This window comes from Prosopis cineraria, unplaced genomic scaffold (genome assembly GCF_029017545.1).
Source record: "Prosopis cineraria cultivar Desert tree isolate PC_DT_omini unplaced genomic scaffold, ASM2901754v1 PC14, whole genome shotgun sequence".
NCBI lineage: Eukaryota > Viridiplantae > Streptophyta > Magnoliopsida > Fabales > Fabaceae > Prosopis > Prosopis cineraria.
Window position 1 is genome coordinate 22,756,749 of NW_026555345.1, and position 72,089 is coordinate 22,828,837.

Consider the following 72,089-nt stretch of genomic DNA (forward strand, 5'->3'; position numbering starts at 1 on the left):
TTCAAGAATACTATGAAAAGGACATTAGACATTGAAGAGGAATCTTCATTTCTAAAAATAGAAAATTAGGTTAGAATCTATTATCTATTATCATATTTTTACCTTCTTCACATTTCTCGGTAACATTAAATTTTTTGTGAATTGTGTTTGATTTATTTTGGATAAATGATTACGTATTTTTTGTATTATTAATCCACAATACTGCATCATATCAATGATAAATAAATTCATGTCTAATTTTTTAGTTATGTTAATCAACAATAGTATATCAGTAATACACAATAACATATCAACAATGTAGTATTACAAATCAATAACATGAAAAATATATAATTGTTTATTCAAAACGAATCAAATACAATTCACAAAAATTTTTGGACTCTTAGTTTATCATAGAGAATCAAATACCTAAACTAATAAAATAAAAAATCATGAATTTATAGCTTCATTTTTCCACCAATGTGCTCCTTTCTATCGAGTATCATCGACGTATCTCACCTCGTATTTGTCTCTCATAATTGTGACTATAGCTCGCTCACACTGCTCTGTTGTCTCACATTCATCTCTCTCGCGTCCAGTTCTATCTTCTCTCTTGCATTTATCTCTAAAAAAAAGGTCATTTTAGAGTATATATCTCACATTCATTGAGTTCAATCTCAGAGATTTCTTGCTTTTTAAATCTTTTGGTATTTGCAAAAAGTAGATATTAAAAAGGTAGTTTTGTAAATTAATTATAAACCAAATATTAAAAAGGCCATCCTTAAAATTTAATAAAAGATAGGCTTTTTTTTTACTTAATTTTATAATATGAGCTATGTGTGCAAACGCCTTTATAAAAAATTCTCATCCTAAAATATTTTTGTGTTCTTATTTAAGAAATATTCTTAAATACAAATAACTTTTAGCGATGTAGAGTCTTACATATAAGTCCCTTTTCAAAAGGAATTCATGTTTTTCTTATAAATTATTTTATGTAAAAAGGATATCATTAATTAATAACCTCTTTTTCAATTTTACTCTTTCATATTTTTCAATAAGCAGCTAGTGAAAAATTACACAAAAAAGAATATTTTAAAAGATGATGCATTTAATAAAAGAAAAAATCAACAGGGATTAAATCTAGTAAAAAAATTATTTTTGGTAATGTAGTGAATGAAGATTGATTTTTATTGGGAGACATGTTTATAGTTAATATCCAATCATATCTCAAACAAAATTGTTCAAACTTTAATCTAATTTGATAAAAATGTCATCACATTGGTTGGAAATTCATTTGATACACTAACCCATATATTACATGAAATGAGAATGAGATAAATAAGTTGCTCCCTCCATTCAAAAATTTGAGACTTTTTTTTTTCTTGAGGTTAAATATTTAAAGATACAAGGCATTTTTAGTTTTTCAATATGTAATTAATGAGTTTTTTAACAAAAGTGACCACCACTCAATCTTTCACTTTAAGCAAGAAGGATAGACATGAAAAAATTTTATTATTTTAAAAATAAAAGTTAAAAGTCATTTGTATCCTTGAACTATACAAAAAAAGTTCATAAATGATCTTAAACTCAACTTAGAGTCAATTTTATCTATAAACATTAAAATTTTGCTTCTTCTGTGCCACTAGCATTAATTATCTGTTAATGCAGCCCACATGAATTATTTAAATATTTTTTAATAATAAAATATAATAATGAGACCCATTTCATATTTTTTAGGTTAAAGATCTAAAATCCCTCTCAACTAAGCGAAAATTATTGAAGTCACCCTTAAAGTTAAGAAAGGGTCATTTATATCCCTCAATCATTGATATTTTTGATTCCATTACCCTACCATTTATTCTGTCAATTTTCATCATTAGTGGGCTAACATTTGAATTTTTTTAATATTTTTAGTCAGCATAATCATGCCTCAAACAAAATTTCTAGAGCGTTAATCTAATTTGATAAAAATGTCATCACATTATTTGAAAAATTCATTTGTTACGCTAATCCATGTATTACATGAAATGAGATAAATAAGTTACTTCCTCCATTAAAAAATATAAGATATTTTTTTTTAGGTTAAATGTTCAAAGATATATGGTACTTTTAGTTTTTCAACATACAATTAATGAGTTTATGTCAAAAGTACCCACCAATTAGTCTTTCACTTTTAAGAATGATACCTTATTAAATAAAGCCAGGCATAAAAAATTGCTATTAGTTTAAAAATAATTAAATAACTTATTAAAAAGTATTTTTTTTAACAAATAGAGTATATAGTTTATAACTTATAAAAAAATTATAATCTAGTTTATATGAATTTTATATTTTATGTTAATAAATTGGATAAAATGTAATTAAAATTTGTGTTTTTTTGACTGAAGTGAAAAGGAAAATAAAGAAAGATTATTATTATTTTTTTTAGTGAGTTGAGTTTTGAGACTAGAACTTAATGATTGATTGCCTACTAATAAAACCTTCGTAAATTTTCAAAAGTATAGCTAGATAGTTTTATATTTTGTTATAATTTGGTGCACATGGAATTAGATGTAAATTTTTGTTTTTGAAACTTTTATAACTTTTTTGATACAAAAAATTTTTATAATATTTATTATAACACTTTTATACATGATAAAAAAATAAATAAGGTATAAAAAATGATGTACGCACACTATTGGTGTTTTATACACATGCAATATATTAGTCAACAGTCAATGTGATATGCATGACATGAGAAATGTTGAGTAACAATCTATATATGTCGATGCGTCCGAAAATGTTGCAGCAGCAACTTTTAAGTAAGTGACTCAGCATTAACTTTTCTTTTCACATTTTTGTGTTCATGTAATTCGCGAGAGAAAGTGATCACAAGATGAATGAACATATATTTAGAGTTTATATCTCACTAAATATATGTAGGGCATTTGTTTTAACATTCATAACAATCTATTTTATTTATATAAATTTTTCAAAGCACTATATGTATGTATGTAAATGTAAAAGAATAGGAAGATGACAATCAAATCTTTCAAATTATATAAATGATAATTTAATCTCTCAAAATATTATAATTTCATTGAAGCTCTTAGGGACTTTTCTAATAAATTTTAAATTAAAAAGATTATTTTACTCTTATTAATAAATTATAATTTCTTATTCAATTCTTATAATTCCTTGAATAAAAGTTGTTATTCTTTAAATAAAAATTATGATTGAAGCTTTTTCTTTTTTTTTTAATAATAAAAATTATACTTGATAAGTTGTAATTTATTAATTAACTCTTACAATTTACAGAATAAAAGTTGTTATTTATTAAGTAAAAATTATGATTGAAGTTTATTTTTAATTACAAAAATTACTTTTGATAAGTTATGATTTCTTATTCAACTCTCACAATTTATAGAATAAAAGTTATTGTTTAAGTAAAAGTTGTGATTAAAATGATTGAAACTTATTATTTTCAATAAGAATAAAATAGTTTTTTCATTTTAAAATTTATTTACATAGAAATCCCGAATAATTTTAGTGAAATTATAGCATTTTAAAAGATCGGATTGTCATTTATATAATTAAAAAAATTTTATTTTTTCTAAGAGAATTGGAGTTACTATGAATAAGAGCAATATCCTGTAATCGTACCCATGCCAATCTCTCATGTCTGAATGGATGAAATTAAATTTACTTCTACCACAATGTAAATACTCCCTCCATCCCTAATTATAGAACATTTTTGCAAAAAAAAAAATCATTTTAAAATATAAGACACTTTAAGTAGATTAAGGTTTCATAAAATGTATCAATTTTAATATTACCCTTTTTCTCTCTATAATTAATTTACATCCCTTCTCTTTTTAATATATTAAATGATGGGTATTTTTGAAAGTTTATATTTTTGTTTTAAAAAGATAAGGTTGTTAAGTATATCTAATGAAATTTATTGATATGTAAGATTTTATCTAAAAGTATTTTATAATTTGGGATGGAGGGAGTAATATTTACTACTTAGTTAAATTAATGAAATACAATTATATTTTGGTAAATTAATTTTATATTGATAAAATGCCCCAACTGTTTTATGTACATTTTTGCTTAATTCTATATATAAAAAAAAATATATATATATATATATATCGCTTTCCCTTCCAAACTTGTGTTTTACAAAAGTAAAAGTAAAACACTTTGGGGGTGAATCCCCTCTTGCAAACACACGCTTAGAATTATAAATATGATTTATATTTGTTTCTATTAAAAGTTTTATGCATCCAAATATATTATTATGATGATATTTAGCCATTGTCGATCCATGTGAATGTGATGTGATGATGACAGTATCTTATTACTTGATTCTTAATTAGTTTTAAAGATTGTGCCGACAGATAAAGAACTTATTTGGAATAATGTTTGTAGATCTGAAGTTTGTCCAAACTATAATTTGCCAATTAAAATTAAAGTAAAAATCAGTTATTATAATATAGTTTTTGTTTGGATACTTTTATGTAAAAAGTTAATTTAACAAATTAAACTTATATTGAATGATATAATTAAAAAATAGGTCTATATATATAATGATTGAAAAGAGCATCAGTTTTTTTATGTCACACATATGCATATATATATATATATATATATATTATAAGTATGCAATTTGTTAAATTTAAAAAAAAATATTAAAATTTTAAGTATAAAAAAAGAGTTAATATGTTATTGTAAATATAACTTGTAAATATTAAAAAAACTTAATTAAATCTATTTAATATATATAATTACAAATAATAAAAGTGGAAAATTTCTAAACAATAATAATATCAAATTTAAAAAAGAAGGAAGGATAAATGGATTGTACAATAATTTTAAAAGGATTAATAAACAAAATGGACCCTGAAGTATTGCGCAAAAAGCATCCTAGACCTTAAACTCTTAAAATGTGTAAAGCGAATTCTAAATTTTTAAATTCATAGAAAATGAAACCCTACCATTATCTTTTTCTTAACACCGTTACTGTTCACTATGAGCCCTAGTCAAATGCTGATGTGTCATTTATTAATTAGCACTACAGATCCTAAACTATTAGATGAGTAACATTCTGGATTCTGAACATTAGAATTTTGAGCAAATTACCCTTATTGTTTATGTATAAAATGTTGGTTATTATATAAATTGAATTAGCCTACAACGTTCTCATTTCACTAAATGCAATTAATAAAAAAAACTCATGGTAATTAGAGGATTAGCTAAAAAAGTGATTACCAAAGTTTAATCCCAAAGTAATGGATCTCAGGTTTTCTAAATAGAAACGAGTTAAAATCAATCAAAATCTTTCATATCAGAGTAAAAATAAGTTTCGGAAGCATGAGATACCTCAGAGAAGTGAAAAAAGTCAAAAATTGAAAAACAAAACATATGCTATGATTTAGAGCAATGCATCGTGGCTCGTGCACGATGCGTAGCGACGTGTTGCTCTCTATGCCACACGCCGTGGCGTATTGCACAAAATTTCACTGGTTCTGTTGTCATTTGACAGCAGAATCAAGGGAACTTTCAACTCACTCCAATTCTTCGTCCGACATTCGAATGATATGATCTAAGTGTCTACAAAAAGCTGTTCACATGAACTAGTTAATGGCATGAGTTTCACTTCCAAAACAAGTGACACTAAAAAGTTAGACACCTAAACATAAGTTGACCACTTTTTAACACTTTTACACAAAATGGGTGTCTAAAACTCTCAACAAGTGCCAAAAGCTTTTCCTAACACTTGGACCATGTCCAATGTGTAACATCCCAATTTAAATTTTAATAGTTAATTTGGGTTAATAGAAATTTTAAAAAATATTTAAAGGTAAGCAAATTAGTAGGAGATGATTATTAAATCTAACTTAGGATATAATTATAAATTAAAATTAAAAAAATTTAAAAAAATAATAATAAAATTATTATTAAATTATTATTATTATAATAAAAAAGGAAAAGGTATTAAAAAAAAGGGGATGAAGAAGAAGAAGAAAGTTTGGCTTCCTCTTTCGGCGTCCGTGCAATCATTGTATAAAATAATAAAAAAAACAAGAAGAAGAAGAGAGAGGAAAGGAGAAATAATAAAAAAAATGTGAGACCCACTGAATTTTTTTATAAAAACTCACCTGTTTTCTTTATTTCTTCATTCTTTTCTTTGTGCGTGAGCTGAGGCAGAGAGAGCGTATGTGAGCCAAGTTCACCGGTGCTAGGTTTTAAGGTAAGAGTTTTTAATAAGATATTTAGGGTGTGATTTTAAACTTTTCAAGGCTAAGTAAGTGTTCTAAAAAATTTTTTTAATCATCCTTCCTCTTTGGTTTCTGATTTTATGGTGGTAAAAAATTTAGGATCTAGAAGTGGGATGAATTTATGTTGAATAAATATGGTTTATGAGGTTGTTAGTAGTATAATAAATATTCTAAAGTATAAATTTGTTAATGATCTTTGAATTTGTGGCTTATAGATCAAATTCTAAACTAGATCTGAAAATACATGTTGATTTATTGAGGTTTAGATGATTATTTAAGATGAGAAATAAATTATTATGGCTATAGGATTATGACTCTAAGCTAGAGATTTAATTTTTAATTTTTGGATATTTTATGTGTGAATTTATGAAATACAAAAAAAATTTTGATAATAGAAATTAGTTTAGAAGTTGATTTTTAGATTATTAATGTTTATTGATGAAAGAGGAGTTAAAAATTTTACTTAATAATATTAACTCTAGATTTGTATTAAAATTAAGATTAGGAATTATATTATATTTTTAATTCTATTATTAGAATTATTTTATTAGTTTCAAAAATTGAAACTAATATTTATAAATAATATGTTATTTGTAGATTGTATTATTGGTGAAGATTGTAGTGGGAGAGAAATTGTAAGGAATAATTTATTAAAAAAGCCACGAGATAACCATGCTTTTAATTTGTGATTAGTGTTACTTTTTGTTAATTGGGTGATTATTGAGAAAATTATGAATTTTGTAATATTGTATAATTGTGCAATATTATTATGAATTTGTTTGATTATTGTGGGAGGTGTTGGGAGACTTGCTATTGTTATTGTATTTATGTGCCACATGGTACGCCCCTATTGGAACTCAATAGGTAGCTTGTAAGGGCTCGGGCTAATCTACCTTTGGCCGGATAATTTAGCACCGAGTGAGGGCTACGGCTCGAGGTTAACGGAGGGATATAAGAATGGTTGTTTGTGTGTATTGTAATATTTATTATATTTGTTAGAATTATATTATTTTTAATTCTCACTTAATAAACACACACTTAACTGTTTGTATACACTATCATAAATTAGCTTTGGTTAATGAGACTTTTGAGTCTCATTATGTGGTTAACAATTTTCAGGAGAAGAGTCACAAGTGACACGTGGAGGAGTCCTAGAGGCTTAGTAGTTTAGATCAACTGTCTCTTTTGGGTATTTGATTTATGATTTATAATGTGTTATATTGCCAATATTAGGGCTTTTTGTTTATTGATAATTATATGAATATATAAGTGTAATCATGTCTTTCAAACTATTTCTATTGTTGGTATACTTTGGATGACTGTAATTTTAATATTTGATTTATTTTGGATTGGTTAAAATGGCATGATTATGAAGCCAAATAACTGGCTTGTGTTGAAAATTAACTAAATTGTTTATTTTACTTGTTGGGAGTATAAGGATGGACAAATGTGATTTAGCCTAATGGCATGTGGGAGGTAAAAATTTATCTGAAATATTATATTGTGTGAGTTGAAGCTAATTATAAATAATTTTATATTGAAATTATTGATATAAAAATATGTTGGGTGGCTGTAACCCAACTATGGTTGAGTTAAATTATTTTAAAAAAAAATTTGGTGTGTTACACAATGGACCTAGGACTACCAGTACAACATGTCACAGATATCGAAATATCAATATAATAAAAATTTACTCCTCAACCCCATTTTACCAAAAACAAATGGGGAGGTAATTTGCTATTGCACTTAACTCAAATCATTCAATACATGCTCAAATCTTCATTTCTATACTTGCACTAGTATTTTGGCCCTATAAACATATATATATATCAATATACACAAAGGCCAAGGGTTCAAAATATAATTTTAACATTTTCAACAACCAAAATAGTGCAAGTGAGGTAATATGCATCCTAGAATTGGCAAGCCATATACTATTACACAATTAAAGTTAAACTAGAGTCATACAGTAGGAATATGCTAATTCCCCACCTCTTTAGTTTTCTCCCTCTTAACACCAGAGCTAGAGCCTGAAAAGTATTAAATAAGAGGGGCTAGTCTAACCACTCAGTAACCAAGGTTAAACTTACTTTATACAGTTATATATCAATCACGAACTAAATACATGCACAAGGAAGTCAAGTATATATAACAAGTCCATATATATATCAAAATTTATCATTCTATAACTTCTTTAACTCTCATAACTAGATGCATTATTACCATATCCTCAGATATGTGACATGACCCATACTCTTACGACCCACTGACCCACTTAGCACGTGTGACACGTCACATATTTACTTAGGCAATGATCAACCCAATTTTATATCCTCCTTATTTTCTCAAACTGAAATCGTGGGTTATAACACTGATTAGGACTCCTTCCATGTGACTAGACTACCTAAGTTCACTAATTGTAAGGTGTGACCTGTCTAAAGATTATAGAACTCACTCTCGGACTATGGCTTCTCCCATTCTCAAATCCCTGGGGTGTCTCATACCCTGAGCTATTCTGCTCATTGAACTGGTGGAGATAACTAGGTTCTAGTCTTTTGACAAATTATGGAACAATCTCTCGACAAATAGTAGGACAAGCCTATAACCCCCGTGCACTAGAGGGTAGCCTAATTATCATATAAATTTTCTCTACTCCCAAATCCCCAAGCGAATTCCTGCCACTAATCATGCCATAATTATTACTCACTTAAGTTTACTTTTTTGATTTCATTTACTCACTATTAAAACAACCACGTTGGGCTCATGACCTTACGCTACCCAAGTGTGTATCCTAATTATTTTCTTAAATTCATTTCATGACTAACACATAAATATTTCTACTCATCATCGCATTCATTTTTTTAAAACATAAGCATTTTCATAGTAAAATCCTTTTGACATTGCATTTTGCATTTTAAGCCAAAATAGCATTGTTCTCAATCAAATTTTCATACACTCATTGAAAACTAATATATAGTTTTACATAAAAATCAATTTCATGCATGTAACATTCACCATCGCATTTGACAATCGATTAACCATCAATTAACATACAACTACCCAAAGTAAAATTTTCCCCCGATTACCTCAAACTTTTGAGAGATTAAAGGTTTATCCCTCAATCAATTAGCTTTCATGTTTGAATTTTCACTCCAATAGGTGACCAAGAGCCAAAACTACAATCAACCAAGTTGAATTCCATCAACATAATAAACTCAAACCTTTGAACCCTCAATTTCTACTTCTAAATTGCTCAACCTTCACTTTACAAAAGGTAGAGCCTAACCATTGGGTTTAATAATTACCTTTAGCCCCTAATAGCATTAATGAGCCATTAAATCCTCATTAATGGTATCACAAACTTCCAACCACCCATAGTAAATGAGATTTTCGAGTATTTATGGTGCTCAACAACCCAAAACACCAAAACTCCATTATACCTAGGCTTAAATACTCTAATCTACCTCTATTAACTCTATTTGAGTCAACAAATTTAGACTCATAACTTATATGGACCGAAATCCCACTTTCACTATCAAACCCTAACCATAAACTTATAAATGTGAAAGAAATGGGGAGATTAATGAGTATGGTGCTTACCTTGGGTGTTGTAGCTTTCAAAATACTCTCAAAGTAGTCTCCAAGTAAACCTTAACAGAACATTGGCACATCTCTTTTTTATCTCTTTTCTTTTCTTTATTTTTCTGTCTCATTTTGCGTCTAATAAATTGCAGAAAATGGTCATGTGCTACGGCGGACGATCTACGCACTGCAACGTGTGGCACAGCAATTTCAACTCTTTCTTTTCTTCTCCTTTCGATGCCCGGGTGGTCTGCCTTGATACCAGACCCATAATTAGAGCTGAAAAAATATCAAATATGATTATTAGACCTCTTTAGCCACACACCACTTTGACTTACTTAATTATCCTAATTAGGTTTAATTAATTAGGGAATTAAAAATCAAGATGTTATATAGCCTCTGTGGTAAATGCATCATTAGTCATGGTACATGACCCATAATTTTGTGAAATGATATGTTTTGCCATTTTTGCAATGTTTTCCAAATGATTGGTATCACATGCTTTTGTATACTCCATAACCTTGATTTAGTTTTATTTTGAATAATATTTATTTATTTAATGGTGAAAACTTGGAATTCCATTTGAAAAGAAGTTTAAGTATCATAGGATTTTATAGATGATGGATGTGAAAAATGACAATTTCATCAACGAATTTAAAACCCAAATTATCCAATTAATTAAAATCCTTTGATATTTAAACTTCTTTTCTAATTGGATCCCAAGTTTTTACCATTAAATAAATAAATATTAGTTAAAATAAAACTACATCAGAGTTATAGAGTATACATAAGTATGGAATACCAATCCTTTATAAAACATTGCAAAAAAGAGGGCAAAAGATGTCATTTCACAACATTATAGGTCGTTTGTCATAGCCAACGATGCATTTACCACGACGAACTACATTGAAACTAATTTGGTTTACATAATAGTCAAAATTCTATACATAAACAATGAGGATATTTGCTTGAAATTTCAAAGTTCAGGGTTTATGGTACTTTTCATGCAATACTTCAGGGTCAATTTTACTCGTTAACCCATTTTAAAATGCATTAAATGCTATCAAGGATAATATCCCAACTAACTGATATAAAAGATTTTAAAATATAGCTTTTGACCTAATTGTAAAAATTTATTTGTCAACTGCTTTTATTCAACAATTTTTTTTTGGGCCCCTAGCAAGTTTTTAGGCTTGCAAACTACAATTTTAACCAATGAAATGAAACTAAGTTGCTTAAGCTTCCATGAAACTAAATTTTTATAACATTTTTGCCTTCACATGCTAAAGTTTTTTAACAACATACCCTCTCACGTGTATAAACCTTAATCAATGACATAATTCATTATCATAATAATTAACTTTGATGGTGAGATTCAAAATTCCCTTTTCCAGAATCCAACAGGACCCCTACCCTCCTCTTTGAATTCTACCTTCATTGCTATATTGTTATTAAATTATACTCTTTTCATCACAATTTATTAGACATTTTTAACAAAATTACATTATACTAATAAAATTCATTAAATATGCTTCACAATCTTATGTTTTTCAACATATAAATATAAACTTCTAAAAATAACCTTCATTTAATACTCTGTTTGTGAAAAAATATCAAAGAGAGAAAATATAATGAGAAGAGTAATATTAAAAAAGTATCATTAATAAAACTTTATTTTTGTCAAAATGTGTTATGTTTTAGGATTCAAAATCTCTCTCAAATATGTCTTATAAATTGAGATGAAAAGAGTATGTATATACATCAATGATTAAGACTCTCTACTAACTACTCCTTCTATTTAAAATTATAAGATATTTTTTGAGGAGTTAGATATTTAAAAATGTAAAACGTTTTTAATCTTTTGAAGTATAATTATTGTCTTTTTTTAAAAATATCCCTATTGATGAATGACTTTATATTTATTGTAAAGTGTTTAATAAGGGTAAATATAAAAAGATAGGGTTAATTTAAAAGTGAATAACAAATTTATTCAGAGTGAGATTTAATTAAAAATATATTATATTTTTTAATAGAGGGAGTATATGGAATTTGTATTTGTATTTTTATTTGCTGATCTAATAATAACAATTTTCTAACTTTTGTGATCTCACTCTCTTGGAGAGAAATGAATTTTACATCCGTTTAATGAAAGACACTGGGATTACTTCCATTAAAGACTTGCAATATTTTAATGAAAAAATATAATTATTGATTCTCATAGTTATTGAATTTTATTTTTTTACAATTGTTTCAATGTTTTCACTAAAATTATAGGGATTTAAGTAACAAATATCATCCAACTTTGATAAAACTATATGAACTAAAAACACTAAATAAGAATTGTAGAAATTAAAAAGCAAAATTTGATGAAATCATAGGGATTGATAATTATGTTTTTTATTTTAATATATTTATAAACAAGCACGCCCTTTAATAAAAGAGTAATTATGTTTTCTGTTTTTTTGTTCTCAAAACAATTTTGTAAACTAATTTTTCAGAACAAGTTTTAAAAATAAGAAATGAAAAAAAATCTGTTTAAATCATTGTTTTAAAAAAATATTTGGTGAATTAAAGAGTGAAAGAATAATTTATTTTATTAACATAATTGTCATTAATAAAAGCAAGATAGTTTCTGTCTTTTCTCAAGTTTTGCAAAACAAAAGTAATAAAACATCTAAAATATGTTCCGGCTTTTTAATTCTTCACAACAACTTTAAATTTTTTTTTTTAGTTTTTCATAACAAATAATTAAAAACTTATTTTTTTCATTAATGAAAAACATATTTCAAAAAAAAATCTGTTCTGAAAATAGATAATCAAACAAGTTCTAAATGTTTGATTTTTATCCCCAAAGATGTTCAAAAGGTTTAATCACGCTACACATGAGCTGCGATTTTTTGTGGGCTCTTAAGCTCGTCATTGTTGTTGCGCAAAACTTCAAAACAAAAATATTAACATAAATTTATCAATAAAAAAAATAACTAATTAGTTGCTTTTTTCACAATAGGGGTGAAAATAAGTCAAGTTAGATTTTCACCAAATAGATCTGAGTCTATATGATAGGTCAGAGGCTTGAGTCTGACTTGAAGGCTACACAAGGCTTTTTATAAAACTTAAGCATGAACTTGCCAAAAGCCTACATGGCCAGAAAATCTATTTAAAACCTAGTTCTTTTAAATAAGTCTATTTTTAAGGCTTCAAAGGCCTTAAATAGAATTAAGCCTATTTAACCTACAACAACACAATTTGATTAAAATTCAAGAACAATATAATCTAATTAAAATTCAATAAATAGAAAAAAAAGGAAAAAAAATCAAGTAACATCAACAATAATGTCTTAAAGAGAAATGTGCTATAGCAGGATGCAATCTAAAAAGAAGAGCTAATGATTTTTTTGGCAATATAAGCCTAATAATAGCTAGAAGCCTTGAACATCCCATGTAATGTGCAACACCAATTATGTCCTCAATATTATCACTCCTTGCTCTAATGGATCCTACATAATGAAAAAATGAATTGATAATAGAGATATATTAAAATACTTTTCTAAAACAACCATTTAAAAATAGTAACATATCTAAGGTTCTTACCTTTTGTTTTTTCTTCAACCTATATTTATTATGAAGCCAATCTTCACCACATATGAGAATTTCAATAAACTCTTCATTCAGGTTAGCACAATATCATCAATTATCCCACCTCTAGCATTAAATGTAGTTTTTGATATCACAATTGAGATAAAAACAATTAGCATATTAGATGTCATCCTTGATAAGACTTTAAATTTGGAACTATTACTCTTCTAGCAATCCAAGGCATAGAAAAAAATAGTATAATCAACAGGGAAGGATCATTTTTAAGATAAATTTTCAACTTTGATTTGCACTACAACAAAAATAATTTTTAATATCACTAATTTATGTCAATTTTACAAAAAAAATTAAGGTAAAAAAGAGGTAGTAACAATTTTATAATTTTTTAAAATATTTTTTATATCATTTTTCTAAAAAATTGACATAAAAAATGTTTTCCACATCAGCTATAAAAAAACCAAAGTAGAAATCTATTTTTTTTTAAAAAAAATTTGCTTTCCTTTCCACATCAGTTTCAAAATAACCAATGTGGAATGTAGATACCACGTTGATTTTGGAAAAAACTGACGTGGTATCTCAATTTAAAATTTAAAAAGTCACAGACACAATTTTTTAAAATTATTTTTCTCAATTTTTTCAAATTTGTGATGTAACTCTTCTCTTGTCTATTCTTCTTCATTTTTTTAATCAAAAAGCTTCTACCCTTCTCCTTTCTCTGCCATCTAAAGTCTTATCGATCACTATTCCATAACCACCTTATCGCCCTTCACTGTCACTGTTACTGTTTGGGTTCCATAGGTATGTATATTTCATTTTTCCTCCATTTTTAATAGAACTGAATGAGTAAACTTTTTTCCTTCATCTTGACATTTCCCTTCCATTCAAAGTACTTTTACATTTCTTTTCTACTCTATTGGTCGTCAATTTATGTGTGGGTTGTCATAGGTGATATGTTGGTGGCTATCAGTGTGAAGGTCTTCCACTTGCAATCTCCTCCTTGGCTCCTTGATATTTCAGCTTATGGGTATTAGTATTGCTCATCTTCTATCTTCCTCTTCTATTGGAGAAATTTTGCTAGTTCTTCTACTGTAAATCTTTATTTTTATTTATTTTTCTTAATTTTTATTGCCTATAATATTGTGATCGGTTGATGTAATTGAATATTTATATAGTTAGGTATTTCAATAAATGAATGCATGCCTTCAAGTCTTTATTTTAATTCTCAAATTTATACTTCATAATAGCTAATTTAATTGAATATTTTTATATTTAAGTATTTAAATTGTTGGATAGTTTTAATTAACATTATTATTGATCTTGAATTAATTATATATTTTTATATTTTTTAGTATTTCAACACACACACACATATATATACGGATTAACATATTAGTTATTTGGAGAAAATATTATATCGGTTCATTTTATAAATATATATTTAGTATAATTGTAACTTATTGTATAATCATTATGATTCTGTTGACTAGCTGCTTATAATTATTGTACAATTTATACAATTTATAAGTTTTAAGTTTTGGATGTATAGAAAAACAATCAAATCTTTTTAAAAAAAAGAACTTCTAAAAACAATTATATAGAAAATCATTATGAACAACATTATATATGTAGATAATCATTGTAAAAAGTAACTTTTCACCACAGTTTTTTTTTTATAACCATTGTTAAAAGTTTATTTTTTAAAAAAATTGTTTGTTTTCAGAGATTTTCCACATCAATTATATAAAAAACCAACGTGAAAAATATTTTCTAAAAGTCAACTTTTTACTTCCCCTTTTTTTAACTTTTTCTTAATAACCGATATAAAAAGTTTAAAATAATTATTGTTAAAAGTCCTTTCAGTATAGTGCCAATAGAAGGAACTAAATGTCCTTAACACACCATTGATATTATTCATTGCATTTCTGTATTATCTCTTTTTTGTTCAGTAACTTGTGAAGTGACAATACCATCAACATTCACATATCCAACATTTAAGGATTAGTCTTCTTTAAATAATTCTATATATTCATTATACAATAGTGCAATGTCTTTTTTACCTTTTTAACATTTTACTTAGCCTCACTTTTTGATTTATATATCAATGAAAAGCTTATTCAATAGCATCTAATTTGATCTTTAGATCCAAAACACTTGCAATAGCTATCAACAAATTGTGTTCTCTCAAATATTTGTCAAATTTTTGTTTTATAGATTGTGTCTTTCTCTAACAAATAAATGTGAATCCTTTGATGCATCATCAATTATTTGTTTCACTCCATGGACTTTGGTAAGGTATAAGTTAGAGGTAGGGTATTCACTAATTGAGATTATATTTATGGCTTCATACTTCTAACAGCTAACAAATTTTCTCAATCTTCACCTCGTCCTCATTTTCAGGTGCATTAATATAATGTGGCTCTTTTTAATGATAATTTGCAAAGGCATGCATAAATTTCATAGCAATTGTCAATATTAAGAACGTAAAATTCTATCTTTGTAAGGCAATCAAGAGTGAGTTTCCTTTCTTTTAAGCCCTTTAACTCAACAATTTTCATAAAATGATTTCAGCCTTGCATCAAAAGTATTAATAACCTTAACACTTTTACGAACTTTGTGAATGATGCCCTTGTTAAGGCCATCTTGCACCAATAAATTTAATGCATGAGTACAGCATCTAATATGAAATAATTGTCCATCAAGCATCAACTTATTATTCAATGACAAATTTTTTTTCAAATTTTGAGTGCATGAGTCATTATAAAAAACATTGTTAATAAAAATGGATAATACTTTGTTTTCAATACCTCATTCTATCAAACATTTGAAAATTGCATTAGGAACATTCACACCTCTCCTTGAAGGAGGCACTTTGACAAAAATTTAGTACTATATTTTGAAGATTCTAATTTGCATCATCATAATGGCTAATGATAACTATGTATTTAATTATTTGGTGACTCGACTTCCACATATCTGTTGTAATGCTAACTTTGCTTATGCTTTTCAAATTGTTCTTCAAGACTTTTTCCTCATCCTCATAGTGACAAACAATCATTTCTTCTTATTTTAGAAGAGACTTTTTTAAAATTTAAATTTTCATATTCAAAGGCCCAACACAAGAATTCATCTTCCACCATACTAAAAGGATGCTCATGTACCAAAATTGTAGTAGGTAAGATTTCTCTCATTTTTTTATTAGAATACTTCAAACTAAGAACAATCAATAGGCTAGGCTTTGTAAAAACAGGCTAGTTTAAAAGCATTAACTTGGCCTGATTTTTTTTTATTAAAGAGGTTAGGATAGGTCAGGCCTAAAGTAAATCAAGTTATAGGCTCCCTTTTAATAACTTAGTTTATTTCCATTCCTATTTCACTGGAACTTAAACTTGCTAATCAAACCTGACCCAAAAAAAAAAAAAAAACTTGCTAATGAAACCTTAAACCTTCAATTAGCATAATCATTAATTTTGAACGCTCAGCAGCACTAGTTGGTCGCTTAGTGAATGCTGACATAAACGTGGTGTCATTCATTCTGCTATTAGAATAGAATTAGACAATATAATTAGCACTCAAAAAATCATTCAGTTAAATTAACTTCGAGGTCGTTTTGTTGGACACGTCATATATATATTACCAGGAAGGCAACAAAATGGAATATTCCCTTGAAAATATGCGCAAAAGAAAAAAAATATTTAAAATTACCACCTCCATTTCAAGATACCATGTTCTTTTCTGATCTTATTTATAAAACACTTTTAATATGTTTCATAATAATTAAGAAAAATTTTAAAATTTAGTAACTTATCAAAAAATTTAATAAATTTTTTAATTTTACCCTTATTAAACTCTTCAACATTTAATGGAGGTCAAGTGAAAAAATTTGTAATAAAAATTTAATGAGGTGACTTATAAATAAGGCAAAAAAAATCTTTTCTCTCTACTTTATAAATAAGATTAGAGGAAATACTTTAGAATTCTTGTTAATCTCAAACTAATTTTTCCCAAACAATAAGTAGTAATTCATTAAGAATAAAAATAAGAAACAGGGAAAAAAATTAAGAAACAAAGTTCTAAATAAACGCTAAAACAACAAGAAACAATAATCACCATCTCTTGCTTTATCTTTTATGTTTTATTTTTTTAAGGGTAAGCAAGCGCCTGAAGAATCACGGGAGGGCGGAACTTAGTGCCACGTAGGCACAACTTGATACTGCTAGATCCAAGAGTCGTTGATATCTCTTGCTTTAGAGCATGAATTCTCTGCCCTTTCTTCCCTTCCCCTTTCATTCTTTTTTCTTTTTAACTATTAGATCAAGATTTAGACAATTTAAATTTGATATCTTATAAAATAATTATTATAATATATATTAAATTATAAAAATATAAGTAATAAAATTCAAACTCCTAAAATTTAATAAAAACAATTTAAAAATACAGTAAAAAAATAAAATGAAATGTTTTGAAGGAGATCAAATCTAACTCACTCAAAATTTTAATTTAATGGTTAGAAATTAAGAAGAGGAGAGGAAGAGGATGGGAAGGAAGAGGAGATAGTCCTCTCCCCTTGCTTTATCTTAATCAAATATCATCTGCAAAGAAAATAGAGATCTTTCGAACTATAATTTAATAAAATTTGGCATTCAATCAGCAACCTGTTGCTTAGCTATTCTTTGAAAATTCAAATAAATTGATAATTCATTTTTTTATTCTTTTTGAATGGGATATTTTCCATGAGAATTTCTCACCTCCAATTTGAAGCATCTCAAACTAATTGTCATTGTAGAATTTCAATGGATGTTAATATTTGTGGACAACTTTGCCCGTAAGAGCAAATAAAACCATTGGTTCAAGTTCAACCATCTTAGTGCTTTTTTTTTTCTTTTCCAAATTTTAGTGCCTTTTTGGGTATTTCACTTTCCACATTTTAAAAGGACTTTTGTGGCTTTTAGATAGTGAAAGTTATTTTGGTTAACATTTTATTTTTACATGTACATTTTAAAAGTCCATTCATATTAGCATCAAAAGTCCTTTTTCAAAAAGTTAGGGAAAGTTGCTTTTGGCTTTTCAAATGTGGAAAGTTAAAATTTTAACAACGTCTTTTCCCATATTGCCCCTTGTTAATATATTTGAAAATGAAAATAAAAATATTTATAAATATTTTTTCAACATATCAATTTTTTATTATTTATAATATTTTATTAGTTAAATTATCAAATTTTATATTATTGAAAATTTTCTTATATATATTTTCTAACATTTAAAAATTATATATATACATTTTTATTATATATTATTCAACATAAAATTTTACATTATTTACCCATTCTTTTATCATATATGTCACTCACCATATCAAATTTTATATTATATTATATATATATATATATTTAATAAATCATAACAAAAACCACACATTATAAAATTTGTCTTTTTTAGTAATTACACATTTAAAGGACTTTTAAAAAATATATCCGAACATAAATCTCATTACAATAACTAACTCTCACCAAATTAATTTTTATTAAATGAACTTTTAACAAATTAAAAACCAAAAGCATTTTTAAATATACTGTCTTCCTTAATTAAGGATATTTAGTAAATAATCTTAAATTTTACAATAATATATGCTGTCTAATAGTTTTTTCGAGTCTATTTTATTTTTTCTCTGATACATTTCTGTGACTGTTTTGGAATGGATGTTGCTAGATCCATTATTTAATTTGGATTACCACAAGGAATTAGCTGAAGCTCCTGCTCAGGTCCCTCAAAGTGAAGTTACTGTGATGTTGCTGCTGCTTCTCCTCCTCATTCAAAGACTGCCCTCACAAAATGGATACAATTAAGTGACTTTCTCTTAGCATTGATGGACCCAAGGCCCATTATCGCTGCACCGGGCTGTCTCCCCACCTAATTTGGGGCCCAAAATGGCCTTCCAATTGGTTAACATGTATTTCAATTATATTTACAAACAGCATTGGTTCCAATAGAAAACATTACAAACCCCAATCCATAAGTTTGGTTATTCTAAAGTTGATCATTTTTTAAAGTTCGACCTTTGTCTAAAGAATTTAAGGCTCAGCCTGCAAGCTCTTTTTTTATAATTTTTTATTTTAAAAAATTTAAATTTTTAATTATAATATTTCATAAATTTTAAAATATAAATTATAAAGTTCAAAAATAAAAAATAAAAATAAAAATTTTAACGTTAAAGTATAAACATATATTCTAAAATTTAAATTATATTTAAAATAAAAATATTTTATTTTTTAAGAATAAAAAAAATGGACTTAAAAGGGCCATCCAGGTTCATTTTCTCATGGCCTATCAAGATTGGACTTCAAAACACTACTTCCTTAAAAAATATCATTTTTTCAAACTTCAATCCTTATTAGTTTAAATAGGTAGTCTACAAGTCCCGTCCTTATTTCTAGCTCAACTCATAATGCAGTAAACCAAGATTTAAATCTTCATTGAGAGAGTTATTCATATCTAATGCCTAATTTTATTTCAAATATGATTGTTTCCAATAAAAATATACTTGTGAGTAATAAAAAAAAGACTTAACTACCAATGACAATTGACAAAACATAATTGCTTATAATAGAAAAATACTTATGCACAATAAGAAAAACTTAACTAAAATGAAGTTGTAACGTCATTGTGTTTGGATGTTGTTATTTGAAAAGTGATTTTGATGAAATGAAGGTATTTAAATTATTTTAATTGTTGGTAAAAAAAAGAATTATTTTAATCAAAGTGCTTCTAGATAATTAAATTACTAAAAGGATATATAATTTTTATTCCCTCTGTTAAAAAATGTAAGATATTTTTAGTCTTTTAAAGTATAATTATTTTTTTCAAAAATACCCCTATTGATGAATGGTTTTATATTGATTATAAGATATTTAATAAGAATGAATATAGAAAGATATAGTTAGTTTAAAAGTAAGTAACTACTTTATTGGGGGTGAAATTCTATTAAAAATATCTTATATTTTTGAACGGAAGGAGTATAATTTAAATCTTTTGAAATTAAGAATCGGAATTTCATGAAATTTTTCTTTTTTAAGAAAAAATTGAAGATTTTGTGTGTTGCTAAAAATAATAAAATGAGCGACAATTTGAAAAAAAATTACATAAATTCATCAATCTTAACTTTAGATAGTTTAAATACAAAGTTTTATGACGTAGTATTTTTTTATCAGAAGTTTTATGATGTAATATTGGCTATATTGATGAACCTGCCTATGATATTATTAATTTTTTCATTAAACCATATATTTAAATAATATATATTAATCGAGGGCATTATGAGGCGTAGATAGCAAATTATCATTAATGTTTAAATGCTTGTTATGATATTCAATATAATCATTTTGTAAAAGTATATTTAAATAAGATTGTTTTTGCAAGAGATCTCTGGGTTTTTTTGTTGTCTTGGTGTTTTTTTTTTGGTATAATATTTACTTTCTAGTGATGATATATCTTGTTTTTTTTAAAAAAAAAAAAGACTTATGCCCTATCTATATATAATATCGACAAATTTGGGTAGATTCTAAAAGGAGGACAGCGCCAATTCCTTCTATCAATCAGTAGAATTATATAGCATTTGCTCCAACTTCATTACATTGTTGCCCGTTAAATGCCTCCTGGCCTTGAACGGTTGCTTTGACCATCGTGATATATATATATATATATATATATAATCCCACACAGTAATGTTTAGTATATTTAAACATTACAAGATCAATTAACAACTCAATGGACCTTATGGTGTTTTGAATTGTGGGGATTTCAAAATAATTTTTCATATGTTATTTCACTTAGTTAAGAAGGCTAATCATTCTATGCTTGGAAAGCATATCAAGTTAAATTGAGTGTGATACACACACATATATGTATTTTTTTTCTTTCTTGTATTTATTTTAAAAACATTTTTACTTATTCCACCAAGACTAATGAGAGATTGTTAAGTATTAACTATCTAAAAATAAAATAAATTTATGATTTTAATTACAATTGAATGAAAAATTTTTAAATTTTCATTACATATATAATCCTTCATAATTAATAACTTTAAATGGGGTTAATGTAGGAAAAAACTTAATAATTAATATTACTTTATGACTTATGATAAGAGCCACATATCTTTTCTACAAAATGTCTTAATGTGTTATGATAAAGATCAAAAGTATATATAATCACACCTCCTTGTGTATATTATTATAGTAGTTAAAGCATATATTTAATCATATAACTTTATATAAAGTTTTATTTAAATCTCTAACACCATTAATTTTATTAACAAAAAAATTAATTCATTGAATATTTAAATTTTGACAATTAAACATATTTTCAAATGTTGCCATATTAAATTTAATTTTTTAAAAAATAATTATTGACATAAAAAACAATTATTTAAAGCTAATGAACGAAGCTGGAATTAGAGGGTTAAAATAATACTCCATAAAATTAATAGATCCAACTAAACATTATATAAAGTTAAATGATAAAACATACACTTTAGCCTGTCATATTTTATTTTATATGATTATTGATTTTATTTTATGTGGCATTTTAATTCTCTACAATAAACAAAATCAAATTACTATTATTGTTATTATTATTATTAGTGAAATAAATCAAGGAAACATCAATAAAGGGAGAAAAAAAATCTAAATTGTTTGACTCTCTTTCTCACCCGCTCCGACCAAAATTAGTCCATTCCTAGTCCAAGCATATTCCGATAATTTCTCCCTTCCATCAACTTTCTTACTCCCAAACCTCTGCGATATTCTTTTGATCTCTATCATCAGATCTCCATCAAGCTCCATCTCTCATTCCAAACCATTTATATTCTTTCTTAAATTTCCAAAACCTTACTTCCTCCGTTGGAGCCAACAAAACGCCACCAACAACAACGTTAAAAAGAAACAGAAACACGACAAAAAAAGATCCAGAGAGAGGAACCCCAAAAAAACAAAAAAAATCTCTTGGGAGACAGGATGGCCTTTGTTCCTCTTCTCCTTGGCCTCCTGTCCCTCATCCTCCTCCGCCCCATCACCACCGCCGCTGCTATACGAATTGGCGTCCGCCACCATCCCTCGTCGTCGGACCTCCCTCCCTTCCGGGAAGCCCCTGCCTTCCGCAACGGCGGCGAATGCGGGTCCTCCGACGCCGACCGCATCCACGTGGCCATGACCCTCGACGAAAACTACCTCCGAGGCACGATGGCCGCCGTGCAATCCATGCTGCAACACTCCACGTGTCCTGAAAACCTCTCCTTCTACTTCCTTTCTGCTCACGACAACCCTGAGCTCTACAACAGTATCAAATCCACCTTCCCTTACCTCACCTTCAACATCTTCCGGTTCGATTCGACCCGGGTTCAGGGAAAAATTTCTAAGTCGATCCGGCTCGCCTTAGACCAGCCATTAAACTACGCAAGAATCTACCTCGCTGACGCTTTACCAAAACAAGTCAGACGCGTCATATACTTGGACTCTGACCTCATCGTTGTCGACGATATAGCCAAGCTCTGGGGCGTAGACATGGAAGGGAAGGTGGTGGCCGCACCGGAATATTGCAGAGCGAACTTCACGGTGTATTTCACGACGAGCTTCTGGTCAGATCCTAAGCTAACCAAGACGTTTGAGGGTAGAAACGCGTGTTATTTCAACACTGGTGTGATGGTGATGGACGTAGACAAATGGAGGAAAGAAGGGTTCACACAGAAAGTGGAGGAATGGATGAGAGTTCAGAAGCAGAAGAAGATATATAACTTAGGTTCGCTGCCGCCGTTTCTGCTGGTGTTGGCTGGAAACATCAAGGCGGTGGATCACCGGTGGAATCAGCATGGACTGGGCGGTGACAATTTTGAAGGTAAGTGTAGGAGCTTGCACCCTGGTCCGATCAGTTTGTTGCATTGGAGTGGAAAGGGCAAGCCATGGCTCAGACTGGATTCAAGAAAGCCATGCATTGTCGACCACCTTTGGGCCCCTTACGATCTGTACAGGTCGTCAAGACACTTTCTCGAAGAATAACGAATCAATGAACGATGCAGATTAAGATCGATGCAGCAACGAACAAATATCTTGTCCTTATGGGTATATATATGTAACAGTCAGGATTTAATTTTTAGAAGGTTGAGTTTTGGCCAGTGCATGTATGTATATATACAGACACAGACACGCGCATGCTTGTTTGTGTTTGTGTTGGCTGGGAGGGGCAGTTTTGTAAGTGAAAGGACATTGTTGATAAGAGGAGAAAAGGATATATGCTGATGAGTAGGCTTTTTCGATGAAAGAAGGCTAGTGAGAACTGAGAAGGATGATCTACGTTCACACACGCAAACACGACCTCCTCCTATACATACATACATGTATACATATATATATATATATATATATATCCAGCAATGTGTAAATTTGTAGGCACAGAGAGAAGTTGTAAATCCGTTTTCTTTTTAATCTGTAAGGTTTTTGCCCTTTTGTTTTTGGGCATGAGGGATTCCTTTTGACTTTTTTCTTTTTTGCTCTTTATTATATTACTAACTGTAGTTTATTGGGCGGATTGTGTTGTAAATATATGATGAAATAATGAAGTTGAACGTGAAAACCTTGAAATGAATTAGGCTATAGAGTTATATATATATATATATATATTTGTTGTGAGAAGTTGATTTAGTAGAGATGTTTGGATAAGACTCTATAACTGAAGTTTGGATAACAAAAATTTTGGAAGAGCTTTTGCTCAAAAGCTACGTTAGAATGAAAGCTGAAAATTATGGCTTTTGAGATTAGGTTAGATCATTGTGTTGGGGCATTTCCACAGCGTGCCTCTCTCTCTCTCTCTCTCACATCGATCGCTGAAAGGCTCTGCGCTTGACCACGTCCTTTTCTCTCTTCTGGTGTATGCAAGCAAGCTTTTATGGTTTTCGTCATCTCTGTAATCGCCGCCATCACTGTTCATGGATTCTGCCGTGGGTTCTGTTCAGGTTGGCGTCATCTCTCATTCGTTCATAGCTGGCTGTCCCTTGTTTGGGGGTTCTTTTCCTTTCGTCTTTTCACGGCACATGCATGGTTTAATTTTGGGATTCATGTCTTCTTATTTTTGTTTATTAAATAAAGTTTAAGTGGGGACTCGAGGCCAAGACATGTGAAATAATGCTTATAAAAATATTTATAGATGGCCTACCAACAAAATCTCTATGTTGATATAGTAGGACTTGATCTTATGACCTGTTAAATTCTTTTTAATTGGACCAATCTTTATTGGTGGAATTCATGTGTTCTACTTCTAGTCTCAAGAGTGCATATGGTTTTCACACATTCCATATTTGAAATCAACTTTTAAACTTTTGAAATGTTAGAAGTTATTTGAGTAATTTTTGAAGGAGTAAAATGACTTTTAAAAAGTGGGTTGAAATGAGTTTGAAATGTGGATTTTAAAACTTTATTTTTTTGATAGATTTCAAATGAGAGTTGGGAGCAATTACGAGGAGAATAATTGTGTACCTAGTTTTTTAAATAACCATGATACCCTTCAGTTTGCACATAACTTCAGACAGTCCCTCCTCATCGGATTTCCCCTATCGTGTGTTGTGAAAACATTTCTGAACTTAGAGAAGGAAAAATCACTTCGTGCATCTAGTTCATCCAGTCTGTCAGTACATCGAGCTCATTCTGCTCATCGAGCTCGCGAATCAGGTACATCATGCTAGTTCTGCTCTCAAATTTTGTGCCTTTTTCGTTCTGCTGTTCTGATGAACCAGGTGACTTCCTTATTTTTGTTTCCCGATGGACCATTCTGCACTGTGCTTTCTTTTTATTTTGTTCTGAATTTGAAGTGAATGTGTTTCAAAATGTTGTTTAATCCTAGTAACAGCCTTACAGTGTGTTCTATCTTGGAAAGTAGGTATAAGTATTCTATCTTGAAAAATTTGGGAAGCTCGGAGCTAAAGAAGTTTTGCAGCTGACACCATTCATGAGAAACAACTTTTAGTGCATGTTATGTCTATAGTTAATTAACACACTATTAGGAATTATCACAGCCTTAGCATTTATATGTAGAGCCCTCAGTTTATTTTTGCGACTCCTATAACTTGTAACGTGACTGGTTGTACAGCTTTTTGATTAATGCAATTTTCCTTTCACTAAAATATATATATATATATATATGTATATCACTCACGACTTTCTGATTAATGCAATCTTCCTTGATTGACTTGTGTTGTTAGTCATTCTGCATTAGGCTTTTCTTGGCTGAGAAGGTTCAAACACACAACAGGTAGTAGGAATGGTATTAGAGGTCAATTAATTTCACACACACACGCAAGGAAGTCTATAACTTGCCAGAATGGTCTATAAATTAAGGTTTTCTGTTTTTTTTTATTAAAATAAATCGCAACGTGTTACAACAACATATTATATGTATGAAGTAAACCCCAAAACCCAATTTTATTAATTTTTTTTTGCGGAATAACACAAATTAATTATATTATATGTATCTATGAAGTAACTGTCAATCATTTTCTTTATTATCAGTGCAGGTGTCCATTGAAAATAATTACCATGTTTCTTTTAGAAAAATGAGGGAGGACAAAGTGTAATCTAGTTAATTTAGAAGTAATTAACGATTAATTAGTAATAGTAATTGAGCGAAAACTGATAAGGATGTACATAATATTTCTTGGTGAAACTTAGGTTATGATGATTAAGAACATTGGCAGTTTGACACTTTGATAGATCTCTTATACCCTTTTAGAAAATTAATCTTTCTTTGCTATTCAATTGTTACTCTTGGGAAGAGACTACACATGATGCTTGCATAGTTGACTATACACTCACAAGGCTGGACATGAATTTTCCACATCTATCCCAAACTATATTTCATAAATTTATCTAATTTAAAATAATTTGTTTTAATATTTAATTATTTTCTATAATTTTTATTTTTTGTTGGCAGGTAAATATTATTTGGTGGATGCTGACTATCCAACGCCATGTAAATATTTAAATTCTCGTAGATCTCATAAGTATCACCTTTTAGATTTCATGCGTTCTTCGGATTTTCAAACAATAATAAGGTTTTTAATGATTATCATTCAAATTTAATGATCACGATTGAAAAGACTTTCGAGGTTTGTGCAAACAAAAATATATTCACAATCTTATAACACATGCCTAATTTTTCATTTATGATGCAAATTCGTATAGTTTGTGCAACAATAGTTATACATAATTTTATTAGAAGAAAATTTGCAATTGATTATGACTTCAGGTGCTTTGAGAATAAAAATATTATTAACACTAATGATGACAATGACGAACATGCATTTTTATCATCAATTTCAAGTGTAATTTTAAGCGTGATTTCTGATAGAGAGGTAAATAGAGTTCGTGATTTATTAAAGATCAGATTGTACATTATAGATTGAATCATTAATTATGTAACTGTTCAATATTAATAAATGCTAAACTATTTATTGCATAATTTTTTAAATATTAAACTATATATTTCTTATTCTTATTATTGAACATCTTAAACTTTTTGTTATTTTAAATTTTTTTCACATTTTTTTAAATATTTTTAATTTATTATATTTATACAATAAAAATTATAAATTATTATAATTACTATTTTTTTTGGTCATTGCATATTCAAAAATACATTTTAAAAGCACAAATCATCATTAATTTAAATTACTTTCAGTGATGGTGTTCACAAAATAAGTCATAAATCCTCTTCATCCATCTCTTATCTCAATATAAACTATATGTCAATTTAAATCTCATTTGGTTAGTAGAAAGAAATGAAATGAAATGGATTGAAAAAATAAAGGTAAAAACTCATAAGGGAGAGAAGTAATTTAATTCATAGGATTGAGAATCATATGATTCATGAGATTTTTGAAAGGTGTGATAATTCTCATATTTGTAATATATATTGATAAATTTTATCAGGTTTACCATGTTGGGAAATGATGATTTAGTTTATTTTTGTATTAATTTTTTTAATTTTTTTAATTTTATTTCTTTCTAATAACCAAATAGGACCCTAGTTTTTCTTTGATTACTGTACTGGAATTAATTCATATGCGTCTTACTCTCCAAATTATACAGACGCCAGGTGTTTAATTTGACCTTAATTAAATTCATTTATTCAATGTCGAGACTTGTGATTATCGGCTAAAACACATCTGTTCTGCGTTCATGCTTGTGGATTTTGTCTTTTAAATTTCTTTTCATGCAGGGATTTCAGATTAGTTGTTGCACACGTTTCCTAATCTCGTATTTTCAATTGGCTCCAGACAAATCTTCCAAGAATATTCTCTACACCAATGAACGCTATTATGTTGAAAATGGGCATCGTTTTTGTGATTTTTTGGTCACAGACTCATATTTAGACTACTAGTCAAGGACTTTAAATATGGCATTATGATTAAGGATATTGTTTAGTCGAATTATTATCTCTGGTTCAATAGATTATTCTCGTGGACGTTAATTACTTACCTTTCCAATTCTGCGCAGGCAGGGAAGGCATCATTTACAAAGAAACAGGCAGATCTTTGGTTCCCCCTAGAGTTTGCTGATGACTTTCCAGTCGCCATGGAGGTATAGAAATTGCTGAATGTTGTTGGTCAGTTTAGCATCCCCTACTCCCTCTGATCTTATTCATAAATCACTCCTAACATTGTCACGGAAACTAAAAAAAAACCTTAAATTTTATTAACTCTATTTTAAAATTTAATAAATTTTTAACTTTATTTCTATTAAATACCTACTCTAAAGATAAAATACTCTAGTATTTAATAATCTCTCTAACATTGAATAAGGATAAAAGAGTAAAGATAGGTATAATAATCATGAAGGTGCTCTATAAATAAGATTAAAATAAATTTTTTCTCTTTACTTTATAAATAGGATTAAATGAGTTTTTTTCTTTTTTTTTTTTATGGTAGGTTTTTATGCTGTCAACAAGAGAGGCTACGTCTAATTGTCAACAAGAGATAATCCATGAATGGGCCAAAATTGGTTTTATCATTCTTTTTTAAATAAAAATAAACAAAATTTATAAACAAATATGTAACATTGCGGCTTGCACCCTTGCTGCCTCCTCTCAAAACCGTCACTACCAAGGTTAATACTCTCTTCATATCAAATTATAAAACAATTTAAAAGGTGAATCTATAAATTATCATATGCGATGCCATAATTGAAATTTTATCATCTGAATGTGGGGAGAGTAACAATTTTAAAAATTATGTTACAAAACAGTTTTTAGAAATAAAAAATGGGAACAGAAACCAAGCAAACCCTTAGGACATGTTTGGTTTTTATTTTCATTTTTTGTTTTTAAAAATTATTTTGTAGTACAATTTTTAAAACTATTTTTAAAACAAAAAAATGAAAATGCATTTGCTTATATTAATTTAAAAATAATTTTAAAATTAAAAAATAGATTGATAGTGATAGTTATAGATAGTTGATGGTGGTGATTTATAATAGAAATTGATTAAGATAATTATATTTTTAATAATCAAATTTAGTGTATTTTAAAATAAGAAAAATAAAATGAAAATATTTTAAATTTTTTTCTATTTTCTATTTTTAAAATATAACTAAAAATAATTTTAAAAATAATTAAATCGAAAATATTTTACCAGGTCTTTAAATTTTTCTATTTTTAAAAATAAAAAACAACCGAGCCGTTATTTTTCTGAAGGGTTTTTTGACTTTTTCCACCTTCTGAACGCTATTGTTGTATTGTTGGTTTTACCTTAGTATCATAGCATGAATGAAATATACAGATGAATTTCAGGTCAAAAAAGAAAAAGAAAAGAAAAGAAAAGAAAAATCAAAAACAAATTTTGGGAAGAAAAGTAATTGGGCTTTGTGAAGTGATTTCCTTGAAGGTGAAACGGGCTCACATTGTGAATGGGATTTGGGCCTTTGTGGGCTTCCTTCTGTCCCACAATGTCCGTTGACTCCATCTCTTTAACACAAAAATGTCGGCCTCGTTGCACCTTACAATTTTGTCTGACCTCAATAAAAAAAAAAAAATACATGTATGCAAGTATTCTTTTAAAAAACATAACTTTTGACTTATATACTTTACTATACATTTCTGTATTTTTTTAATATTTTTAATCTCTACACTTTTATTTTTTAATAATAAATTATAAAAATTTTAAAAAAATTAAAATATTAAAAAATAAAAGTATGTACGACAAACTTGCTCATCAAGCGTTTGACCATGAGTACATCTTAATGGAGTGGAGGTTTATTGATCATAATGGTTTTTCCAGTGAACAAGACGAGCTAGCCAGTTTAATCATTAACGTCTTAATTAAAATTAGTTGCTCTCAGAGTGACGTAATCTTAAATCTCTCTAATAGAGCCACGTGGTGAGTGATGTGAACAGCCTCTTCCATGTAGCACTAACTTCCTAGTGCCCTTCACTTTTGATGCATTTCATCGTATCTTCTCACATGATGGCCATTACATAACATCAAATCAATTTCACAACTCCCTTGACGAGGACTGCCTCTTGTGCTTTTTTTTTTTTTTTAAATTACTACACGTCTCTTTTTAATTTTAATAATCTGATACGAGATTTGATTTGATTGAATATTAAATATGAATAATTTTTTAATAAAAATTCAAATATATTTTTACTAGGCTAAGTTGTTGTTAGTATTAACTCTTACAATTTGATGAGTTACATCAACGTAGATGTCTTTTTTTTTTTTTTTTTTTCATATCCTACTAGTCATTAAGAGTGGTAAAGTCATGAGGGTGTTCAGTATCAATATATCAATATTAAAGTCATGAATATATTTATAAAAATTGCAAGTAGATGCATACGACGCAACTTTATTATTATTATGAGAAGGATTAGTCTATAATGTCCAAGACTTGTAAATAAAAACTTGTAAGGAAAAAAAAGGCACTTGTGTGCATGCTACTGTTTCAATTTTCAATTTAAAAAATCTAAGACTAATGACATAAAATTATAAACAGGATTGAACTTGCAATTTTTTATTTTTTTTAAAAAAATTATATGTTACTTTCTCTATCACAATTTATAAGATATTTTTAGATAAAATCATACATACTAATAAAGTTTATTAAATAGGTTTTATACCCTTATTTTTTCAAAGAAAAATTGTAAGCCTCTAAAAATACCCTTCATTTGATATTTTATTTATGAAATAATATTAAAAAGATAATATAATAAGAAGGGCACTATTAAAAAGTATAATTATTGAAACTTTATTTTTATCAAAATATTTTATATTTTGTAATGCCTAATCTCTTTTAAGAATATTTTATAATCTGAGACGGAAGGAGCATTAGATTAGCCTATTTGCCTATATTGTAATTTGGAAAAATTGCCATAAAATCCTTTCTTGAAAGAGAAATTGTTTTGAGGCATCAAGACCAATTTAAGAATCAAATGCACGCTAGGCCTATCATATTACACACCAAATCTATCACTTTGCACCTCAAGGAAATACGACCTTACACAATGAGCCTATCACCTTGTACACTAAACTTATTACTTTGCACACTATAAACATGAAAATTTCATGAAAATACAATTTATTATCTTGAAAACGATGATGGTTTGTGAAAAAATAATAACATTAACAATGGATTGTTTAAACAATAAGCATGTAAATTACATGTTATTTTTGAAAGTTAACATGTAACTTCATAGGCTTGATATGCAGAGTAATACACCTGAAGTGCAAAATTATTAGCTTGGAGTTTCAAGTGATAGGTTTAGTATGTAAGATGAAGATGACAATCTTGAAATATAAGATGATAGGTTAGGAGTACAAGATGATAAGTTTGGAGTGCAAGATGATAATCTCGGCATTCAAAATGATATGTCTAATATGCCTTTAGTTCTTAAATTAGTCTTGATTCCTCTAAATAATTTTCCACGAGAGATTTTATGTCAACTTCCCCTTGCAATTTTGCAAGGTCGGTCCACAGTGTAAAACCCAACAAGAATATTTGGCCACGAGATGCCATTAAAATGCTCCAAGCAAACCTGATTGCTATTATTAGTGGATCACCAATTAATTAATTACTTTGTCGCCTTACATTTGAAAATTGTGCTTGTCTTTTTCTGGTCTTTTCGGAAGAAAAAAACAAAATGACTTTTTCCATTCGCTGATTTGCTCTGTATACCTTTCCCTTCCCTTTGCCCACTGCTCTGCGTTGCAAGTTTTTGTTTTTTGGGGGTGGGTGTTTCCTTGGCCCGTGGTTTGTCATCTCTTCCTTCTGAGACAAACCCACCCGTCCATGCGCATGCTCACGCTCAATCTCTCTCTCTATCCTTCTCTTTTAGCAAAAAAAATCTCATCTTCCTTTGATTCCCTCTCTTCCCGACTCTTGTTTGTCTCTGCCTCCACGCAAAAGTACGGTTCCTCTTTTTCTGCTTTTTGGATTGCCCCACCTTCACCTTTCTTAATGCGAAAGGTCCTTTTCTTTTCTGGATTGGTGGGGGTCACTTTAGGGTTTTCTGATCCTTGAGTGATTAGCTTCGTCTGGTGTTTGCTTTCTCCGTAGTTTTTCAAACAATTCCTTGTTTATCTCAATCTGTTGCCATAGCATAACTTCCTTCTCACGATCGGAATTTTTTCCTGAATTTAGGGTCTAGGGTTTGTTCATGTTTCTAAGAATGCTGAGTTTCAGAAACGCCTGCCCTGTTCTTCTCGCCCAGGATTGCTTATGTATGTACGAGCCACCAATGTTGTAAGCCTTAGGTGGGGGATTACTGGTCTCGTTCGAGCTTATCTTTGAAACATGGGTTGTGTCTATTGCAAGTGTTGTCGCGGCTACATTTCTTCGCCGGAGTGTGGTGGTGCTGTCAGCTGCCGAGGACTTGGGCCGCGCCGTCGCCAAAGGAAACACAAACTTACTCAGAGTTCATTGAAGTTTGCTCCTGTTCCTTCCCACAACTACGTTTTGGAATACTCGTTTCTCACACAGCGAGGATACTACCCTGATTCACCTGATAAAGAAAACCAAGACACTTTCTGTATTAGGACGCAGGTTCAAGGTAACCCAAACATTCATTTTTTCGGTGTCTATGATGGGCATGGTCAATGTGGTAGCCAATGTTCGAATTTTGTTAGGGATAGGTTGATAGAAACGTTATCAAACGACCCTGCATTGTCGGAGGACCCCGTTAAAGCTTATAATTCAGCATTCTTGGCAACAAATTACCAATTACACAACAGTGAGATTGATGATTCTATGAGCGGCACTACTGCAATTACGGTGCTTGTTGTCGGAGACACACTTTATGTTGCTAATGTTGGTGATTCCAGAGCAGTGCTGGCAGTAAAGGATGGGAATTGTATCGTTGCTCAGGACTTATCGTCTGATCAGACTCCGTTTAGGAGAGATGAATATGAGAGAGTGAAACTTTGTGGTGCAAGGGTGTTAAGCGTTGATCAGGTGGAAGGGCTTAAGGATCCGGATGTCCAAACATGGGGTGATGAAGAGAGTCAGGGAAGTGATCCTCCAAGGTTGTGGGTTCCAAATGGGATGTATCCTGGAACTGCATTTACAAGGAGTTTAGGGGATAGTTTGGCAGAGACGATTGGTGTCATCGCCACTCCTGAAGTGTCGGTCGTTCCGCTTACACCTAATCATCTTTTCTTTATTGTGGCAAGTGATGGCATATTTGAGTTCCTATCAAGCCAAACTGTTGTTAACATGGTACTACATGCGATTTATTTTCTGCATTAGTTCTTTTTGTGGTCCTTTCAATATTTTCAGGTTACCAAGTATTTGTGTCAAGATAGTATTTTCACTGGTTGACCAATTTTGATTAGTTGAATAGTTGAATTTAACTTGTCCAGTCATCTACTTTCTGGGGAAATCTTGTGACATTTGTTAATTGAAAACCTTGATTCATAATCTGTTATCTGAATGCTGTTTTGCTTATATGGTTCAATGGTACAACAAATTATTTTTACTTGCCTATCTTTAAGAACTACTGCCTGCTCCAGGAGAATTGCAAATGTAATTGCTGTATATATCTTCCCAAATTAATTGTTTTGGGCCACTTTTTAGGTTTCTCGTTCAGCGTCACTAGTGGTGCATATTCCATTTTGAACCTTTTCTTTTCAAAAATATTCTGTGCACGACCATTTCTTCCCCCATTTTTACCACTGGATTTGCTACAAAGCCTACATTCGGATGGACTTATTAGCAGGTTATCAGAGCTTGTACGCTCCAATAAGCACTTATTAGTGGTTTTGGCTTTTACCTTAATATATCATAAGCATGAATAATTCTCCTCTAAGCTGATTTTAGGTTATTTATTTTATCAAGTGCCTGCGAAAATGCATGACACTTGGGTGTCAGATGTGTAATAATATTTTTTGACAGAATTATTCTCATCTACACAAGCACCTCCTGAAGTGTCTAGCCAAAGAAGTGTGCTTTTCTTTAGACCATGTTTATGCCAGTAAAGCTTATATAATATTTTTATTGTGTTTATTTAATACTGTTAATTCAAATTGTGCTTAACTGATGAGTGGAACCTGGCCTGTAGCCATGACATAAAGTTCATCGTTGAAATACTAAGTGTGTCGTAACATCCTTTATAATTTCTCTTGATAAATTCTGATACTCCAATAATGTAGGCAGCAAGCTATACAGATCCTGGTGAAGCATGTGCTGCCATTGCTGGAGAGGCATATAAACTATGGTTGGATCATGAAAACCGAACAGATGATATAACAATCATCATTGTTCAGATCAAAGGCCTATCTAATGTATGGATTACTTGAACAATTTATGGGCCTCTTTTGATTTTAATGTTTTTATTTTTACTTATAGGTTTTTATGAAGATGTTAAATGAGTCTTGAATGCCCATTAATATTTTTAACCACCTAAGAAAAATTAGGTGGTAAGAAAATTACATTTATTGTGAACATTCTCGTGGGCAGTTCTTGTCTGCTGGTCTTTTGTTGGTATGATGATTTTTATGCACGTATCATTTATTGATGATTGATAGATGTATGAATGATGATGTGGCCAATTTTGTTTGATAGTGACTGCCATATTGGAATCTGTACCTGCTGCAAGAAATTACAAATAATATGTAAAAGTATGGCAATGTGCAATGATATTTTTGTATCTAAGACTTTTTCCTTCATGAGTGAAAATATGCAAAACCCAAAAGCTTGCAATGGGAGGTTTAATTTTTTTCATTTCATGGGATCTTTGTTGACCCGATTATCTAACATTTGTTTTGATCATTTAGGGAGGTACATCTGGAGTTGGACTAGATAATATTAGTGTTAATACTGCAATGCGGGCAAGGAGAGGAACTTCTGAAATATCTGCTACCACTTCATCAGATGTTTATTGTTCTGTGAGGAGTGAGCTCTCTGATCAACAATCTGGTCAGAACGTAGTCTCAATGAGAAGCCCAGCTATTATTGTCCCATCTCCATCATGTCAAAGACCAGTTGACTAGGTTGGTGCTTTTTCTCTCCTCTGTTATTATTATTTCTTTTTTTTTTTTTAATTGTCTTCTGATAACCCATTTGGCAGGTGTCAGTGTGACGATTTCAATTCAAAACTTAATCAGTTTAATACGTGACTTAGGGATAGTTGATTATAATCTCCCCAACAATAATTCCTTAATTTTCCATTTACAGTGATTGAAGAGAGGCTTTATGGAAGCTTCATCAAGTTTTGTTGTAATTTCTCCCAAGTGGTAGGTTTCTTCTTCATTCTGTTTTAGTCCTTTGTATTATATTTACTGGGCACTACATGAGTCATGTTGTAAGTTTCAAATGGTGGCTTGATTCTTCCATTGGCATGAATGTGGGTATCACACAGCTGCCACCGGGAAGGTCTTGCACTGGATTATTTCTACTTGCTTAATATTTTGATTTCTACTTCTAATGTGGGCCATTCATCTCCAAAAAGTTTACATGAATGGCCTCCCTTTTGTAAGCTTCAGTGTTAATTCAATATATTTATTGCCTTTTACCAAAGTAAAAATAATCATAACCTTATTTTCTGTTAGGAAGCTGAAGGTTCCTGTTTTGATGAGCATGTCTCAGGCTGCGGAAGATTTCCCACATTGGGATTTAGAAAACTGAACTGGTCAATGGTCAATATTCTTCTTCTAATTCAGATTACTGAGCCACATCAGAAGCACACAAAGCCTGTTTCCAGGGTGGCTCTTTGCCCCTACAGATTTTGACATCAGAAGGAAATCTAAATGGGATTTGGGATAATGAACAAGGGTCAGACCAAGGTTAAGTATTTGAAATGTTGCATATCAAGCTCTGCAATGAAAATATCAAACCAAGTCTTCTTTTGAAAAAAAAAAAAAAGAATGATTCATGTGATGATGCTGAGCTGTAATAAAATTTACTTGCTATGTTTTCATTGGAAAACTTGATGACAAACAATGTAGAAATAGTTTAGAAATTTTCTGGGAAAAAAGGAACTTGTGCAACACATTGGTTGGTGACTAGCATTGGCAAGTTCCTACAAACTCTGAAGAAAGTCAGAAACTCACAAGATGGCAAACTGGGTCGGCAAATCTGCTTCTCAGCATCCAAAGCAATATCATCGTTCTCTCACATGCAGATGTGGGGTCCGGTGTATGAATCAGAAAAATATCTGCTATTTTAATTGCATTGCAAGATCAAAATCGATGTACTTAATGCCAGATTGTTATTTTTTTCTTGGGCTGGTGAAGGGAAGGAATCAAGTTTTGAATCGAAGACTTGTTGGATATTTTCCTAATCTCTCTACTTGATTCTTCACGCCTTGTAGTAACTTCTAACGGACCAAAACATTGAATGGTTGAGTGGTGGCAATAAATAAAGTCTCTTAACTTGTCAAATGGGATTGAAAAAAAATCTTGGAATAAAATTGGAACGAGTTGCGTAATCAAGAAGCTAATCATCTAAATTTAAACCCTTTTTAATTAATCCGTGTGGAACTGAAACGCCGTAGTAAATAAGTCAATATATCTAAAACATTATAAAAAGCTCCACTTTTTGCAACTTGTAAATACTGTAGCTTATTTTGGATTTCGTTAACAAAGCATGCTATAATTTATAGGAATAGAATGTAAATGCAAAATACGGGAAAAAAATTTGTAAATAAAAAATAAATAAAAGCCAGATAAGCATAGAAATTGGATATCAATATATAGGTCAGTTGCCAACAATTTATATGGAATTAGTTATTAGGATCTCAAAGCATTAAATGAATTGCAAATATAATTTAATAACGACTCTCACTGAATACTTTTTTCAGTAGCAGCACGCTTTAATCTCAATTTAGGTTCATGGTAATCAAGAAAAAGAGGATCATTTGTATGAACTTGCATTTTGTACATGAGACAAACAGGAAGGTAGATAAACAACACACAAGACATTCTCATTTGCTGTACAAAATTGCCTAAAAAACACGCTTTGGGTTAGCATATATTCTCACCCTCTCCCCTTTTTCATCTCAAGATACAATTTTCTCCATATATTGGTTGAGAGTAATATACAATACAAGCATAATAAAATCATTAAGCAGATCAGAAGTACAGAGACAGCTTCTCATCTATGACATTCTGCAGCAAATTGCATTGCTCCAATAGTCTGCTTAACTTGTGAGCTTCTCTGTTTGCTTTGCCATTTGTCAGAACTACACCTCTAGCATTGTCTAATCCATGTGAGAAAACTGTGTTATTGACGCTAGGCAGATAATCTACGGTAGAGTTTCTTACAGACTCCATCAAAACACCTGGACTAACATTTTCATTCATCACATTATCTGTGTCCTTCTGTGGAAGTTGAAGTAGCCTTGGTTGACTCTTGGTGTGGATAGGAGAGTCACAACCAATTTCAATTATCTCATCCAAAGATGCACAGTGATAATATGAAGGTAAATTTGCTTCAAAGTTCACATCCAGATCTGAACTTGGAAGAGAAACGCGAGTCCGTTCTGAGATGTAAGCAAAAGAGACCTCGCCACTGGATAAACTCATTAATCGCCAATTGAAGATTCGATAAAAGATCATGGTCCACTGGGGAACTATATGGTAGCTTGAGCCACAAAGCTTGAGTCTAGCACATGATTGCAGCATGACATGTGCCTCTTTTGTTGCCAATGGGACTCCCATCATCTTACTAATATCAGTCAGGTACTGAATCAAGCTACCTTCAAGCCTTAATTTGTCATTCTCAATCTCGTGTTTAGATTTAGAACCAAGGGCCAACCAGGATAAATCATCAGGAAACCGGGGAAGCTTACAATCTTGGAAAGCTCTAATAATTTGTTCCAGTTTTGGAAGTGAGCTCCAACCTGATGGTGGCAAGTAACTTTTCAGCAATCTATCCTCATCACTAGACTGGTCAAGTACACCAATCTCAGGACATGGCCAACCAGCAGGATTTTCATTGGCAGCAGCGACAATATCCTGTAATGAGCGATCTAAAGCTTCATTGAATACTAAGATACAGTCATTAGGACCCAACCTTGAATTATCGGTGCTATCCAGCACCCTAAACAAGGAACTGAGGTGGGTGTGAACAAGTTCTCGCACTTTCACATACTGTAGGGCTGGCTGCAAGGATGATTCTCCTGCCAGCCACTCCAGCCCCTCTCTCAATCGTCTGTCACTGAAAAATCCATCCAAGTGTTCCATCTGCTGATTCTCAATAAGGAAGACAAGCAGAAAGCTACTGATTCGGGATTTATCAATATCATGAAGGCCCAATTCACTAATTATAACAGGAGAATATCCTTTATCATATGAACCACATAAGATCAGGAGGGGTAAGTGAGCACCAGTAGGAATTGACATGAGAAGATTATGGAGTTGAACTCTTTGAGACTTCCATGGGATGCCCTCAGATACAAGAAATAAAACTGCACTTGCCCCAGATACGGTTTCATCTGCACCACCAAAAGATGTATCCCTAATTACAGAGAAGCAGCAAGTAGGATCAGTTCCACATTGACCAGGAACCCATTTCTTCCATATTGTTAGACCAGGAGATGAAATAACCATATCCTCATCACTGGAAGGCATGAGCTTTGAGATCAACCACGACCCAGCTGCACTCATTTTATGTCCACCATCCGTCTGAGAACAAAGAATAATTTTCCAGCACAAACATTTAACACCTGAGTTTCTTCTGCTTAGGACATCACCAACCATTTCTGAAAGATTAAGTCTTGCCCATGATTTTTCCTGCTTTTCATATCTCTCTCTCAGGGCTTTATCAATGTCAAACTTGTCAAGGTTGATTGGTTGCTACAAAGAGGGTAAAAAATATAATGGAGAAGTCAATACATATCCTAAGTTAAGGATTGATATAGGTTTGATATTTATGAAAAAGTTATACATATACGCAAACACAAATTGGGCCAAAAATAAAGAGGCGGGAAGAAGTGCTATGAAAAGAGGTCACTAAAGCATAATCATCCCCGCAAGGAAACTCCCATTAACCCTACAGCTAAGGAAAAAAGAAAGTGCAAAGTGAAATTGGATATTAAATTCACGCTCAGCAATCTTACATCTACGTAATGTTGAATTGGTGGGCCCAGTGACAATGAGTCCAGCGCAGCATTTGCCGCAAATTGCCTTTGTTCACGTAACATCCTCAACTTTGATACCCGTCTCCTCCATAATCTGACAGGGCAGACAAAAAAGAATGATACTTTTGCTAAAACATATTGACTTCAGACAAGTAATAAAAATAACAAATGCAAGCTAAGTAAAATAAAAAAAAAAAAACGGTAATAAAACCAGGCTAGGAAACCTTAAGAATAGCTTGAGCTTAGCTGCAGCAATTTCTTCATCTTGATCATCAATTTCTTCAGCTTGATCAATTTCATCTTCATTTACTTGGTCAACAAGTAGAGACTCATCTTGAGATGCACTTGGGGGCAAAGGATCAGCCACAGGGATATGAAAATCAAATCCTTTCGAACTTTCTGATGGAGAAGGTTTTGGCATACTCTCAAAGAGCCTTCCATCCAGCTCTGAATGCAAGTTTCTCTTAGGAGAGCTTGTAAACATAGAATCTGAGTTAATACGCTTAGAAAGTACAGATCTGGTTGGTTGTGGTTCAGGTATGCCATGATGAAAGAAGCCAATTGGTGATGCAAAAGGCATAGTAACATTATGATCAGTTTCACTACGTTGAAAAGCAATTGGCATTTCCTTAAATTTCCATCCAGATCTACCATCCTTTGGGGACAAAATAGCTACAGAGTCGGGCATTTCTTCATCAACCTTCTCAACTGAGCTAACTTCTTGGACAGATTGTTGCTCATTCTTGTATTTCTTGTGTATCTGAATCTCATTTGTAGTCTCAACAGGTGGTGATACAAATTGATCTGAGGGTGCAACATCTTCTATTATCATTTTTGACCTTTTCTTGTGGACAAGTTTGGAACACTTGGTGGGATAATCATTATCAATATTGAGAAATGGGCCTTCCTTCACCATATATGGTTCTTCAAATGCTTTGACCAAGAATCCATGATATTCTAGCAGGCCTTCTATGTCCTCATCCTAAGTTTGATGACAAAGCCACGTGTAAGAGGATGTTAAGAAACCCTTCCACCCTCCTCAAGACAAGATGAAATAAAAGAGTAAAAGCATTTGCCCAAGTCAAACCAAGAAAAGTACCTCCATAGCAAGCCAGTTAGCAACATGTGAAACAGGGAGGCCTTGGTTATTTTGCAAACCAGCATGTAAAGAAGCAAGTGCCTGGGTACGTAACTGGCAAAGATGACAGAGCATATAGAAAAAATTAGTGTGATTTACCATAAGATACAACTGAATCATGGTAATTTAAACAATGCACAAAGTGAATTCAATAAGCTTAACTGGGGAGAATCTCATGCTTTCAATTTTTTTTTTTTTGCTTGATTATGGTTTGTTTTTCATGCATCAAGTGATTGATTTTGTGGAGCAAATAAAACATATTCATCCTGGAAAAAGAAAATGCGCCAGTTTGCCTTCAATCAATTAGCACATGTACATATTCATCCACTGACTAAAGTTTGGTAAGTGCATGCACGGTGTACAAATATTACCCCTGGGCTTTACAAGGATGAATTCATAGTTTTTTTCTTTTTTGGAACCCCGTGAATACACATTGAGCAGTTCATTAAACACAAATTTAAAAGTAACAATGATCCATACCTTTGCAAAGTGAGCATGCATTAGACAGGCTTGAAGATAGCTTGCCTTTCTAGCAAGCCGAAAGAAGGCAATAAAATTACCTGTTCGGCAAGCTCTGCATAGGCAAAGGGAGGAGGGGGAAAGAGAATGATCAGAGTGGAACAGCGAAAGATCAAGAAAATTAACTTTGGCGGAAATTACAACCTTGCTACTTTGCGGGCAAACAGAACTTCAGGAGTCTGCCTTGTCTCAGGAGTCATCTTGGCAAGGTCAAGAGAGAGCTCTGCAGGTTCAACCTAGAGAACAAGCGTGTTTTCACCAATCTAATTATTACAAATGAAATCTTAAAGATGATTTCCTAAATAGATCACTTACTTTATAACCAGGATGCTTGTCCAATTTAAGAAGAGCATAATAGCCTCGAAACTCCTTTTCCGTGGGCACGTTTATTCCCTTCTTTCTATGATCATCATACATCTGAAACAATTCTACTGAGGTTTTGTTCATCTGTTCAATGTTGAGGTGAGCATCAAATCCTTCGGAAAAGCCCTCCCCTTTTGTGAATTCACATAATTCATGCATTGCAATTATGTGTAATCTTATCTGAAATCAGAGCAATCACCAGCTTCATTAATATTTAAAATCAGATATACAGCTTTGCATATATCACCTAGCAGATCCATTTTCTTGATAAAGCTAACAGAATTTCCAATAATTGAATGCCTTTTGTGGCAGACGTTATCTTAATGATGCTATTGAAATCCAAGAAGGAAAGAAATTTCAATAAATGCTAAAAACGCATAAACACCCCAAGCAAGACTGCATCAAAACAAAAAACTTTATCATAATTCAGAGAAAGACCAAGATTTGCACTTTTTCAGGCCAATACAAGATTTTCACATGTTAGAAGAAAATAATACAAGGTCCAGAATTGGTGCAACAAATTGAGATTCAGGAACAATCTATGAAACCCCAGAAACATAAAAACTGTACAGAGCCAAGATGGAAATAAAAGTCAAACTCTGGATCAGGAACCAAATTTGAAGTGCAATCAAACATAAATAAGCATAATTTAGAATAAAGAGCTTAGATTGATAATAAACAAGTAATTTCATTGTCCACAACTAGCATCTCCCACAAAATCCATCTATAATTTGATTGGCCTTTTTACAAGATACGAATGAATTCTTCCGTTACTACTAAGCAGTATGTCTAATCGATATTGAATCCATGATCTTTAAACTGCAACCTAATATATAATAAATGAATTAATTGCCACTAGAACCAAAGATCAATATGGCCATGTGTGTAACAAAATGGCATTAATATTATTCAAACAAGAAAGCACCATTTGTTCCAACATAGTAATAGCCCCTTGATTGAAAATGTGCTGCATCCTCAGGTCCATCCTAATTGCCCTCATCCGGTCCCACAGAAAGTTGTACATGCCAAGAAACCTTTCATCATACCGCTGATCTAGCAAATTGAGCAGGTAATCAATTGTCTCCTGAAGAACAGGCATTGGCCGAATCAAGTTTGCTTCCCTCTCTGCTGTCCTATTATACTGCCATATTTCACCTCATTAATGAATATTTTATAACAAGTTCTCAAAAAAGAGCAATAATGCTTCAAATAAACAACAGTAACATGATAATTACCTTCTTAACTGCAAGAACTCTGCTGGTTACATTTCTATCCCCATCCAAGCGTTCATACTGATCAAGATCCCCTTTCCTTTCACGCTCTGCCCTCTCTGACTCTGAAAAATGAACAAATAAAAAATAAAATAAACATTTATTTCTTCTCCCCAAAAAATAATACATTTATTGGCTTCAAATTTCTACAAAACCTAAATGAACTAGGAACTCTCTCCAATATGATCCTTCTGACAATGAATTTAGAAAAGAATCTAACTGCACAAAATTTGTTTCATTTAGAGACTTGGAATATGAGATAGAACCCAAAAATAACAGTTCAAACAAATTTTCTCATATATTTAAAACGTGAAAAATATACCAGGACACATATCTGGACATAAGCCAATAATTATATTGGATGTCTTAAGGCCGTCAGAATCAGAAAAAGCAAGGCCATTGGTAAAGTTGACCGTTGATTGTGTAGAATGGCCGTCGACATATTTTTGCTCCAACAGAGACTGTTCATTTCTACTTGCAGAAGCCTTCCTGTCTGCAATATTAGAATCATTCTGCTCAGATTTGCTTAGATCCACCTTGAACCGAGCTAAACGCTTTGCCTTGGCTAACATTTCACTAAAAAAAAAAACAAAGAAAGAAGTGCATAAAGACATAATTTGAAGACTAGGAACCTCCATAATTGACAAACAATGGCACTAGCGTACCTAATAAATTACCGTTCAGAATTGTCATTTGAGGAAATGATTTTTCCTTCAAGAGTTTTATCAGTTGAAGATAATCGAGGAGGTGATCTTGTTCTTTTAGGGGTAGAGGAACTAATGGACCTGTTTAATGGGGCTTCGGAAACAGCAGTAGGTGGTGAAGACCTTTTATAGACTTGAACGTCAGGGGCACTCCTTAGAATACTAGACGCATTTCGCAACTTAGGAGGAGACAAAGATCTGCAAAGGAAACCACCGAACAGGCTTATTTATGAGTATATACTGTTTTATTCTTTGCAAGTGAGATATAAATAATAGTGTTTGCTAGCAAGTATTTCAAATCAAGAAAGCTCATTTTTTAATTTTCCCTTAAACACCAACTCTCATAAGCTTAATAGTTCTAGTAAAGTATCCACAATGTTCCTGTGTATAAGTTCTCACTTGCACATTATCTTGATTTACATAGCATTTCAGGGCCTTTATGATCCATCTGTAACTCTTAATGAGGCCAATAGAGTCTTCATTGATAGATAGTGGCCACATTAAAACCATATCTGCCAAGGAGTTTTTTAACTCAAAAAATGTCCTCATGCTTCCTCTTTGAGCCCAAACGACCATGGCAAAAAACAAGTCCATTTCAATGGAAGACCTATAAAAATTGAAAGCACCCCAACATATAACCAAACCTCATCAAAGCACCTTAAATAATTTTAAATTTATTGTTCAAATCTTTGGATGCATATATAATTAAACGCTTCCTTGAAATTTATAGGTCTGTGAATATTCTTTAGGACTCCATACTGCTATAGGGAACCTAGATTAAGGATCAAATTCACTGGCGTCATGACTCAACATAACTAAGATACATCTAGAACTCTGACAACTTATGCAAGTACATTACATATAATAACCATGTAGGATCACAAAAATTCATGTAATTTACCTCGTCAAATCTTGCTGAACATCAGTATTATTATCCTGCAAAACTTCATTAGATTTGACTAATGGCAAAGGCGGGGACCTCATTCTTTTTGAGACTTGAGCACCATTAAGTTCTCCCACAAAACCCTGAGGATTATGAGAAACAACCTGGGGTGAAACCAAGGATTGGACCTGATGTTCTGATGAGCTGGTACAACCGCCTGATAAACTGACCTGGTTACCCAATGTACTAGAAGCTACAGCTGGCCTACATCCATGACAAGAACAACTTCAGGAAAAGAACATGCACACTTTTAAGACAGCAGAGGCACTAAGAAAGCATTATCCAAGCAAGCAAACCTGCAAATGGCAGGAAACCTACATAAGTTCATCAAATAAATGGAAAAACATGAACTGCATGAGCATGGCTTGAGACAACGATTAGTCAATAATATATAGGACTATCTTTAGACCAATTTAGCGCAACGCCCCTCCTCAAATGCTGGTGCAATTCATTCTTCTATAATGACAAGAGCCTGAAATAAGGGTTCCCCCCTTTTCCTTTTATAGTTCAGTAAGACAATTCACAAAGAATATAAAACCCAGATATCATCTTAAACCATGAAAAGGAGTCATTGATAAAAGAGCTGTGACTAGTAGACCATATAGGCAGCCAAAGAAACTGATTCTAATATTCATCCTGTCTTCTAAAATAATCCAGCTTTTTACTGAATCTATCATTCAATGCACCATATGAGGCAATAATGCAAAGTTATTGCTGTTTTCAACATTCCCTATTACTTATCTAATGACCTTAAGTGATAACCATATGACTCCAAGACAATAATAAACTCCAATATTCTAAAACAAAAATAAACGTCTAATTCTTCGACGTTTTGTCTTTCCCTGTAACCTGTTATCATAGGCTAAGAGGACTGCTCAAGGGAAGTAAATTGAAAGCTTATAAGAGCCCCACAAAAAGTTAGACAACATGATCAAGTAGAGCAGCTAGGAGCATGTCAGGGGACCACGTAATGTAAGCATGTTCATGAATTTTTCAAAGTTTTTTTGGAGAGGTAAACATTGTCAGAGGAATTGCTAGCTGATGAAGTTTCTAAATCATGGTGAAAGTTTCTTGGTGTCTAATTTTGGATTTTTTTTTTTTATTTGCAGCAAACTGAAGCTTCTATAATCTTCTGCTCATGAAGCAGGGCTACAATAAAGTGATGGGTGGGACAGATATTAGCATATCATCATGAGTGAGTTTGCCTTGTGTTTATATATTACTCTTCACTTATTATATGAGCCCAGGAGCCATGGAGAATCCGCCTTTAAACAAACATTATTAAGTGTAGCGATGGATTATCCTTAAGTACCACACTAAAGCATCCCACACTACCCAAATTGATATGGGACTGAGGCATCTCATACTACCTAATCCCCCTATTAATCTAGATTTATTAAAACGAATAGACACACAAGGAACCCAAAAAAGCTTATCATTAATCCCATCCATGCCTCTCTTCTCTCCCTTTCTTTCACTCAAAGGAAGATTTCAATAATCCTCAACTGAAAGTCTATCCTAGATCATGCAACCATAGTATTGAACAGGGCATGCCATATTTCAACAGGAGCAATAATGACAAGACAAGTATTCAACAAACTATTGAAAGCGAGAGCATTCCACTGTACAGAATAAATGCCCATGAAGCCCTGGCAAAATTTTGCAGAAGTGTGTTTTGACAATTTACCGCACATTGAGAATGCCAAAATACAAGACCAGGTTTCAATATTAAATTATATAAATATACACACAGAGACAACCAAAGATACAGTGAAAGAGAGGAGATGAAAGAGAAAAACCTAAAACTTACCGTTGAACAGCAATAGAAGGCTGAAAACTCTGAACAGACTGATAATTTACAGGTACTAAAGGAGGTGATTGCGATTTCAGATGAAGTAACTGATTACGGTCATCAGCAAGAAATTTTGAGGGGCTGCTGAGCAGTAAAGCACAAGTTAAGGCCTCAGATAAATTAGAAAGGAAAAAGAGACAAAGTCATTAGCCAAAGTCATGTTTGGTAAACATAAGAGCGTATAACTAAAAGGATACGAGCAGAAGAATATAGAAACACAATGTCTTTCTGGAAGACAATATGACAGAGAATCTCTGATCCCCATAATACCATGCACACCAAAATGTACAGAAAATACGCATACAGACAACAGACCTCAACGGATAATAAACTACATTAGTGATGTTTTCTTTTAGCATGTATGATGTATTTATTCATACACACACTGTAAGATTTTCCATATGTCAGGATTACCGAAAAGGATCAGGCAACCAAGCCCGCTTACCTTGAACCATGAACCACTTCATTTAGTCAAATATATATAACATAGAATTGAATTCAAGAAATTGTGAAGTGATAAGCATGGTTACTAGTATGCAGGCAATAGTGCAGAAGCTTTGGTATTTTAAAAACTGGATTAGCATATTTTCAGGGCCTGTTTAGTATAGGGAGGGAAATGGAAACCCTTTCTATTGCATTAAAAACAAGATATACGATATATATATATATATAACATCAATTACTTTAATCAACAGTACTTGTCTGTGTTTCTTATTTTAAATGAGGGCACGACATCCGCATTTCCTTTCCCTTCCCATACTTAAGGAATAGCCCGTCAGACTACACAAGTGACAACCAGAGTTCAGATTTAAATTAAGGATAATATAGAGAAAAATAATGGTATTAAAGATAAAATGATCGCACCTTCTCAAAACAGTTTGACCAGGGTACTTGGATGCATCATTGCCGGCATATGGTAAGGGAAGAGATCTGATTTTTTCTGGGTTTTGAGATCTCGAAACTCTGGCTGTGATACCAGAGGTGGAATCCCGCGAGGCAGCAAGTGTTGTAATTGTTGCGAGATTTTCAGGAGCAGGGGCACCCAAATGTCCATAAAATACATTCTGCCCAACACTGAAGACAGAAGAACACCATGGATATTAAAGACAGTACGTACCATCATCTATCAAGTATCAACAACGCAATCTTTAGTGACAAATTATATCCACTTTAAGAATATCCCGTCCAAAGAAGGAAAAAAGAATGGTTCTTTCAGAAAATATAGCAAACACTAAAGAAAAACACCTGATCATATACTAGTTGATGCATAGACATGAACTTATAAAATGCTTGCAACATGGAAAATTGACTGGTCCCTATACCAGTCCCGTTCGCCGATTTACAATCTCTTGAAGTAAAATGAAATTAGGGTAGTTGACATAATGTCACTATTTAAACGAGGAATCACTTAATGAAATCCTCAAATTCCCTACTGTGGTCCTCTTCAACGTGCAAAAACTCTATTTCACCGCCTAACATCTTTCAATAATTCAAAAGATTCTATATGTTTACTGGGTTCTCCCACAAACTGCGGGAAATCAGTCAAATCCCAAAATGAAACGATTTTAAACATTTCAGGCAGAGAAGGAAAAGAAATCAAATGAACGAAATACCTGGCTCTGGGAGGTGACGGCGAAGTGGCATAAGGAGCAGCTAGAGTTGCGAGAGAAGAAGATGGCGGACGGAGAAAAGGGTTAGTATGGCCAAAGACTGGTTGTGATTTGGGTGGCACTGAAGGCCCTGATTCCTTCCCAAATCCCGCATATGACATTATACTTGTTCTTCTTCTTCGTCTATCGGATTTATTCCAATGAAAGAGAGGCCTCTCTGTGAGCCACCCTTCAGTGGGAGAAGCTCCTTCTGATACCACTTCGTCTTCAGCTCGTATTACTTCGGTCTCTGAATCACAATTAGAAATTCACTGAATCCCTAAGCAGAAGGAAACCACCGCGACCGAAAGTCTCTCTTCTCAATTCACTGCAAGGTCACGAGATTATACCACATACACCACGACTGGTAATACATGGTGACTTGGATTTTGCCAAGTTTGATATATAATAAATTTTCTTTATAACCTTTATATTGTGCTTTTTTTTTTGCCAGAATTTATATCATGCATTTGATGCATTATATGATAATCGAAATATGATATATTTAATATTTGTTACGATATTTTTGAATGAAAAAGAGTATGAAATCACATTAGAGGCCTTACCAAACTAATGGGATTGTTAGGACTGCACAAATGATTTGATAAGAGTGGTTTTTGGTTCAATCTAAAATTTAATCTCTTTCATGAAAAGAGTTGAGTTAGGTAATCCATGATTAGGTCTAAATATTAATTATATCTTGAATATTAATAAAATCAAACTTAGTTCATAAAATGAGAGATCGATCTTGACAGGCTGACAATCCAATACTTAGCTTTTTTCACCCCTTCTTTTTCTATGAAAGTCAACAATACATTTTAACCTAATAAATTTAATTAAGATAATAAATACTTATATCAAATATTTCAGTTACAATTTAAATAATTCAAACTCATAACTTCAACAACAGCAATATTTAATAAACTTTATCAACATATCTAATCTATATTACAATAACAATTTAGCAACAAGCTAAATTAAAATTATATCAAATAAAAGAGTGATATATGAATGGAGCAAATGCTGCTTTCAAACTCCAAACTATTTAAATATATTAAAAATAATTTAAAGTATATTAAAATAATTTTATAGAATTAAATTAGATCAAGTGATTTGAGAGCTTAGTCTCTTGTCCGATCTAATTTGAGAAGGATCACTTTTTTTTTTTTTACTAGATTGAATTTGTTTAAGTTAAACTAGGTTAGACAGGACAACTACACTTTTGCATAACCCTAATTATTTCTGGCAAAAGGGATTAGTCACACATAAAGTGATGACCCAAGATTTAAATAAATGTTGAGAGAGAGGTATCTACATTTAAATACTCAATAGTGCCTTAAACATGATTGTTTCTAATAAAAAAATATTTGTGGGTATAAGGAAAAAAAAAAAAGTAATACCAATAACACAAGGTAGGAGATTGGTCTAATTTATTGTGTTTGTTATCCTTTCTACTATTCTTATTGTCTTAAATCAGTCATTGATTTTTTACAAAAAATTGATGAAATTTCTATGACTGTTTGAAAGGTTGAGATTTTAGGCATTTAGAATTGGCAGACATAACCCGAATCTTCTTTCTTGTATCTTTTTTTTTTTTGGCGACTTGTATCACAATTAAATCTACGTATAAAATTTTAAAAATTATCTTGCAAATAGTACATAATTGGTATTTTTTTGGATAAGATAAAAATAATTTTTTTCCAATCAAGAGAGAAGCTAAAGACATCATGGTTTCGGAAGAATGAAGAATTGGAAAGTGCCAATTGGCAGACCTGCTTTTTAGCTTTTATTCAAGCTTCATCCCAATTCTAATAATTTCATTGATTCACGCGTTGCTTTCATCCCAAAAACACCCAGTTGATATGTTTGTTCTCCATTTCTTTGCATTGCATGACTCGAACTATATAACATTGTTTTCCAGGTAAGATGAGTGCATATTTCCTGTTGCCACAATTAAAAAGGAAATAACTGAAACAGAGTAAAGGGAAGAAGTATGAACCTCTTACATATGGAGAGAATCTGTTCTCTTCCTTGAAAAGTTATTCTCTTCTGTTCTAATTGCAAGAGCTAGTTGATAAAGTTCAGAATAAGGATCGACCTTGACAAACCGCTTGTTTAACCCATTTTTATAAGGGTTCCAACTTAAAAAATAGAAAATTATTGGTATAATCAGTTTTTTAAGTTAGATCTTATTTACTTGTTAGACCCTTAGAAAAGGGCTCAAGCAGTTTGTTTGTACCCTTTTTTTCTTGAAAAAATAAAATATTTTTAAGGAGAATTTTAGTTAAAGATCTGGGAAGACAGTTAATTTTTGGTGGATCCCTAAACAATCTAAAACCTCATATTAGTCCTCCAAAATTGAAGTGAAAATAACTTGAATGTGAAAAAGATGAAAATACCCTTTTGCAAAAAAATTAAAAATAGGCAGCTGATGGAAGGAAAGAAATGTGCACGAAAGCTCAACATGTACTTCTCTATTTATCAGTCTTCACCTTAAGGAGGAGTGGCCGGTAAGATTCATCACTCATAAGCCCATAAGATTCATCCCTTACCTCATTCTTGATTATTCATTCTCTATGTAATTCGATTCTTCCTTCTCCATGCAATCTGATTCCAAATGAAATGGCTGTCAAACAAGGATGTTTTTGGAGGATGCCTAAGTAGCAATTAGTCGTACGGAGGTAAAACACTGTAATTTATAGTAATTAAAGGCATCTTCTATTAAATGCAAATGGGTATATGAAACATTTGGTATGGGTATAGGTATGGATTCAGTATGGGAAATGAGTATGGAATGAATCGATGATTTGGCATGAAAGAGGTGGGGCTTTTAGCTGATATAAAGTGTTCACATTAAAATTCGCAAATATAGAGTTGCTGGGTATTAGAAGTTCTATCATTATATTGTGAGTTGTTAAAAGCTTAATGTTATGTTGTTAATATTATAATTCTCATTGTAAATTTATGACTTCGTCTAGTACTGATAAAGTAATTGAAGTCAAAATTTTAATGACATACACGTCGATATGACTTATGGCTTCCAATCCTGTAAAGCAATTATTTTGCATCTTTTATATGGGGGTGAATTTGTGAAGACTTTAGAGGGAAATACAAGATATGAGTTATATCATTGCTTTAGGTGTGGTAAAGCTGGTCATATGAGGAAGAGTTGCAAGAATTCCAATATTAACTGAACTGGTTAATTGACAATTAATTTTTTTATTATATATATAGCTGTTGTTATTCTATATATGAATTTAACTTAGATTTTTTGTTCTTTGGGAAAGCAACTCTTATGTACATTTGTACAATCCATATAGTTTTTTTTGTTGCAATAGGTTGCTATCTTCTAAATATCTCTTATGTGTAATTTCATGAAAGTACTTTATGGCATATTATCACAAGTACCAGCATGAATTTTTTTTTTGTCAACTTCGTATATGTTACATGTTAATCAAGTTACATCACTTATTATTTCCTCTATATTAGTTGTAAAAATATAACATCCCGAAATTTTAAGACTCGAATTTATAAAAATAAAATAAAATATCTATAATTAAATTAAAATTTAGAATAATTTGATAAAGGTTCAGAGTTTAAATTTTTTTAAGCAAAAGTTTAGTTTTATTTGATTTTTAACTATGGAAAAATTATCAAAGTTGACCCGAGCTTTTGTGCAATAATAAAAAATGTTGGGCCATTTCTTGTAATTTTCTCCAAACTTTTAGATCAGCTTTTATAAGGGAAAAGAGACGCAGAAACCCAGAGAAAGGAAAGAAGAACAAAACGCAGAGAGAGAGAGAGAGAGAGGAGAGAGGAGAAAGGGAGGAAGTTAGGCTTGGATCTAGGAGTCTTTGTGACCGTTGCGAGCTCGGCTACATGATAGATAAACTCCCTACTTCAATCTTCTTCCCTTTCTCTTGATTTTCTTTAATTTTTGGAAGAGGAGATTTTTGGATTTTGATCTCAAAGGCTTTATTCTTGTAAGCTTTTGTTTCTTTGGATCCTAGGGAGCATGTTTTGAGTTTCTATATAGTGATCTAATGTTTTAAGTGAATAATTGGATGAAAAGAGGTGTTTTGGGCACAAAATAAACCCTAAGAAATTGGGTTTTTGCTCCTCAATGGTTTAAGCCTATTGATTTAGTTATAATTTTGCTATTTGAGCCCAATAAGATTTAAATTAAGGTTTAGTTTTCATTATAAGGGCTAATGGTGAAAGTTGGTGGCACTAAGTAAAGGTTTTTAATTGATTAAAAAATTATATAAATTGAAAATTAACCTAATGATGGCTAATAAATGGTTTTGGTGGTTAAGTGATACTATGTGAATGGTTGGTTTAATATATGGACCATTGGGATGGATTATGGCTCATAGACCCAAGTTGTGTGGTATGAGTTATAGTCTTCATTAATGCTATTTGTCATGATAAGTGATGTGGATCACTTATATGTTGTAGAAAATTGTTGGTGGAACTTATTGAAAAGTAAGGAACAAGCCGAGCTCTATTTTGTACAAAGAGAACCCTTTTGGTACCAAAAGGTTGAGGTAACAGGGGAATTTATATTTCTTATTACTTTGTTTTAGCTATTTTTGAATAAATATTACTAGTTATCATGCATTACATGTTTTAAAAGATTAGATATGCTTTATAAGGGGTTATGGGGTACTACTTTGATTATAGTGCAAATATGTTTTCTAATTGTTTAATAACAATGTTTTTATGGAAATGAGATTTATAAATATTATACTACTTTAGAGTGTTGAATGGTCAATACTCAGGAAAGGTAGACAAGAGTAAAAGGCATGATTTCGATGGGAGTTCACCAATGAGAAGGTGTGGATTTTTGATATTCTATGGCACACTGTCAGTACTCAGTGTTGTCTTACGTATTGTGGGCTCAGTGCACTAAAGTGGTTAGTGTATTGAGTGTTCGATACCTCTCAGTGGGGGAGGGAATCCGACATATGAAGTGTGAGGTTGAGTGCCTAGGCCAAGGTAGCCCTCACATGAAGAGTAAGTCGGGCTGGCTCTGGGAGGGAGTTAGCTTTGATTGCTCAGGATTCACGTTGAAGGGGCATAGGCGGTTCGGTGGATTAGATCATGCCTTAGATTATGTTTTGTGCCTGTGGAGGTACAAGTAGGTATAAGGTTTACCTGCGAGTTAAAGAGTGCCAGGGGGCATTCTGTTGGTCATGAAAGGCCATACCGGCCTAGGTCATGCATTCATGCATTTTAAATGGCTAAATTATATACTATGTTGAATTTATTATTCGTTTATTTGATTATGGCTTACTTTGTAATAATCAATGTAGATTTTGTAACACCCTCAAATTTACAAACCAATTTTTCGCAAATTATTAATTCAACAACTCATTTTTTTTTCATTGAACCCTTATCATACCCTTATCATGGTAGAAAAATTTCTACCATGATACATCCAAGACAATATACCACAGGTCTTAAAATATCTCAAAAAGCAATTAGAATCATGAGGGACAGACATAATCCTCATGTCATGATATTCAAATCAGATCATAAATCAAGAGGGACAGACATAATCCTCTTGGTCATATAAATACTTTTAATAAAAAGGATTAGAGTTTACATGCTTCACAAAGAAGATATGTCCTAAGTTGGTACAAGATACATTGTATAATCTAAAATAAGAGGCAACGTAAAAGATGGTATCTCATACACCATAGTTACACCTCTGGTGCTTTCTCGGCTGGACTCGCTCCTGTAAAAATATTAACCATGGGGAATGAGACTTAAAAGTCCCAGTAACCAAAAATTAATATGTAATGATGCATGCGGATGTAACTAATCATGCGATTGCTAAGTGGGCACACAAAACATTTAATCGAAAAATACTTTCAAACAAACCGAACAAGTATTTAATTTGCATGACTGCACCTTATATCCTCCTTTCGCCATGCTCGGATGCCAAATCACCCGGCCAAAGGTGAGTTGGACCAAGCGACACGCCACTCATTGGGTCCAATGAGGGCTTACCACGTGGTAATAATTAACCGAACAGAAATTTCCATTAACACCATACATTAAATACCCTGACAAGTCATGCATCATTCAAATATCCAAACAGGAATATATCCGAACAATAATATCTCATCATGATAAACAAAAATAAATTTTTAACCCACTTGACAATAATTTCAAACAAGTATATACAGTATTTATTTTCAATAATTCATAATTTTTCCAAACAACAAAACAACACATAACTATTCACAAACACACCCATCACAACACATTAATAATGGTTACCTTGTGTCTTGAATAACAAGTTCCCCTTCACAACTCCTTTTTCACCACTATCTTTGTCAATATAATCTACATAATTATTTCATAATACTATATATTAATTTTACATTAAAATAAATAACTCTAATTTGTATAGTTAGAAAGTCTTAGATCTATAATCCATATTAACACTAATTTAAGATTTATGCCTCATTTAACTTCAAATTCTTTTCTAAAATTCTCGTACCCTAATAAACTATTTTTTTTATCCTCAAATCACTTCTAGTATCACAATTTCATCCTTCTATATTCTAAAAATTCATCCAAAAATAAATTAAAAATTTTAGAATTATCCTGAAGCCTCAAATCACCTTTCTATAACCTCAAAAATACCTATTTATACTTAAATAAATATTTAATAATCATAGGTTTATCCCTACATCTCAGATTCCACATAAATTCAACTATATAGATCTAGATTTTAACTCAAAAATTCTTAAACATGAGTTTCAACCTCAAGAAAATATTCTATAATATTTATTATATCCCTAAGAGTTTTAACCTATATTTTTAATCCATCATATCATCAGATTAACTATCCTATAAAAAAATCATAATCAAAATATTTACTCTATCCTACAAAATAATCATATCACTAGAAAGCTAATATTATTTAGAAAATAACTATAAAATTAATTTTGTAATTAAATAAATTTTTAAATGCTAATCTAAACAGGAAAGTTAGAACATACCTGAAGAAAAAGAAAATAATCTCCCTTTGCGAGAAGATGCCGAGCAACATGAGAGGAAGGAGAAAAATAATGTAAAAATGAGATTTTAGGTCCCACAATTATATTAAAAAAAATTATAGGTTTGAATTTAATTATTCAAACTCTTGGGCCAAAAGTTGCAATTTCCTCTAAATTACATCTTAGCCTCTCATGCTTCCTAATGCACATACCCCCTTCTTTTTATACATGAAGGCACCTCTTCTCTTCCCTCATCTAACCAATGTGGGACTTAGAAATAACAACCTTCCACCCCCCTTTTTTTTTGTTCCTTCTACCTTCTTTTTTTTTAACACATACATAAAAAAAATTATTTATGTATTATATCTTAACTAAATATTGCTTATGTGATTTTAAATTTAAATTTTTAAATTCATAATTAAATACCTAACCATAATATTATTTCTAAATAACCTCAAATAATATAAATTTCTATTATTATCATTTTTTTCTCAAAACCTAAATTCCACAATTTCTTTATTATATAAAAAATCAGGATATTACAGATTTCACTGTTACTGAGACTGTGGTTGTCTCACCCCTTTCTTTTCAATATTCTAGGTCCAGGCGAAGGATCCAGTAGTGGACGGGAAAGGAGCAAAGCTAGGGGTTTGCTTGTGATTTGTAAAGAACTGCAACCCCTTTCTTTTGAGCAAATATATTGTAATGTATTTAAGATTAGGGTGCCAGTAGGATATGATTATGTGTGTGTGTGTGTGAATATGTGTGGATTGTGTGCTTGTGTATGAATTTTTATCTGTTTGCAGACTTGTGGCTAGGAAACTTGGTTATGGTGTGTGGTTTTGATGGATTTACTTAGTAGACAAGTTTCTATTACAAGCAGATATTTATTTTGATATATATGTGATTTTATAAGCAAATGCAAAGTGGTTGCATTGCAAATGATGTGCTATGGGCAAACCTTGGATAGAGAGAGTGGTGCGTGGGCCCCACAAGGAGCTCTGAGCCAAGTGAAAATGTTTAGCATATGTATTATATAAATACATGATATTTGGATTGATTTGTGACCACTCTTGTATGATTTGTGCATTTTGGGAGTTTAGGGTCCATTTTGGGAAATGGCACCCGGGTGGTCAAATTTTGATATATGGGGTTTTTCCATCATTTGAATGTTCTATCAGGTGTTTTTAGTCTTATTTGACTTGTCCAAAGTGTTCCCACAGGTTTGTAATCATTAGGATGAGATTTGGACAATTTTGAAAGTGGTTTTTACCAAAAAGCTGCACTTTTGCATCCGGGTGTCCAAATCTTAATCCGACCGTTGGATTTCTCTAAAATTTGGGTCATAAGTAAAACATTTTATAAGCTTCGTGTGGGCTTAGAATCACGTCATTTCGGATATCGGACAGAGAAACGACATACTCCCAAAGTTGATCCGGAAGTGCTGTCATGACAGCTTTTTAGCTGTCATGATAGCAAAAGTAACCAAATTTATAACATGTCTAATTTTTAATCTGACGTTGGATCTTTTTGAAATTTATACTTATAGTACCCTTTGAATGTGACGTGTGAGCTTTAAAATCACTTTAATCGGAGGTCGGATGGCGGAACGGCGCCTCCCAGAAATTGACGTGGGAGGGCTGTCATGACAGCAATTTAAATGCTGTCATGACAGCATCTTTTTATTTCACTTTTATCTAGCTTGCTTCCGCGTGCTATAGGTAGAACCTATAAAATTTTTTAAAGGCTTTAAATGTTTAATTTGCAATTGTGTATTTGCTTAGTGATTTAAATGGTTTGTTTCCTAAGTTGGTTTTAGGATTAATTCTTTAACCACACTTAGTTTATTTGAATTGTGTGATTTTTGGATAACACTCGGGGCAAGTATTACAAAAAACTTCATATTGGCTTGACCTATCATGTAGTCATACAAGTCATGTATTCTCAAATGCAGAATCAATACTTGTTAATTACCTAACTTCAACTTGTTAATTATCTAATACCACTTATAAATTTCAAAACGTGGCTAAATCATACAAGTCATGTGGTAATGTTTAATATGCAAAATCAGTACTTGTTAATTGCCTAATTTAACTTGTTAATTATTCAATATCACTTGTAAATTTCACAACATGGCTTAAATCATACAAATCATGTAGTAATGTTAAAGATACATAATCAATACTTGTTAATTACCTAATTTCACTTGTTAATTCTCCAATACTACTTGTAAATTTCCTGACTTGGCCTAAATCATGCAAGTCATATAGTCCTAGACTCAGAATCAATATTTGTTAATCGCATCATTTCACTTGTTAATTCTCCAGTACCACTTGTAAATTTCATGCCTTGGCCTAAATCATACAAGTCATGTAATCTTAAATGAAGAATCAATACTTGTTAATCGCAAAATCTCATTATTAATTCTCCAATATCATTTGTAAATTTCATGCCTTGGCCTAATCATACAAGTCAAGTTGTCCAAGATGCAAAATCAATGCTTGTTATTTTTTTTACTTCACTTGTTAACTTACAATTATCACTTGCAAAATTCATAATTTGACCTATATGAGTTAAATTATTTAGTCCTAAATGTAGAAATAGGTCTTGTTAATTGCCTAATTCCACTTGTTAATTTACCAATACTACTAGCAAATTTCACTATTTCATCTATAAATTTCAATTGCAATTCCAATTGTAAATTATAACAAAAAAAACTAAATATGTACCAGTAGTAATGTTAAAGACATGACAAGTTACAAGTATAACAAGTAATGGAAATTAAGCTAATTATGAAAGAGCAATTGTCAAATACATGTCATCAAATATTACAAAACAAAATGACATCAAAGATCTTTAATAACTCACAATACAATGACAGAACTTCTAATACCCAACAACTTTATATTTGCGAATTTTAACGTGAATGCTTTTTATCAAATAAAAGCCCTAACTCTTTCATGCCAAAGGATTGATTCATTCTATACTCATTTCCCATACTGAACCCACACCCATATTAAATGTTTCATATATCCATTTGTATTTAAGAGAAGATGCCTCTAATAACTACAAATTATAGTATTTCACCTTTGCACGAATGATTGCTACTAAGGCATCCTCCAAAAACATCCATGTTTGACAACTGTTTCGTTTGGAATTAGATTGCATGGAGAAGGAAGAGTTAGATTACATAGAGAATGAATAATCAATAATGAGGTAGGGGATAAATGTTACGAGCTTATAGGTGATGAATCTTACCGGCCGCTCCTCCTTAAAGTGAGGATTAAGAAATAGAGAAGTGCATGTTGAGCTTTCACATGCGTTTCTTTCCTTCCATTAGTTGCCTATTTTTCTTTATTTGCAAAAGGGTATTTTCATCTTTTTTGCATTTACGTTATTTTCACTTTAGTCCTCGAGGACTAAACTGAGGTTTTGGATTATTTAGAAATCCACTAGAAATTAAGTGTCTTCTTAAGTCCTTAATTGAAATTCTCCCATATTTTTAAATTAAATTTAGGCTTTAAAAATATATATTTAAAATTTAAAATTAGAATTTATATTACTCATCTTAAATTTTTGAACATTACAATTTGTATTTTATAGAAAGAATATGCAATATTGTAATGTAAAATTTAAAATTTTAAAAGTAAAAATAAAAATAAAAATAAAAATGGATCTACAACTTTGACCTTGAGGCCAATCGGTATTGGTTAAACTTGAAGAAATGACCAATTTAATGATAATCAAGCTTTCGGGCCTAAATTCATATGGGTTGAGCTTGCTCATTTACCAGCCCTTCTAGTTGAGGAGTTTGTTTTTATATAAATATATATATAGCTATATCTCTCTCTCTTTTAAATGTACGATATAAGATCTCAATCTCTTTTGTTCTCACAATTTTTTATTTTTTTCTCAAATTACTTGTGGTTTTTAAATTTAAATTTAAATTTATATTGATATATCAAGAACTTGTCATATAGATATGTAGCACATGTTATATATTCTCAAAGGTTCCAGTTCTTTCTTCTTCGATGTACCAAGTCTGCAAATACCGTGCTTTCATTCTTGAAGATGTTTTAGGGGAGTAAAACGTTCAGGGTCCATCTAGAAAAAAAAAAACTTTAATAATAGAGAGCATATAATAGATTGACTATGAAATAAACCCACATTGGGTATTTCTCTCAAACACATGGGGAGCCAAAAGGAACCACATTGTACAGTAGTTTACAAAAGATTGAATTTACAAAAGATTGAATACCAAAATTGAATTTATTAGAAGATCCAATACCAAAATTGAATTTATTAAAAGATTGAATACCTTAATTAGCTGTTATTGTCCTTGCCATCGTGATACAGCATTTTAATTTTTCTAGGAAAAAGAAGCAAACAGAACTTCTTTTGAGGGAAGCAAAGTTTGGTGTGTGTATATAAAGTGAGCTGACCTTAAATTATAAAGCTTTATACTTGTTAATACTCAAATTACCTATTCATAAGCATTTGCATATGTAATGAGATGTCAAGGTCCTTTCCACCATCAATAACCCAATTGACACCTTCCTGCACTTCTTTTGTAAGAAATCCTTGACTCTTGAAGCACCTAAAACATAGTTAATCTATCAAAATAACGCTAATTGTTCTTCATTGATGCTTGAAAATTGTATTATAAGCAACAGTTGTTCTGTGATAGGTAGCTCTGTAAAAATTCCAATTTGAATGTAATGCTCCCGTGAAAAGTGACAAAAAATATATTATTAAATTAAAATATTTTTAAAATGAAAAGAAAATTGAATTCCTTGACTAATCAAGATGTGTGTATGAGATTGGTATATCAAGAGCACTTATCCATTTTGTTAATTTAATCTCTACTTCATTCTCTTCAAGTCAGGGGAAAAATAAGTTAGAAATTAGAAGTGAACACATCCAAAAAGAACCATACGCAATTGCAATCAAGGGAAGGCAATAGAACTCCAGATTAAAAAAATACAGGAAAATAAAAAACATAAAATAGAAAAAAACTGAACCCAATAACCTTAGCTCTCTTCAATTTATAAGCTATGGTGCTGTTCAGAGCATAAAAAATGAAATGTATCTCTTAAACCTTCATGAGAGACAATAATTCTTCCATGACCAGGTGATTATTTAATTTGTGCCATAATTAAGTACATAAGTTGGTTTAGGCAAGGGATTATACGTGAAGAAAGTTTTCACAGACTTGATAGAAAGTTTTCACATCAGAATGAGAGATTTGACCTACACATGTAGAATGGCATGGCTATAATATAATAAAATATTATGTAATATGAATCTTTTAATCATATGTAGTAAGAGATATGATTATAACCATGAACTATATAGCACTGTGTTTCTGAAATGCATTGCTATTATTATCATGCCTCATCTGTCTAGCTGCTCTCTTCTTCTGCAGTACATATTTCATAGAAGGACTGTTCATTTGTACTATTTAAAATTATGGAAAAAAACGTAAGGGAAAACCATGCTTGATGTTAAACGGGTAAGAAAGGAAGAAATTTTATTGAGAGAACTGGTTTGACACATGAAGGATTTGATGGCTTAGTTGAAGTACAGAGGTGATTTGTTGATTGGGAGTTGTAGTGTTTTCCAGATGGACCTCTCATTTTTGACAAATATTGCTGCACACTAAACAGAAAATAAGTATATTTTAAAGCATGAAATTATTCGATAGAAAGATAGAAGTGAAGGAGGGTTTTCAAAATTATTCGATATTCTTCTGACTAAGGGCTTTCAAAAGTTATGAAGATCAGCACATTTGAAGATGCATAGGATTAGACGTGGGAATATTTTAGAAGTGACATCGAAAATTCTTCACTAATGTCCTTAAACAATACCTATCAATTATTTGACATTCATTCCAATTCAAATTTCTGGGCATATATAGTCTAATACAAATTTAGAGGAAAAGCAAAATTTTGATACAATTGATGAATGATGATATCAGATCAACAAATCAATAGTTTTTTTAATAAATCATCACATTCCAAAGATTGTTTTGTTACTACTATTTTAATATTTAATGATTAATCCATCTGATATGGAATAACTTCCCTTTTTACATAGATCATGAGGTATCTTTGTATTGCATTATCATAACCTATTATTTAGGTTATTATATTGCTTCATTCATGTAAGATATGAACTGGAGCAACTTAAAAGTTTAAGAAAGCATCGTGGTAGATCAATTTTTTCCAGTGATTATTTGATCCTGGTCATGTCTATTAGAAGCCAACTGAACCATTCCATTAGTCTCAAGCTTTATATAACTCACTTCAAAATGACGAAATGTTTTACTACCCAATACCAGTGCAAAATGTGGTCATCCAAAAACTTGTTCTAAGGCCAAATAGAGTGTTGAACACAATGCTTATCTCAAATAAGAAGCAATATCAAGATTGAAAACTTTATCTTAAAGCTAAGTTGAAAATCATCAAAATTAGTGAAAAGCTTGCTTGCATTTCAATAATTCCAAAAATTCCAACTGGTTTTCAACCATATTGATCAACCACTATTCCCAATGGATACCAAAAGGAAAAAGAAACATCAGTGCCCGAGAATCAATAAGTAGATTCCTAGTACTAAAATCATCATCAACACATAAGTTTTAACAGGTAAAGCTCTTATTAATTAGTAGATTCCTAGTACTAATTTAACTAATTTTCTTAACACATGTGAACTAGTTATTTGAGGAGGACGTGGGATGGAGTGCCTTTTCTAATAAAAGAAATAAAATAGTTAAGGTGTGAGTGAAAATCTAATACGGAAGCTATGTGACCAAGTGAAAATCAAAAAAGAATTTGGGTGACTTAGAAAATGATATCCAAAAACATTAAAGGAAAAAAAAAAAGACTTTAAGTTTGAAAAGGGGCATTCATATTGCAAAAAGATGTGAAATGAGAACGAGACCAAGATTTACATTCAACGGGTGATAAGTGCTGCGTGCTCTTGGCCCAATGCTTATCAGAGCCAAGAGCAATTTTGACCCTCCATTTCAATTCAAATTAATTTTTCTTTTTCATTTAAATTAATTTTTAAATATTTTAATATTATATGTATTAATATAAAAATATAAAAATTTTAATAAATCTATTTATTATCAATTTGGCTAATACATATTTAATCTAACAGTTTAGTTTAACATTAATTTTTTTTATAATTTTATAATTTTATTATTCAAATATACTTTGGACAGTTTAAATATAATTTAGATGACCTAATTTAATATTAAAAAATTTATAAATTTTACATGTTAACCATTTAAATATACTCTAAATAGTCTTAATTTAATATTAAAATTTATTTTAATAAATATAGTATTAAAAATAATTAAAAATTAATTTAAAAGAATGGCAGATACTATTTTAGATCATTACATGTATGCTTGTTATATTAGGTTGCTCACTTTTAAGTCTTAGTGCACTGAGCTCCGTATATGAGGGATTGTCCTTTCTTGCACGGTTGTGATGATCATTGAATCAATAATAAATTGCTTCAATGATAATACCACCTCTTTCGTTTTAGAAAAAGTCGCAAATTTCAATTTGATGTTAACATGCTTGTGTATGTGTATAAATGCATAGCTCTCTTTTCTATAAGAGATGACTATGTTAGGAGTAATTTTTTTAAAAAATATATATTAATTGAGATACTAATTCACATTTTGTTTGTTAAATTACAGTTTTGTCCAATTCAAGAGTATGTTAGCCAATTCTTCACAAGTTTACATAATTTTTTTGCATGAGTTTTGACTCAGACTAATCTAGTTAATAGCTTGTGGACATCTCTTTAGGAGACATTACTCCCATCAAGAACTTAGTCATTAGTGTATATCAATGATTAAAACTCAAGATATGCTATTAAGCTATATCAACTCCCTTACAAGTTGATTATTGTAATTTCATGACATTTTTTTTTCGGTAAACTTGTAATTGATTTGAAGAATGAGGACTTCTAAATGCGCTAGGTTCGTTGTCTTGCATTAGCATATGGTGATTGTGTAGATTTGGCTATAAAAATTGTATATTTTGTAGAAATAACTATACTTGCATTTGGACCGAAAAAATTATTCTTGCATTATCACACCACTAAAAAAGTTTAGATAGATTCATTGTACTTGAATTTTTTAAAAAAATAAAAACTAATTATAAAGTTTATTATTATTATTTTACTAGGTTCTTGATAAAAACTATAAAGTATTCAGGTTCTATACAGATTGGGCTTGAACCCAAATGGAAAATTAAATTATAACTGGGCTCTGATCCAAATTATTGTCTTCACTCTCTCTGTTTTCGATATTGTTGTCACTTTTATCTCGTAAGAAAAACGAAAGCCCATTTAAATTTTTTTGTATGCAACGTATTAATTATTTTATTATTAATTAAGACCAATACATATATTTTCCCATCTTCTAAATCTCTTCTTTAATAATGAAAAATAGATGTGGAAGAAAATACATGAAAAAATGTGCACTGAATTATCCATCTCTAGTTAACACAGTTTTTTTAAGTATAATAAAAAATAGGTTCTACCGACAGGAAAAAAAAATATCTTTTCCAAAACACTGAGAGCAATTAATGGACATCTCTTGGGCTGAGATTAACGTACGTCTTCGTATGGGAAAATAAAGCAACGAGAGAATGATCAAAGTGTCATAAGTATATAATTTTTCTTTTTATTGGATTTTTATTTTTATTTTTTTACGAACAAAATTAGTCAAATTGATAAATATACGTCGTCTTCGTCGTCCATCAAAGCAAACGAAACAGAAACATCACATAAATGCATACATACGTGCACACACTTAACCACCACCAAACTAGGGCTTTTGGGAGCTTCGGGTAGCATTGTCGTCGGAGCTTGCAGGGTACCCAATACCATGGCGGTTATTAGGGAACATCATGAACACCACACCGGAAAGCGCTCCGATCGCCGGCGGCAACACCTGCAACAGAACCTTCTGCTGTGTCTCCAACTTGGGGTAGAAACACTGGACGGTGTTGTTGTCCAACAGTCCCAAAACGGCGAACACTAACAGCGAGAACAAAGCATGCACGAAGTCCCCAAACCTCAACCTGTACGCCTTCAAGTCGACGTCGTCCGAAGCAGGAGACGGCCATATCCCCTTGGTCGTGACGACGCCATAGTGGCGGGCGCTGTCGCTGCCAGTGTAGCTATCAGTGAAACTGGCGAAGACGCAGTTGAAAGCACAGATGATAAGAAGAGCGCCGGTGAGGTACTTGTTGAGGACGGTGCCGCAGCGGCCGTCGTTGGTGACGACGGGGTTGAGGAATTGGAAGAGGAAGACGGTGCCGGTAGGGAGGAGCCTGATGAGATTACCGAGTCCGTTGAATGCTTTCCCTGATATGCTATTATTATTATTATTGCTGCTGCTGCTTGTTGTGGCTGTGTCGTTGTTGTTCTTTGAGATTTTTCCACCCATATTAATCTGAGTTTTTGTGCTGCGCAATGATTATATATATAAAGCCTACCCAATCGATCTTTTTATTACTGAGGAATAAGCACAACGTTGTGGGTTGTATGTGTATGTGTGTGTGTCCATATATATATCCACACACACAAGAGATGAGGAGAGGATTGCTTGTACGCAATATGAATATTTCTTTCGACACATGTGACAGCTTAGGTTTGCTTTTGCTTGTGCCTTTGGGCATGACGAGATCAGCTTCATTTCTAATTCAAGCTTTCACCACTTAATGTACACCCACACACCCGCATAGGGTAAAAGAATAAATTCGCCCTAAATTAAGTCCATGAGTGTGGGATTCTATTTCTAATGTAATATTATCCTTTAACTTTTAAAAACAGTGCAATCTAATTCAGTTAAAATTAACTTTAATTATTAGTTAATTGAAAAATAATAAAAAACCTTAAAAATATAGAAAATAACTAAAAAATTACTGGAAAATATTATTGGTGATTTCTTGTAATTTTGAGATCATTTTGTCATTTTTTGATTAACTAATTGCCAAAGTTAACTTTTATTAATAATAGGGGATAGATTGCACTATTTTTAAAAGTTTAAGGAAAATATTTCACCAAAAACAAGTTCAAGATACTAAATGCTTTTGGACCTTTTTAACTTAGAGACCAATTTGCTCTTTTACCCTACATATACAAAAGAATGCGTTCATGATTAAAGTCTCATTTGGTTATTAAAAATAAAAGGAGTGGAATAGATTGAAAAAATTATACAAAAATAAATTAAATTATCCTTCCTTCCTTGATGAGCATGATAAAACTCATTAATATATACTACAAATGTGATAATCATCATACCCTCCAAAAATATTATGAATCATCATTTTTAATCTCATGAACTAAATTACCCCTTTTTTTTATAAATGTGTCCATTTATCTCATTTGATCATCTTATTTTTACCTTTATTTTTTAGTTCATCACATTCTTTTCTAATAAACAAACGGGATCTAAATATTTGCATATATAAATACCATCCCCTGTGCATTTGCGTGTGTGTGTGTGTGTAGGAGATGGCATATACGTTAGAATTATCTGTCCAAGCAATTCATTCCCAGCTCATATAAGATGGATGGATACATGGATGTACATGCTTTTTCTCAATACTTTTATTCGTGTATGCAATCTGTTTTGTTTAGTTAATTGTCTATTTTTGGTTTGATATATGTGTAATATCATTATAAATGTTTTTTTTATTATTTATAGGTATTTTTTTATTGGAGACAGTTCTATTTTTTTTGGACCAAAGGAGACAATCTTATTCAAGACATAATTGGGCACTAAATATAGACACATCTTCTATAGAAGATTTACTATAATTTTTATATTAAATTAAATATATTTTCTATATTTATTTATTTAAAATAAGTATTTTTGTATTTAAAAAAACATTTAAGTCATAATAAGATATGCATGGACATTAAATAAAATCGGCAATCCAATGGGATAATGAGATTATGTATAGAGAAACGAAATAAATTAAATTAAATAGTATGATTTCATGATCAGTTGCCAACAGAAAGTTGTATGATTTCAAATACAATATAAAAAGAAGAAGATGGAAAATTAAAATATGAAGAAAGAAATTAAACAAGAGGGTTTGTTTGACTAATTAAATTCCAAATAATCAGGTGCATAGAAAATTTAAAATTACAAAGAAATAATTATAATAAAATGTGGGCCTGAATTTATTTTTGGATGATCAAATCTACACTACTATAAAAATGTAAATATAAGACACCATAAAAAATTACAGTCAAATAAAAACACGTTATATATGAGAGAGGCGGGTGACAATGAAAAAATAAATGACAGATGTTTATATATTGTAGACTTTAAATGGGTATTAAAAAAACTCGTCATTTATTTCAGCCCAATGTTTTATTTACTGGAAGGAAAAAAATAAAAAATAAAATTACACTTTAAATGACAGGCATTTGAACTACCCATCATTTAAAGTTTAAATAATATATGACGGGTATACAAACAACCGTCATATATTGAGGCTCGCTGTTTTAATTTCTTAAATTAAAAAAATTAAAAATTTTAAAACTTTAATGACGGGTGTTTAAAACACCCTTCATTTAAAGTCCCAACAATATATGATGGATTTTTTAAACACTCGTCATATATTTAGAGCCAATGTTTCAGTTTCTTGAATAAAAAAATAAAAAATTTTAAGCTTAAAATGACGGTTGTTTAAAACAACGGTCATTTAAAGCCTCAATAAACACCCGCCATATATTCATGAATAAATGACGGGTATTAGAATACCTGTCATTTATTCTCATTTTTATTCAGTTTTTAAATTCATTTTTTCATTCCTGCCCGTTCGTCTTATCGGTTTTCTCTCTTCTCCACTTCTACACAAAATCGGTAGAAATCTCTCAATCTGCCTCCATTATTACCGTCGACCACCTTAGTCCCTCTCCGACGTGAAAGTGTTCCTCCTACGCCATCTGTTGTCACTCTCATTTGCTTCCTTTTTGTGTTTTATCCTCTCTTCTTCAAGGTATATGGGTGAGTATTTTTATGGTTTTTCTTCATTTTTTTCAATATGCTTAGATTTCTAGATTATGAGATTGATTTATTTAATATTACGGATTGTTTTATTAGTTAATTTTTCTTGTTTCAATTTCTCCTCATTTGTTGCCCATTTTAATATTGTGGGATGTCAAAAATTGTTAATGTTTGATGTTTTATTAACTTGAGAATGATAGTAGATGATATACTTAGCCTTAGAATGATTATTTAGACAAAAATTAGTGATCAAAATGGGATATTTATGATGATTGTATTTTTCTATGAATTTTGACTGATTTATTTCAATAATTTTTATTTTAAATGTCATGCATTGTTTGATCAGAGTAGTTTTATCATTCAAAACTACATATTAAAATGTACTAGTCTACCAATTTTTATTACAATTGGAATTCATTTTAGTGACCCAAACTGATGCATGGTTTTTTTAAAAATCATTGCTATTTTATTGATATTTTTACATTTGGTAAAGAATGATTTGTTCTTGGCTTGAGATTGTTAATATAGGATATATGTAACCTTAGAACGATCAATGAGACAGAAAAAATTAATTTAAAATGATGTTTATAGTGTTTTTCTTTTTTCTATGATTTTTGAACGAATTTTATATATAATTTTATAAAAATTAGAGTTAATCTGAAAATGCTATTTTGTGAGAATTTTATTAGTTTTATAATTGTATATGGTTGAAATTAGTTTGTTGAGTGAGATGCCAAGATTGAAAAGAGGATTTTAGCCTGAGAAATACTTTCTTTGTGTCGTTATGCTGTCAAATTTTTTTCGACGATTGAAGGAATATATGAATGCTCATGTATTGTAACTCATGATTCATTAATTAGTCTATATTATATGTAGAGTAGTCAATTTCTTTATTAATAATCTTTCTATCATTCCTTTCCTTTCCATATTCATGAGTTACTGATCACATTTCCTTGAATGAATTGTCTTTTAGATTAAAAAGTTATGAATAAAGAATGGATGTCTTCCAATCGACTAAGTAAAGAATATTTGAATGGTGTGAAAGAGTTTATGAGGTTTGCTTTTGAGCATGTAAAAGACCTTAGAAGAATAGTGTGCCTTTATGTAAGATGTAGTCTTTTGAAGCAAATTAATGCATCTAAAATGGAAGACTATTTAGTGTGCTATGGAATTGATGAAAATTACAAGTGTTGGCATAAGCATGGAGAGACTAGAGATGATGAGTCTACTAATAATTGGGAGTATAAAGAAAGCTTTGAATTAGATGATCATGACACAGATACTTATAAAGGTGATTGTCTTGAAGAGATAGCTAATGCAATTGAAAGGGAACTTGAGGATTGTCCTGAAATGATAGAGATGTTGAAAAGTGATGCAGAGAAGCCCTTGTACGCTGGTTGCACCGAATTCACAAAGTTGTCAGCGGTGTTCAAATTGTACAACTTAAAAGTGATCAATGGATGAAATGATAAGAGCTTTACAAAAAATCTTACACTCATAAAATAACTTCTACCTGCGAACAATAAGCTTCCAAGGACTATGTATGAGGTAAAACAAATGCTACACTCAATTGACATGAGTTATGAGAAAATACACGCCTATCGTAATGATTGCATATTATTTAGAAATGATTATGCATCATTAATGGAGTGTCCAAAATATAATGCTTTGTGTTATAAAGAGAATGAGAAAAGTCTAAAGAAGGCATTATAGTTCTTTCCTATTGTACCTAGATTTAGACAGTTGTATAGTAGTATAGAAGATGTAAAAAATTTGACATGGCATACAGATGAATGGATCAAAGATGGGAAGCTTCAACATCTACCTGACTCTTCTCAATGGAAAAAAAATTGATCTCGATTACCCTGACTTTGGAGCAGAAGATAGAAACCTTCACCTCGTATTATCTACTGATAAAATGAATCCACATGGGCTTTAAAGTAGCAGTCACAGTACATGGCCAGTTATTTTGGTAATTTACAACTTACCTCCATGGTTATGTATGAAGCGAAAATATATGATGCTATCCATTCTAATTTTGGGGCCAAAATAGTTGGGGAATGACATAGACATATATTTGACTCCTTTAATTGAAGATTTAAAATTGTTGTGGGAGCACGATGTTGAGGTATATGATGGACATAGAGAGGAAATGTTCAATTTAAGAGCATCGTTGTTTGGTACAATCAATGATTTTCCAACATATGGTAATTTGTCAAGGTATAGTATCAACAAAAATCTCGAATGTCCTATTTGTGAAGAGGGCACATATTTAATGAGATTAGAATATGGGATGAAGAATGTCTATCTCAGACATCGTAGATAGTTGCATCCTGATCATTATTATCGACAACTAAAAAATGCTTTCAATGGGAATTTAGAAGAAAGTAAGGCACCTTTGCCACTGATAAGTGAGCAATATTTTGACAAGGTGAAGAATTTGAATATCAAGTTTGGAAAACCTTTTGCAAAACATCTTGGGACATGTGGGTGGAAGAAAAGGTCTTTTTTTTTACCCACCATGTTGGCAATCCTTATATGTGAGACATTTTCTTGATGTTATGCACATTGAGAAAAATGTGTATGACTGTTTGATTGGTACATTACGTCATATTTCAGGAAAAACCCAAGATGGCATTAAGGCAAGACTTGATATGATTTTTATGGGGATAAGGGAAGAGTTAGCTATGCAAGAGAAGGCAAGTCGCACATTTCTTTGTGCAGCAGTTCATACATTGTCTAGAAGAGAAAAGAAGACTTTTTGTGAGTTGCTTGCTACTATTAAAGTTCCAGAAGGGTACTTTTCAAATATTAAGGGCCTTGTATCATTGAAGGATTTGAAGTTGAAGGGTTTAAAATTTCATGATTGCCATGTGTTGATGGAAAATTTTATCCCAGTGGCTATATGTTCTATTTTACCTTATACAATTCGAGCCATGATTACAAAATTATGTTTCTTCTTCAATTCTATATATAGTAAAGTGATTGACCTAACAAAATTGTCAAGATTGCAAAGCCGAATTGTGTTAATCTTATGTGAACTTGAAATGTATTTTTCGCCTACATTCTTCGATATAATGGTGCACTTCACTATTCATCTAGTTAGAGAGATACAAATGTGTGGCCCAAATTTCTTGAGATGGATGTATCCATTTGAACATTACATGAAAATAGTAAAAGGATATGTGAAAAATTAGAGTCAACCTAAAGGTTATATAGTTGAACGATACATTTATGAGGAGGCAATTAAATTTTGTACTGAGTACTTATCAAATCTCAACCATATTGGTCTTTCAACTTCTCGGCATGATAGTAGAACTGATGGAGAAGGAATTATGGGCAATAAAGTAGTTACAATCTCCAACTTACAATAGGAACAAGCACATTTATATGTACTACACAACTCTATAGAGGTTGAGGAGTATATAAAGATGCACATGACTAAGCTTAAGCGGGATAACCTTAATAAATCAAAGATTTGGTATACAAACAAGCATAATAAGAGTTTTACAGTTTAGTTGAAACAGCACATTCTTGAGAAGTTAACTGCTGATCCTGATTTAGTTTTTGAAAAATTAAAATGGTTGGCAAGAGGTCCAGATAAATAAGTTCCTTCTTTCACTGGCCATCTCATTAATGGGTACACATTTTATACCAAAGAGCAAGATGATCGGAGCACAATGCAAAATAGTAATGTAACTCTTATAGCCCAAGCAATGCATATATCTAGTACTAAAAACAAATATCCCTTATACGCAAAAATGTCATATTTTGAGGTAATTGAGCACATTTGAGAGTTAGATTATATCAAATTTCAAGTTTCAATTTTGGTTGTAAGTGGGTTGATTGAAAAAATGGTCTTAAAGTTGATGACTTGGAGTTATTAATGGTGGATCCTAATAGCAAAAGGTATAAAGATGAGCCTTTTATTTTAGCTTCATAAGCTTACCAAGTGTTTTTTGTTCCTGATCCAGCTAAAGTAAATTAATTTATCATTTTATTGAGCAGTAAAATATACGAAGATATGAATGATTCTACAATTAAAAATGATCCCTTTATGGGGATACCATTTGAAGTTACTTCGTTGAGGATGAAGCTTTGTATATGAGAAATGATCACAATGATGGTATTTGAATTAAAAAAAAAGAGGTATAAGCATTCGAGCAAAGAAGGAGAGCAAAGATAAAGAACGTACAAGAAAAAGAAAAAGAATAATTTAAACCTGTAGGTTACTTGTTTTGTGTGGTTTAAAAATTTATTGTTATTTATTATGTGCTATATTTGTTTTGTGATGTGTGATTTACATTAAACCTATAAATTACTTATTATATGCTTTATTTTTTATATTGTTATTTATTATTTATTTTGTTTTTCTACTTTTGTAGGTAAATGGCTTCTCAAAAGAGTGTTAGTCTTAGTAAACCTAGTAGTGTTGATCCTAGTGTTGAGATGAATGACCAGCAAATTCAGCAAGAAGCAAATCAAAGATCAAGAGAATTGACATTGATGATCAAGGTGAATAGAAGAAGGGCTGCTAGATAGAAATATGAAGTTGAATGAAATTTCAAAGGTCAACCTATCAAGACCAACAAAAATAAATTCATTAGCTAGATAAAGGTTGTGGTAAAAGCAAATGTGCCAATTACAATTAGGCACTAGAACGATGTTAGTCCAACTAAAAAAATTATATTTAGGAGCAAGTAGAGGTAAAATACTTTACTCACATTGTTGTAGTTAATTGAAATTACTCGATCGAAAATCTAATTAATTGTCTTTGTTTACAGTCAACGTTTGCAATTAATGCTAGTCAGATGAAATTTGTCATCCAACAAGTTGGAAAGGCAATGCAGAAATTTTGATATTTCGTGGGAGCGAAATACATTAAAAAATTAGGAGAAAACTTTAGTAGTAAGGTCCTCAAATTGATAAGGCAATTAGTTTCACAAGAACAGTGTGATGAATTTGTTGCTCAACGTCTCGAGGGACAATTTCAAGTAAGAATAATGAGATGAATTAATTTTTTATTATTGTCGATATATTTAATTTTATTGATATGATTCTATATGTTTTGCACAAGAGTTGAACCACAAAAAGAAAGAGTTGCACGAGGAAGATCTATACCCTTACAAGAAGGGACGTATAGGATATGCAGGAATTGAATAACAAATGATAAGTTAGTATTTATACTATATAATTTTAGCTTATTTCATGGATATATGTACTATACTCACATTCAAATTTAGTTAAATTTATAGATCGAGTGAGAGAGTTCAGGGACAAGCTTAGTTTCACTTCACAGACTCTTTATAGAAGGCCGAACCAATAAAAAAGGAAACATTATTGATGAATGTGTTCAGGAGCTTGCTGACAAGTGTATAAGTAAATTAACTTAACACTTTTTTTTTATACTCAATCAACTAATTTAACTTTCTTACTATATATTGCACAGGCTAAGATCAAGAAAAATAGCATGCCTGATGATGATATCTTAGGCAAGGTGTTGGGTAATCTCAAACACGCTGGTCAAGTTAGGGGATATGGCTTTGGTGTCTCAAAAAAATAAATATTCGAG

At 31.2% G+C, this 72,089-nt stretch overlaps 4 protein-coding genes across 7 annotated transcripts; 2 read left to right on the forward strand and 2 right to left on the reverse strand.

The window, feature by feature from the left end:
* Positions 1–22,321: 22,321 nt before the first annotated feature.
* On the forward strand, positions 22,322–23,809 carry LOC129292107 (probable galacturonosyltransferase-like 4). Its single transcript, XM_054929626.1, has one exon. It carries the CDS (start codon positions 22,420–22,422, stop codon positions 23,455–23,457), a length of 1,038 nt encoding a protein of 345 aa, XP_054785601.1. The 5' UTR covers positions 22,322–22,419; the 3' UTR covers positions 23,458–23,809.
* A 7,823-nt stretch (positions 23,810–31,632) lies between these two features.
* LOC129293580 (probable protein phosphatase 2C 35) lies at positions 31,633–36,225 on the forward strand. Of its 3 annotated transcripts, XM_054931616.1 has the most exons (6): positions 31,634–31,847; positions 32,083–33,156; positions 34,089–34,220; positions 34,713–34,928; positions 35,113–35,171; positions 35,487–36,225. In XM_054931616.1, the coding sequence occupies exons 2-4, from the start codon at positions 32,236–32,238 to the stop codon at positions 34,926–34,928; spliced, it is 1,269 nt and encodes a 422-aa protein (XP_054787591.1). In that variant the 5' UTR covers positions 31,634–31,847; positions 32,083–32,235; the 3' UTR covers positions 35,113–35,171; positions 35,487–36,225. The 3 variants fall into 3 exon arrangements, with proteins under 3 accessions (XP_054787592.1, XP_054787591.1, XP_054787589.1); XM_054931617.1 differs by having other exon boundaries at positions 31,633–33,156; positions 35,524–36,225; XM_054931614.1 differs by having other exon boundaries at positions 31,634–33,156.
* Positions 36,226–36,834: 609 nt separating this feature from the next.
* LOC129292946 (SAC3 family protein B) lies at positions 36,835–47,818 on the reverse strand. Of its 2 annotated transcripts, XM_054930675.1 has the most exons (16): positions 47,420–47,818; positions 46,671–46,880; positions 45,765–45,887; positions 44,125–44,158; positions 43,913–44,037; positions 42,985–43,209; positions 42,630–42,883; positions 42,272–42,372; positions 41,962–42,177; positions 40,989–41,216; positions 40,818–40,909; positions 40,635–40,728; positions 40,116–40,208; positions 39,241–39,998; positions 38,996–39,110; positions 36,835–38,732 (listed from the first exon to the last, which is right to left on the reverse strand). In XM_054930675.1, exons 1-16 carry the CDS (start codon positions 47,575–47,577, stop codon positions 37,008–37,010), a joined length of 4,551 nt encoding a protein of 1,516 aa, XP_054786650.1. In that variant the 5' UTR covers positions 47,578–47,818; the 3' UTR covers positions 36,835–37,007. The 2 variants fall into 2 exon arrangements, with proteins under 2 accessions (XP_054786650.1, XP_054786649.1); XM_054930674.1 differs by having other exon boundaries at positions 43,913–44,158.
* Positions 47,819–63,147: 15,329 nt separating this feature from the next.
* Positions 63,148–64,020, reverse strand: LOC129293849 (protein DMP2-like). The gene has a single exon (XM_054931960.1). It carries the CDS (start codon positions 63,938–63,940, stop codon positions 63,317–63,319), a length of 624 nt encoding a protein of 207 aa, XP_054787935.1. The 5' UTR covers positions 63,941–64,020; the 3' UTR covers positions 63,148–63,316.
* Between the last annotated feature and the right edge of the window lie 8,069 nt (positions 64,021–72,089).

Bases quoted from the DNA above. Each gene is read 5' to 3' on its own strand.
- LOC129292946 (XM_054930674.1), bottom strand. From the start codon at position 47,577: ATGTCATATGCGGGATTTGGGAAGGAATCAGGGCCTTCAGTGCCACCC. The intron at 43,210-43,912 runs GTAAATTACATG...TTTCCTTTGCAG, and splicing joins GTTCAGCAAGATTTGACGAG to ATCTTTGTCTCCTCCTAAGT. The intron at 40,910-40,988 runs GTAAGTGATCTA...CTTGTTCTCTAG, and splicing joins ACAAGCATCCTGGTTATAAA to GTTGAACCTGCAGAGCTCTC.
- LOC129292107 (XM_054929626.1), top strand. From the start codon at position 22,420: ATGGCCTTTGTTCCTCTTCTCCTTGGCCTCCTGTCCCTCATCCTCCTC.
- LOC129293849 (XM_054931960.1), bottom strand. From the start codon at position 63,940: ATGGGTGGAAAAATCTCAAAGAACAACAACGACACAGCCACAACAAGC.
- LOC129293580 (XM_054931617.1), top strand. From the start codon at position 32,236: ATGGGTTGTGTCTATTGCAAGTGTTGTCGCGGCTACATTTCTTCGCCG. The intron at 33,157-34,088 runs GTACTACATGCG...CCAATAATGTAG, and splicing joins GCCAAACTGTTGTTAACATG to GCAGCAAGCTATACAGATCC. The intron at 34,221-34,712 runs GTATGGATTACT...TTGATCATTTAG, and splicing joins AGATCAAAGGCCTATCTAAT to GGAGGTACATCTGGAGTTGG.